The sequence below is a fragment of the Ruditapes philippinarum genome, unplaced genomic scaffold, assembly GCF_026571515.1.
Source record: "Ruditapes philippinarum isolate M1 unplaced genomic scaffold, ASM2657151v2 ctg6543_1_1_1_1, whole genome shotgun sequence".
Classification (NCBI taxonomy): Eukaryota; Metazoa; Mollusca; class Bivalvia; order Venerida; family Veneridae; genus Ruditapes; species Ruditapes philippinarum.
This window is the reverse complement of record NW_026861258.1, coordinates 75,456-147,544: the sequence shown is the minus strand read 5'-3', so window position 1 is coordinate 147,544 and position 72,089 is coordinate 75,456. Positions and strand designations below refer to the sequence as shown.

Sequence of the window (72,089 nt, the reverse complement as noted above, 5' to 3'; positions counted from 1 at the left end):
TTAGATATATTTCTGAATTTGGACTGCTCCAGTCGCATCTATAAACAAATTCCGTGTTTTAATATTGTGGGAGTGTTTTGAGATTTTGTGGCCTGACTAAAGGAGGGACTGGAGGTAATGGCCTGGTCTTTATTAGTAAATGAGCATTGGCCGGCGTAGTGGGCCCCCCTACAGAATCCACAGACATGAGGCCTGGAGCATCGGGGTTCCCGACATAAACCTCGTCTGTTGAAGGTCCAGCAGGTATTTTCAAGGAATTTAGAGGGTTTCCTGTAACTATAACCCGATTTGAATTGCCTACTGGACCCTGTACGAAAGGGCCGATTACTCTGAAATGACCCATTATGATGGGGTGCCAGTTGAGAGGTTGCCATGACCCAGAATTCTGTGTGAATCCTGTCCCATGGCATTAGCTCCCGTTCCCGAAACATGCGAAATTGGTTGTCATAGAATGACCATCCCATACCTTGACGACGACGGGCCAAATCTCTCACTATTTCCCCATATTTCATTAATTGAGGCATTTCATGGGGAAAAGTTGCAGCATAAATGGCTGAAAACCTTAAAAAGGCTGTTGTCCATGTTTCAATGGACTGGATTTTTCTGGAAGATGAATTAGGTACCAAACTTAAATGGTTATTAGCATTTAATGTTAAAGAATAATTTTCAGCTTGGGGCAAGGCCATGTTTGGCAAAAGGCGAGAGAAGTCAACAAACTTGTTAGTTTGGATTTTTTTAATGACCGACTTTGGTATGGAATGCGAAATGGGGGTGGAGACTGGTTCGACAAATTGTGTCATTCCTAGAGCATTACCTGTAATGTTATTTGAATGGGACGATATTATGTCCCTGAAATTCATAATGCCTTCGTCATAATCACTCTCTTCCTCGTCTGAGGATGTTGACTTTTCTGAGGTCGAGGTTTCTTCATCCTCCGATACCTGCAGGACTTGAATGTCATTTTCCTCTTGATTGAAACTAGAAGATGGCGACTGATGAGGGACTGTACCCCTTTTCCTCTTCTGGTGTAATCTGTTTACAGCCTGTTTGTTTGTATGAGTTATATCACCTCCCCCTGCTAGGTGGGCAGCTTGCTGTGATGAGCTTTGACTAGATTTTTTACCCCTGTGTGACTTTTGATCATTTTTGGTCTTTTTCCGACGAGTTTGCCCATTGTCTTCCAAATGAGCCGTCGTCCGACTCTGTACATCATCTTTATTACTATTAGAACAGCATGGCATATTACAATGGCTCACTGTGGCCGAACGTTTATTGCGTTTCATCTGAAAGAAAAAAGCCAGAGTAAACCAACACTATTTTTCTGGTTATATCCTGTACAAATATTATTTTTCATCAGACAAACAAAATAATAAATAAAATCAAATAATCTGGAACATCAGACATAGTCTGGAAACAGTATAATACTGCGTCATCAGAAAAAATTCTGGAAACAATAGATAAATATAAATACATCAGAACATAGTCTGGAACATCAGAACATAGTCTGGAGAATCATTACTAAATGTTGTAGCCCCAGAATAAAATCTGGAACATAAAAACATAGTCTGGAACATCAGAACGTAGTCTGGAACATCAGAACGTAGTCTGGAACATCAGAACATAGTCTGGAACATCAGAACATAGTCTGGAACATCAGAACATAGTCTGGAAATTGATATATAAGCATGGTAACATCAGAACATAGTCTGGAACTTCACAGTCTAGACTGGAAAATCGAACATGTTATTTCCGGAAATTAATTGACTGCCCTTCCTTGTCGAGACGTGGTAATTGTTTAATAATTTACTAATTGAGACCTTACAGACTGGTTAAGAAGTGCTTCAGATGAAAACCTTCAGAAAGTTGTACTCTGATTTAGAAGGCCGTGAGTAAATATAATATAATGGCTAAAAGTATATTTGGCTAAAAGCCAAAAAAAAAAATTAAATTGAGCTTGAAAAGCAAATGCTGAAACAGCAACCCAAAACTGACCTTTAGGTAAAAGGCCTATTTTTGTATTATACACATTATAATATATATCTAATATGTTAACAAGCTTGACCTTGAATTGAGTACTAAATATTGATGCGGTTAAATTTGTTAAGTGTTCAAAACTTGTACATATTAGAACATTTTTCCCGGATATGAACATATCCAGATATACACAAGTTTATACAATAATACTGTATGTAAATGGAAAATGACTACCCAAAGCTGTATCCCGCTTATGTTTAACTGTTCTGTAACAATATGAATTATATTAAACAGTTATATACCAATCTGTATATCTTTTAATTAGTTATAAAAGCATAGATCACACAGGTATCGCCTTATTAAAGGTGACTGTATGCATATAAACAAATTTGTAAAATCTTGTAAGCTTTAAACTTGTCATTCAGCTTGTGAAAATAGATGGAAAAATGAGTTCATCCAAGTGACTTGGACGACCCCTACAAGCATAAACTTCTAGAACAGAAAAATGAAATGGAATACATATCTTTCATATCTCTAGACCATTATTTAAAGTTGCAACCACTGCAGCACGGATGTTAGAGTACAGCTTCTTTTGACCCATGACAGACAAATGTACCCCATCTAATGCAAAGACCTGTGACTGCGCTTCTGGAGACCAAAATCCCTTTAAACGCCAGAAAGTGGCACGGCCATGGGGCAATGCTTGAATGTTCGTTGACAAGATGTAATTTGTCTCATCTACACGATTATTAAACCATGTTGTATCAACGTGATGATGTGTTGAATGCGAAGGCCGTCTGTGTAATATTTGGCAGCAGATCACCCTTTTCACGTTTCCCAAGAAAAGTAAACTGTCAATTAAGTCTAGTATTGCTGCGGAAACACTGACATGGTCAACATCCGGTTGACATAAATCATTTGTCCCAATCAAAAGTACAACAATATCTGGAGCGAAATCCGTAATGTCCGTAAAATTCCTCCGGAGTGTTTCCACCTTAGCTCCTGAATAACCCGAATATTGTACCAACGGGAGCGAAGTTAAGTTTAAGTTAAAATGAAGATGTGGTTCATTCCGTAGAAAAGATTTCAGACGGGAAACAAAGGAATGACCAAATATCTGGATCGATGCCGCCATATTGAATCAGGCACTGTTATATCACAAAGGCACTGTTATAACACAAAGCCTCAAAGGATGACGTCACTCGTTGTGCACAATGAAAATACAAACTCATCCAATTTCCTAAATTAGGAACATCCGTGTTGCAGCGATTTTATATGCAAAAGTTAAAGAAGGATGAATGTAACGTTTTACCGTTAACTTCCAGACAGAACAATGTGTGAAAACTTGTAAATTTAAAATTATAGCAGAGCAGATGTAGCGTGCTTTTCCCTTCTAAAATTTTTTCCAGAAAGGCCGATGCCGTTGATTGATTGGTTGTTAGAGAGCACGTGACGTTAAGGGTGCTCTCAGATTGGCCAATGCCAAATATACATTGAGAGTCAGTTTGATTTACTAGTTTAACCTACATTAAGAGTCTGTTTGATTTACTGAATGTTCAACAATGACATAAAATATTTTATCTATCTATAAAATACATATATATTATAACACATTTTTCAAAATACAATATAATTGGCAAATGATCATATAAACCATAATTTACAATTCTAAAATATTGTACATATAATATCAAATAATGATCTTGAAACAATAAATGCTATGTTTAAGGACAGCATTGGGTTTGTAACCTAGTAGCCGCTTGTTTGATCCTCGAACGAGACGAAATTTCTCCTTAACTATTGATCTCGAACTTTGCGACTAATGGTTATTTGTCTTTTAGCTCTGATTTAGAATTCATTAAGGATAAGTAATCGGTTTCTTACGCAGAAAAGGCGATTAAGTGGACCGACCACCTAGTGATGACAAAAATGTTTTAAAATCTACGTTTCAACCAACCAACCACTCACTCAACCAACCAACCAAACAAACAAACAAACGCGCTTTCATTTACCTTTTTATACCACTTTTAACATGTAAAGAAATCGTTATAAAATAGTTTCGTAAATTAAAAGTAAATGGCACTTTCTATTTATGTTATATGTAAAATAGCAGTTTTAGTGCGAATAAAATGTAATTTATTTAGGACTGCAAGCAAGAACTGGTTTGTCTATTCTGGTATCAACTTTCAAAGAAAATGTAAAGGATGACTAAAGAACGAAACCTAAGGCATTTTGTGGTTATATATTGCTAAATTATGTATATCTCAATCTCATTTTATGAAGATTAAATCATTTTTACGGGCATTTTATGGCTTTATATTTGATAAACTTACTCTAATTGTCTTTTTTAGCAAGACGGAGAAGGGAAAGTGTGTCATTTACAACAAAAAGTTGTTAATGATTAAACAATCATGACATATTCTTTTTATTTTATTCCCCTCATTGCACTTGTCTAAGTCCTTGTGATCGTTATATTCGAATGTCTTGAAAATGACATCTACCAGGATTTGAAAGTGTAAATCAGTTTTAATCAGATACGTAAAAGAATAAATATGGGAATATGGTTTTAATTCCAAACGTTTAGTGTTAATGATTGACTATCATTTGAGCCGGTGCTACAAGACTTAACAGATGTTGAATTTGACCTTACCTCTTATGAACATACTCCGTCAAATCGTGTCTGAGATATTCAACTATTTGCCTTGCTTTCATTTCTCTTCCTTTGACAGAATTTTATACGAATAACAGCAGATGCGATAGCTACAAAAATTGTTCTGGTCCTTCGGGATCTTTGATACAAATTCCATATGTGTTTAATTTTTGAATACATATTCGATCGATGCTTAGTGGCGTGAGAGATGCAGCATTTCGATTGATTGATTGATTTTCTTTAGACCTGGCGGTCAAGGATAACCTACGAAAGTGCAAGCACTTATTTCCAGTAGGGTCCTTACCTCAACAGACTCTAGAGACAGCTATGAGATACAAGGGAGTCCGGGAACCAGTCCCTAGCTCTTATTGAATAGATCCCTTGGTTCTTTTACATGCCCAGTGTAAAGCACTGATACATGCGAGGATTACCTGGGTTTCTTACCAGTAAACCTCTAGGTAGGTGGGAAACACTGAAAGTGTCTCTGAAAAATCCCAAGGGTGTTACCAAGGATCGAACCCGGAACCTCAGGAGTGACAGTCAGTGGTCTAACCATCTGAGCTATCGCGCCACCTTTTTCACATAACATATCATAGACAGACTGTATTATTGTGTTTAGTATTATTATCAGTAGAATTAGGGAGCAAGCCCCTATAAACCCAAGGAAAAATAGTGCAAAATGTTTAACATTAATTCCGTTAAATCAATGGGTGTAAGGTGAGGGGAAAATCTATAAATAGAAGGCGTTAGGGACCAGTTTTAAAATAGTGAGATTATAATTTGATAAAGTGTTGACAGAAGTACAATTTGAACAAATGTAGCGTGGTAGCTACTCTACATTTTGATCAACATATAATAATGTAAAAAATAAAATAAATAAACAGAACCTACCATTTAAACGAAATACTTGGTTTAATGATAACCGCCATATGAACACATCTGCGGATATTTCAAAATTGTACCAGTTCATGTTAAATGTTGAATTCTGCTTTCTGCTTAAGCCGGTGCTAGGGGGCGTGGACGGTAGTTTGCACTTGACAGTACCGTCCATGAACAGGCTCAATCAAACTGAGCCTGCAACATTTTCAATTTTGTCGTGTTGGGCTTTCTTTAGGGATTCTTATTTTCTCTATTTTAATGTATTAAGGTATTCTAAATCAGACATATTGCATAACATTTACACCAGAAGACGTAAAACTCGTATGATTCTCTGGTCTGAGAAATTACGCTAGATAAAAAAGTTAAAGTGAAGGGCATCAGATGGTGCAAATTATATATTATTTACAAAGAAAATATTTTATATTACTTCCTCTTAATTGATGTCATAGTCCTTGCATTTTAGACATTTTTGAATGATGAGCAATCTCGTTAGGATTTTTTTTCTAATATTTCCGTAGGTAGATCTATGTTTGTCCACATTTTATCGCCAGTCTAAAGCAAGCGCTGTAATACCGCAAAACGTCCGTACCGCAAAACGTACGTATATGGATGTTTTGCGGCGCATATCGTCCACATTTTTCTGACGTACACTTTGCGGCAAAAAGCATGGTCCTGCCGCATAACGTCCATATTTTAAAGTTTATATAATTTTCGTTAATTTTGACCAGTTATTATCAGGTGTTATTGTGTGTTAATTTTAGCTCACCTGAGTATCCGCCTGTCTGTCTGTCCAAATTTAGCTTGTTACCACTCTAGCAACCACATACTAGAGCTATATGTCCAGAGTTATCTGCCCTTGAATTACACTATCTGTTATATTTCACATTGTTACCACTCCAACGCTTTCATTTCTTCTTCAATCAACAGAATATCTATGACCATAAAATCTCAACAAAGTTAGATAATAGGCTAAATATAACAACAAAAAAACAACAACAAGACCTACCACTGAAGGTGATTAATACCCCCACCAGCAACTTTGACTTTGAAAAATAAGTGGTCTGAGGAAAAATTTGAACTCAACCTACAGTAAATAAAGTATCATCAGCACTGTGTACAAAGAATTATTTCAATTTACTGCAATCCCAACCAGGATCTTAATTTAAGCTTGCTACACACCAAGTTTGATTACATTATCTCATTCCTAACCCTAGTAATTGTTCGTAATCATTTTTCTATTTTTAGGTCCAAATGCAATACCAAGCGCGGTCTTCATGTAAGCTTGCTAAAAATCAAGTTTGATTACATTATCTCATTCCTAACTCTAGTAATTGTCCGGAAACCATTTTTCTATTTTTAGTAACGGTGACCTTGACCCGAGAGGGTCCAAATGCAATACAAACCGGGGTCTCCACATAAGCTTGCTATACACCAAGTTTGATTACAATATCTCATTCCTTACTCTAGTAATTGAAACCTTTTTTTCTATTTTTAGTAACAGTGACCTTGACCTCATGCCCCGTGTTCACAAAGAAAAGATCAGGATCAGGATCAAGTGATCCTGATTTTATTTTCATTGTTTTATGTCACTAAAATTTATTGTGTTTTGCTAGAATTAAATAGTAAATATTCAAAATGTAAAAAATTGCTGATTTGAACAGAAATCAAACTTTTTTGAGATAAAATTAACAAATAACAAAACAAATACAAAAATATTCGGATCAAAATAAGGATCAATCTTAGGATCAGGATCAATATTGGGATCAACTGGAAAATACCCGTATCTTGTAAAAATAACAATAAATTTATTCTAAAATTTCATTAATTTGCTATTGCAAGTCCAGTTCTATCAAATTAATATTAGATATTTAATCTATGAGGGTAAAAAAGGAAGAATATTAAGAGTTTTTAAATTTGATCCTGATCTTGATCCTGATCCTTAAATCTTTGTGAACACGGGGCCTGGGGATCCAAATGCAATACCAACCGCTATCTTCATGTAAGCTTGCTAGACACCAAGTTTGATTACAATATCTCATTCCTAACTTTAGTTATTGTCCGGAAACCATTTTTCTATTTTTAGTAACGGTGACCTAGTCCTTGGCCCCAGGGGGTCCAGATGCAATACCAACCGCTATCTTCATGTAAGCTTGCTATACACCAAGTTTGATCACAATATCTCATTCTTAACTTTAGTTATTGTCCGGAAACAATTTTTCTATTTTAAGTAATGGTGACCTTGACCCCAGGGAATCCAGATGCAATACCAACCGGGTTTCCACATAAGGTTGCTATATACCAAGTTTGATTACAATACCTCACTCCAAACTCTAGTCATCGTCCGGAAACCATGATGTGGACCGACCGACGGACCGGCCGACCAACCGACCGACAAGCTGACTCCTATATACCCTCCTAAACTTCGTTTGTGGGGGTATAACAACAAAAACGCACTATATTTCACCTTGTTAGTGCTTTCGCTTCTTCTCCATTCTTAAAATATTTTATACAGAATATGTATAACAATAAGGTCTACATAAAGTTCATTCAGGGCCTAAAACGACTGAATATGTCAAGAGTTATTTGCCTTAGAATAATAAAAATAAAGACATATTTTAAAGTCAAATTATTGAATTGTGATAAAACTGCCATTTCTTTGTTATCATTATCTATGATCAGATGTCATTCATACATTTATGACAGGACGGACATCTTAAATAGTTCAACTATAATATTGACCTTGAAATGACCTTGACCTCAAGGTCACTATTGAATTTTGCTTAAATTACCATATATTTGTCATTTACAGATATTTTGATATTGATGACCATTTCAGACGTAGAAATGAGGACTGGTATCAGTTACCCAGATTCTGACCAAGTACATGAAATGTACTTGCTTTTATTTGCAATATTCAATGCTATCTACCCTTGTCATGTGGAGCCTTCATAGGCAGATGGGCGATACAAGGCCACCATGACCTTTTTGCTTTGTTCAATGATAAAATTAAATTGTTCAATTATAAATTACATTATGGCATTCAAACAAAACGCTTACATTACGATATTTTAAAATATGCTTTAGTTTTTATCAATAGAACACATTGAACTTCTTTTTCATCATTTCCTATGCGGAAGAAGTTTGTTATAATATACTCTATTACACATTATCCATGTAACTTATAGGCGAAATGTTTTGTTCTTCAGGCGATAAAATAATACGGTTTTAGTAAAGGGACGGACAGACTTTTTCCCCCTTAAAAATGAACGGTAGAACCAAACCTCCATAGTCAACAAGAACACAAAAAATCATTCCCACTTCTTGATGCATTATATGAAAAGCTTTTGTCAAAAGCAAAGCTTAATTTTAATATTTTTTGTCATTCACTCAGTCCAATCCCCGGTTCGTCCGTCCGTATAGCCGTCCTTTTCTGTATGTCTATAAGATTACATTTATTTCAATATCATCGTTTTTAAATCTCTGCTGCTGCTACTGCTGCTGCTGCTTGGTTCCATTCCATAAAAAAATCTATTTGAAAAACATCCTCGGCTTAAGCATATTTCTTTTTTTAAATAAAATAAGTCAGAATTATATAGGATCACAAAAATATTGCAATTAAATGTTTATTTCATAATATCTTTACCTGAAACAATATGAAAGTGACAGAACCAATAAAAGTAACGTTTATAATGAATATATTTTAATACAGAAAATGTGGACGACATGCGACGCAAAGGCACACTCTCGCCGCAAACGTACCAAGTACGATATGCACCGCAAAACGTCCACATGTGTACGATATGCGACGCAAAACGTCCACACGCGTACGTTTTGCGTTACGGACGTTTTGCGGTGTTACAAAGCGCCATTATGAAACTGTTTGGCAAGGAACTTACATTCATTTCACCCCGGGTTTGTTATGGATTAATAAAATACTTCTTTATTTTATATAAGATGTAAAAATTCCTAAAACACCTTCTACTTTCATACTATAAATTAATTTATTTATACACCTATATTCTGACGGGATAATTCTTTTAAACTTACACTCAGCCGATGGTCAATAGAAATACAAATTTGCTGATGACATTTAAATACCAAAGTTGATATTTTCTTTAATGCCAATGAATCGAACGTATGCCAGTTTCTTTTATCTAGTAAAAAGTTGTGAATTTAATAATATGATACAAAGAATTCAATAATTGGTCAAAATAAAGGTAATGAGCTAATTGATGTTTTATATTTTATATTGTTACAATATTTATAGATAGATAAATAATTTATTGACGTATATATTTAGGACATAGTCATTTCACACACATTTGTATAGAATGAAAGTTGTAGCACAAAATATTCAGTTTACATGCTTTAGGAGAATGAACGTTAACGGCATTTATACTATAAAGTAAGCTTAGCTATTATAAAGCGTTTACATTCTTATAAATGTAGGACTTAATCATATGCTGTAATAAAATTTAATAAAAGTAGTTATAATTAGTTAGTTAGTTAGTTAGTTCGTTCGTTCGTTCGTTCGTTCGTTCGTTCGTTCGTTAGATAGTTAGTTAGTTAGTTAGTTAGTTAGTTAGTTAGTTAGTTAGTTAGTTAGTTAGTTAGTTAGTTAGTTAGTTAGTTAGTTAGTTAGTTAGTTAGTTAGTTAGTTAGTTAGTTAGTTAGTTAGTTAGTTAGTTAGTTAGTTAGTTAGTTAGTATTATTATATGATCTAAATATAGCTGCAATCTCATTGGTCCAAACAGTAGTCAACAGAACTTTTTATAAATTCATTCATATTCACTGGGTGTAGTATCATATTCACTGGCTGAATTGGATTTTCCCGGTCTAAAAATAGATTGAGACTCATATTCAATGATCATACAACGTACACTGTTAATTACGAGTGTTAATTAAAAAATAATTGTTGCTTTTTGTTCTTTATGGTTTATTTCTCGATAAAAATATCATTATTTTACTATTATACTTAAAGGCGACTCCGCAATGATGAGTAAAACTTTAATTATTTTTGTATGCGCAGCGTTCTTGCTGTCGTTGCACGCCTGACACGTGCGTCTTTATTCCCGTGCTTCAACGAGGCAAAATTTGTACATGTATATAAGGTTGTACTTTTTGTGATTTTTTTTTTTTTCTTAGCCTATTCATATAATAAAACAATTATTGACTAGTGAGCCATTGAATATTATACAATTATTGACTAGTGAGCCATTGAATATGATGTGATATTCACCGGCAGATGACATATTGACCGAGGCGATAGCCGAAGTCAATATGACTTTCTGCCGGTGAATATCACATCATATTCAATGGTTCACTAGTCAATAATTGTTTTATTATATGAATAGGCTAACAAATTTAAAAAATCACAAAAGTGCAACCTTATAATTATACATGTACAAATTTTGTCTCGTTGAAGCGCGGGAAGAAAGACGCACGTGTTAGGCGTGCAACGACTACGCGAACGCTGCGCATACAAAAATAATTCAAGTTTATACTCATTATTGCGGTGTAACCCTTAAGTATAATAATAAAGTATTGATATTTTAATCGAGAAATATGCCATAAAGAAAAAAAGCAACAATTATTTTTTAATTAACACGCGTAATTAACAGTCTACGGTGTATGATCATTGAATATGAGTCTCAATCTATTTATAGACTGGGAAAATCCAATTCAGCCAGTGAATATGATACTACACCCAGTAAATATGATTTTATAAAAAGTTCTGTTGACTACTGTTTGGACCAATGAGATTGCAGCTATATTTAGATAATATAATGTGATATTCACCGGCAGAAAGTCATATTGACCTCGGCTATCGCCTCGGTCAATATGTCATCTACCGGTGAATATCACATCATATTTAATGGCACACTAGTCAATAATTGTATAATAATTTATATAGAGGATATTTGTTGATTTCAGTGTACGATCGGAATATATTTCACCGAGTGAGCACCAAAAGGTATATTTCACGAGTGGCGCAGCCACGGGTGAAATATGAACTTTTGATGTTAACAAGGTGAAATTAATTTCGATCTTACACTCATCTAAACAATTTTTCTTTTTATTATATGCAAAGAAACGTTTTAAAAAGACATTAAACCAAATACTGAATGAAGCGCGCCAAATAATAATACAACGTGGCGTCATTTACGACGTCACGTCATTAAGTTGGTTCCCAGTTCTGTGCACGCTGGTATTTCACTAAAACAACGTAAGGGGCTTAAATTCAAACAGTTTAAAACAGTGAAATTATCAGTTTTATATCACTGATATATTTCTATAAACCACCGAAAAGCATGTAATAAATGCGGTTTAATCTATAAAAATGCATTAATTTATCTTGAAGTATAATTTCAATTTCAATTTATTTACGGTGTTGCATTTTTCATACTTTATTACAATAGATATGGTTCATAAATATATAGACGGCGTACATCTTTTATGTATCAACAGTAAAAATGGGAAAGTGGGTTTCGAAATGAGTAACAACAAATTGGCGTCAAAATCATCGTAGATTATGAGATACGGTTTTGTTAAGGTTATGAAATAATTATTGTGTTTTTGTTATATTTTGTTATGTTTTGTTTTGTTCTGTTCTGTTTTGGAATGAATAAAAAATAATATATAATATTGGTTATTGCGGTAAATGTTAAATGTCTCGTTCCTTCATGTATATACCCTATGATATAAAGAAAAACTCAAACTCAGATCTTAGGTATTTGATTGGTCATAAAATGCCACAGACTGTACATTGACCAATGAAAGTCTATTAAAAGTTTATTAAAATACTGCTGCAAATCAAGGTTTGGTGCGTTTATTATAGTGGCAAATTGTTAATGGCATATTTTTTTTTCCATTTTACCTCATTAAGTCATTTTGTAATTTTCTTTTTTTTAGGTTAAGCGATTTTTTTACCAGTTAAAATACATGAAATTAATATCGCTTATCATATAAATAAATATCTCAGAATTTCTAAAAAAACACATTTACTTTCTTTGTTACCATTAAGCCATCAAGATAGACCTTCAGGGGAGGACCCTAGATAATGTTGGTATAACTTTTGGTCCAACCATTTTGTATGTACATTATATTCATGCTTAAGATATTGATGTTAGACTGTGTAAATTAATCATGTACAAAATATGCAATAAAATATTATTAAACTGAAAAAAACAACATCACTTTAATAGCTGTATATTTCAATTACTAGTAATTAAGATTGTTATTGCCTTTATCTTAGGCATCTATAGTTCAGTATGTAATTGGACAAGATCCTCAAATAGATATGTGGTTTGCGCTCGCACAAAAAAAAAGAGTTTCGTATGGTAATTGCATCTACTTCTTGTGGTACCTATTTAGATTTATATCACAATAATAATTACAAGAAAGTGTTTGAAAAGATAACGCAGGTTTGTTTTGTGGGTATGATGTGCCTTATTTGGAATACAAGTCAATCAAATGTGTCTACTCTCCGATCAACTTTCAGAGAAACAGAACCACAGGGCGTGTGTGGTTATATACTGATAAATTATGCATATCTTCATTTCTAGCTTATGGGATTACATCAATTTAGTGCGGGACTTATAGTCCTTTAGTTGAAAAGCAGTATTTAACTCTTTTATATATCAATGTAAATGACTATGTCTTATTCATTCAGAGAATTGACAAATCATAAAATCTATATTCAAAGCTTAAAGATGTTATCGTTTCTATATATACTCTTATGTTTTGCACACGCTCAATTATTATAAATATATAAATATTAATACTTTTTCTCCTCCAGTTTAACCGCAAACGATTTCATGTAAGAATATTTGCATTGATAATATGTTTAATTATGAGAAAAAATGTTTAATAATTTAATAGTATGAGAGAATATGTTGAAACACAATATGATATACAAGTTTTACTATGTTAAATTAAGCAGAAGTTTATAACATGAAATGTTTTAGATATGGTGTCTTACTTTTATCTTTTTCCTTACAGATTATCTAAGATGGGAATTAAGGTAAAAAACTGAAATAATTATCGTCTATTAAGTTTAGAGGTTCTCAGTTTTGGTATCGCTGTAAAAAATCATAAATTCATAAATTGCACAATATTCCTTATGAAATGATATATTTTTCAAGTCAAGAATAGGAATCAGCAGCTTAATTTTTAAAAATTTTAAACATATCTAAATATAAGGATAATACTAGAAAAAGAAATTGCATTATTAAGTGATAAACTATACTAACATAATAATAATTGGTCTGTATTATAAACTCAAATATCTCTTATTATACTAGAGTTACATTTGCATAAAAGGGTCATATTTTCATTGTCAGAAGCGCAAAAGTTAAATGAATGGCAAAAGCAACATTAATCTGTAACCCGTCATATTTTCGCCTATCTTTAATGTTATTGGAAACGATCATATACCTCATTTTTTCTTATTCTATAAACGTATTTTTTCATCTCTCTTCTTATAGCTTTCTCATAATCAAAAATTTTATTTTCTCTTCACAAAAAAACTATATATAGGAAGAAATATTGACTTTGTTTCTATAATATATGTATTATGATACTTTGTTACTATGTTATATGTATTATGATATTGTTAATTCATTGTACCTTCTTATTTTGAACCATGTGAAGAAAGGAAATAATATAAAAATGACAATGCTATTAGCTATTGGGAATAACAAAAATTAAATAGAGGATATTAAATGAATGTAAATTCAATACGGGATTTATTGAACAACCTGAATAAAGTCACGTTATGCGAGCCTCTGGCGAGCAAAATATTTTTTTCCCAAAATAAAATATATTTTAAGTGCAAAAGAATCATTTTTCATTGACTCGCCTTTAATAGTGTAATGCTATCATCAACGCGTCTTTACACTATCTTAGTATAACGTAAATACCGTCACGTCAAAATATATGCACGACCGTGCAATACCATTTTTACGGAGTCACAAAATCGGCACGAGTATGTGATTAAAAGGCTAACTTTCAAATTAAAGCATGTGAAAGCCTAATTGGTGGTAGTCTGTTTTTGATTGATGGTTATCAATTTTTGATCATCTTCAGACTGATGTTTCCATTAGTGAATCAACCCACATGTTCTTACTTGTGCCAAACAATAACCAACCGGAATCTTAAAATGATATATTGATGGTGATGAATATGTTGTTGTTGTTGTTGTTGTTGTTGTTGTTGTAAACAAATTTCTATGAAATCATTTTATATGCATATTTATATTAATGCAAATAATTTTCTCGAATTCTAGTTAGCTTAAACACTTTGTTTGCTATGTCGTTTATCCCATGACGAACCGAAGCACGCACGGATAACAATGTTTTCTGTTAACTGTACACTTGTAACCGTAAACGTCCAACGTCATGTTATATAGGTTCGTCGTTCTCCTGTTCTTCGATGAAAAACAGTCAAGTTGCTGTTTTGGTTTATACATATTTATTTAAGCTCGATTGCGAAACAAGCTCTTGCAACTTATATTAATCACTTTCGAATCCGCTTCCTGGAACGAATTAGTACTGGTGTCAATAAGAAACATGGTCGTGACACGAGTAGGGATCGAACCCATCATCTCTGGGTTGAGAGGCAGATACCTTCACCACTATGCCACCGCTCCCCCATGCTTTTTAACTGGTAGCTGATAACTATTTGCAATTTTTTTTTTTTTTTTGGGGGGGGGGGGGAGAGGTGGAGGGTGGGGTGAATTCTACTAAGAACGTTGCAGGTGTCTTACAACGTCAAACCTTAACAATAGAGAGTCGCGTTTCTTAATACGATTTGGATATAAAGGTTATTAAGCAAGTAAAATACGGGACTAATTATATTTGGACTCGTCCCCGGTTTTACAAATCATATTAGACTCGTTGATTAGGGTACATTTTGCTCACCAATTTTATTCAACTTGTTCAATATGTTCAGTATTGAACTTAATAACGGAAACGATGTCATGTCAAAATTATGGACGTCCGTGCAATATCGTTTTTCCGGATTCGTAAAATAAGCAAGAACAGGTAATAAATATTTGTATTTGATTCATTTTCTTTGTAAAAAAAAACCCTAAAAATCGCCCGTACAATTTCGTCAAAGGAGATCATAGAAAATGATATCGATTCTTGTACTATCAGTAACTAGTTCAAAGACATGCTAAATATCTGATTCTAACACTATCGGAATTTTTTCTATATAAACAAAGAAGGCCCGAAGCGTGCATTATTCTACATTCTAACACTCACGTGATTTTGTCACTATAGAAAAAGAAGGAAAAAAACTGGTGTTAAACTGCCAATAAAGACCGGTTAGGGACTACTTGTATAATTATGCGCTGTTATGTTTTCACCCTCGATTGTATAGTTTACAAAGCATTTTAAAGCAACAACAAGAAAAGCATTGATGCAAAGCATCAAAGGGCGACGCCAAAAGAATTTGATCCAGATTTGCACCTAAATACTTAACAAAAGATGTGTACTTTATAGCAGTACCATTACATGTGACCTGGAGGCTAGGGCCAGGTTAAGTTGAAACTTAAACCAAAAAGAATAGACTCTGTCTTGCCAAGATGCAAAGGCAATTTATAGTCAATTAAGCAATCTTATAAGACTCATGTTATAAGAAAAGAATTTCTTCAGATTTAATTTATGAGACACAAGGATTCCTGAGTCATCAGCATATAATCACTGGCACGAGTATCGGACCTGGGAAGAAAAAATATGACCAGATGACCAGATTGATATAAAAACCAAAACAAAAAATGTAAATAATGATCCCCTTTAAAAATATACTTTCAACTTGAAGTATATTTTTAAAGGGGTCATTATTTACATTTTATTTTGGTTGTTGAACACTTTTTAAGATGAACACAGGTTTTTTTTATCAATCTGGCCATATTTTTTCATCCAAGGTCTGATACTCGTGCCTGTGCATTATAATAAAAGCTTATTGCTTTTAGGGTTGAAGACATGTAATTGACATATATTAGACATAAAAGAGGACATAAAATGAACATCAGGGGGACAGCATAGGTACTTCAGAGCAGTAGTAGAATAAGTAACCAGCCACATCAACCAGCTACTATCAGAGATAAGACTTAAACCATGTAAGAATGTCATTATATATGGCAGATGCTTGAAGTTTCATGAAGAAGAAGAAAAACAACTTCTTCATGTGCAGGATAGTGTGTTCAACTGTATCAAATGCCCTTTGTAGATCTAAAAGTATCATGCAATACTGCCTTTTGTCCATTTCAAACTAATGCAATCTGTTAAATGAATCAAACATGTGTCAATTGAAAAACCACTTCTAAACCCTGACTGAAACTGCCTGACCATGACTCAAACCCATGACTTTCAGAAGACCAACTGAGCTCTCCGTCCTGCTACACATTTTCTCTTTAATAATGAAACAGTTCTAAACCACAACATATTTCCCCACTATATCGATTTGTGTTCGTGAATTTCTTATGTTACAGAGCATAGGAAATTGAACTCATGCTTATATGCAGTCATAGGATGAGAAAAAACTTTGAGCTTGACCAGAACTCATTAACCTGTGACCAACATAAGAAGAAATTTTATGAAGGCTGATTTGTATTTTTGCATCAAGGGCACCGGGCAAAAACATGAAAATGCAACAAACAAACCACTTTGTGGTAGATTGTATTTTCATGTTTTCATCTGGCGCCAGTTACTTTTTTGTACTATGTTGGTTTTCATGTGGCACAAATCACCCACTATAAATTTAGTGCACAAATTTATTCAAGGGGCAAAGTAACAATCTACTCTATGTACATGTCTGTTGTCGCGTTGACTCAGGAGACCTGGAGGTTGAGACCGGTGTCTCTTCATTACAAAATAGATAAGACAGAAGCTGTCCTTTTCAAACTATGCACATGTTAGAAAAAAATAGAATAACTATTCAGAATATGATTTTTTTGAGACTTTATTAATTATATTGCTTGATCCAAGTTTAAGGACATTTTCAATCAATACATGTTTTATCATTTATAAACTTTAAATGAAAGTCTCATCCCTTTAATAATAATGACATAACTGTATCTCTTTAAATGCAGAAAAAATTATAAGTCTCAACATATCAATATACTACTGTCTAAGATATACATGTACATGCACATAACATTAATAATTCCCAGTTTATATTAAATAAATATGAAATCCTAACATTAACATTAACATGCTTTTGATGACCTTACAACTGGTGAATTATATACAACAAAAATAGTATTATAAGTAATACCTAAGATAGACAGAAAAGAACAAATAATTTAGTAAACATAAGTTACTTCCCCTTAAAATAAAGAAAACCTGAAACCCAAAAGAACACGATAAAACAGCAAAATTATGAAATGTTGCAGGTTCAATTTTTATCAAGCCATGCAAATTAATGGTAAAGTATTCATAAAAAAATAGATGGCCATGTGTCAGCAGTAATTGCAGAAAATCGGATAGCTTTCAACATCCGGATACTGGTACACTTTGTAAAAACAACCATTCTGCGCAACAGATAAATGTAATAAGGGATAAAATCAATAGGATAATCGTTTTACAACAGTTTCATTACCTATCCTTATACTCAATTGCAGGTGAACTTTCTTCTTGTAGGAAAATTTTGAAAATGTATAAATGATACGGCCTCAATCTAGACCACAACGATATTCGAAATCCGGGTTTTAGTATTGTCATTAAAACTAAGGGACAAGCTGTTAAACCTAACCTGCAATTTCGTGAAAATAAATATCACAATGCACATGCTTTTTACATAAAGTTATTAAATACAAATATAACAACACATTTGTTTACTTGATTTTTACGAATCAAATAAAACTAATTTACACAACATGAAATTAACTGCTAATAATAACAGCTCCTTCCATAGGCAAAAATAAAAAGCGTTCCATAATAGACGACGCCGCTCACCGGCGTCCGCAATAAAAAGCATTTTTACTTATATTTTCAGTTCGTATATAATGTTTTTCTTTTTCATTACAATACCGAAATAATATCTCAAATACACTAACGCCACATATTGAGATCCATATCAGTTAATAAATATTTTGACAAAAACGGCGCCAATCCGTAAGCAGGCGTAATGACGTCATCGTAAGTAAACAACTCATTCATAAACAAGCTGACGTTATTTCATACGTACAAGAATGATAAATGGAGTCAAGTTTTACATATATTTCACTTTTAATAATTTGTATTTCGCTTGGAAAATTATAGACTGAAATAAACACGGGGGGGAATCACGTGACTTTGTGTAGTAATACCCACGAGAAAATGGCGACTGCTGAGACCCGGTAAGTACCTTATTATGTTAAATTAAGGTGACAAACGTTTCTTAAATCAAAAAACAAAACCTAGCGTATCATATGCGCGCTAATTTTCTTCAAATGGCAATACAAAGTGCATTATCCTACGTTTTGTGGTTTTTGAGAACATTGATTGAATTGTGTGAAAATTGCACATTCAGCGATAGTAATTCGCACGAAGCGATATAACTTGGTACCAAAATAAAGGAAAATAAGCCTTCTTTTTGCACTTAAGGCACCAAATCAATCATTTTATTGACATCTGTTATTCGTAGAATTTCATATAAAAAATTTTGTTCGAAGGTCTGCAGCCTACAAATGTTCTTTGCAAGTGTTTAGTAAGTAAAACGAACAATTTCTTGATAGTAAGTTACACGAAAAACAAAAATAGTAAGTCACACGCACAGTTTCCAATAGCTTACTTAAATGTGACGAAACTATTTTATAATTATTTGGTTTCAAATTTACAAGTGTGTTCCGTCTACGGTGACAGAGAAACAAATATCGAGAGAGTATTTTAATAATAATTCATATTATTTCATAATACATGTATTCATATTCATATAATTTTCATTAAAGATTACTTAACTTAAAAAAAAAACTAAATGAGACATTGACATTGATACTCAACAATGTACGTTACACTTGGCCCCTTTTCATGTTAGACTGGACCCACATCCGTTATCCTTAGAACTAGCTATATAAAGAAGTAACTGTACAGAAGGAAATATTACAACACCATCATTTACTTTTCAGTATCTGCCAATTTGGACCAAAAACGCAAAGGAGAAGACATTCGCCATTTCACATTTGATATTTAATGCCATCATAGAACTGGTATACCAAGTTTTTATTAAATTTATTCTTTTATACAATGGCAGATTTTATAAATAAACCCAAGAAGTTTTGTTAAAACGTTATGTTTTACTATACGCTTACTTTCTTACCATGTGCAAATGTGTTGCGTCGTAAACTCTTACTTTTTGTTCGTGATAGAGTAAGTAAATAAGATATTCAGGGCGTCCATGGCCGAGAGTTTAATGTCCCTGAATTTTATACACATACTTCTCACCGCTATGGATTCTAGTCCGACCAGAGTCCTTGAATTCTTTCATCAAATTAGCTAACAAAACGTCGATGCTTTAACTCAGGTGTCCCGACATTGACGGTGTGATTTGAAACCCAGCATCTAAGATTGTTTTTTATTATATGCTTTTCGGTGGTTTATAGAAATATATCAGTGAAATAAAACTGGTAATTTCACTGTTTGAAACAGTGAAATTACCACTTTGGTAATTTCACTGTTTTGAATTTAAGCCCCTAACGTTGTTTCAGTGAAATACCAGCGTTCACAGTACTGGGTACCAACTTAATGACGTGACGTCGTAAATGACGACACGTTGTATTATTATTTGGCGCGCTTTTCATTCAGTATTAGGTTTAATGTCTTTTTAAAACGTTTCTTTAAATATAATAAAAGGAAAATTTGTTTAGTTTAGTGTAAGGTCGAAATATATTTCACCTTGTGAACACCAAAAGTTCATATTTCACTCGTGGCTGCGCCACTCGTGAAATATACCTTTTGGTGCTCACTCGGTGAAATATATTCCGATCTTACACTGAACTAAACAAATATCCTCTATATGTAAATATTTTTTTACTCCACTTGCCTATAAGTCACTTTAAAAAGTGTAAATATCTTTGACTGTTTGATTTCAAATATTCGTTTTTCTTTAAAGGTCAATTATGCCTCTAAAATGCTGTTATTTTTATTTAAAAAAAAGATCTGTTTATTTTTGGTATCTTGTTACAGTTTCCGAAAACGTACTCATTTGCTAGATACTCAAACTACCTTTTGCATCTTTGGTTCTGTTGGAAAATGGTATACCTTTAGTTAATAAGTATTTCGTATGGAAGTCAAAATACTACTTTGTTTACATTTTGCTACCTTAACGACACATCACTTAATGTTCAGCGCTACCATTTTCAGTTGTAATAAAATTCTATCATGCGTTTGATGCATTATTTAAACATTATGAAACACATGTTTGACATTTCTAAAGAATTAAAACAATATGGATTTCTGAGGCACAGTGTGCCTTAATCATATCTTGTATCACTGTATTATTGTTGTTTTTTGTGTGTGTTTTTTTTTTTGTTGTTGTTGTTTTTTTTTTTGTAAGAAGTTTTTTGTTCTTGCGATTTCCTCTATTTATTACATGCTTTTCAGTGGTTTATAGAAATGTATCAGTGAAATAAAACTGGTAATTTCACTGTTTGAAACAGTGAAATTACCACTTTGATAATTTCACTGTTTTGAATTTTAGCCCCTTACGTTGTTTCAGTGAAATAATAGCGTGCACAGTACTGGGTACCAACTTAATGACGTGACGTCGTAAATGACGTCACATTGGATTATTATTTGGCGCGCTTTTCATTCAGTATTAGGTTTAATGTCGTTTTAAAACGTTTATTTGCATATAATAAAAAGAAAATTTGTTTAGTTTAGTGTAAGATCGAAATATATTTCACCTTGTGAACACCAAAAGTTCATATTTCACTCGTGGCTGCGCCACTCGTGAAATATACCTTTTGGTGCTCACTCGGTGAAATATATTCCGATCTTACACTGAACTAAACAAATATCCTCTATATATTTTCATAAATTAAGTAGCACAGTGACTAAATGTAACAAATACCGCCATATAAAAACATCAGCATTCAGTAAATAAACATCACCATACCAATTAACAAACAATTATATTTGTTCATCTTCTTTCTAATTACAGTAAAATGAGGGCCAAGACACACCTGAAACTGCAGAGGTCAAAGAACTACTATCGCAACAGAATAGGAATGAGCCATGTAATATCAAATCCCATCAAAAGTTCATTTGATATATTATGATTACAACCAATTAAGCATTCGTTCTATAGACAAAAAGTGAAATATTTGATCTTGAATAATTGAAATAAGTATTTTCTATCTCTTTACATATGAACTTTAACTTTCTTTTTATGTATATGTATGCTAATGGAAACTTACTGTGAAACTTACTATTTTGTTTTCGTGCGACTTACTATCCAGAAATTGTTCGTTTTACTTACTATACACTTGCAAAGAACATTTGTAGGCTACATACCTTCGAAATATATTTTATATGGGCTTCTACGATAACAGATGTTAATGAAAAGATTGATTTTGTGTCTTCAGTGCAGAAAGTAAGCTTATTTTCCTTAATTTAAGCACCAAATTATATCGCTTCGTGCGAATTACTATCGCTGAATGTGCAATTTTCAACCAATTCAAACAATGTTCTCAAAAACCACAAAACGTAGGATAATGCACTTTGTATTGTCATTTGAAGAAAATTAACGCGCATATGATACGCTAGGTATTGTTTTGATTTAAGAAACGTTTGTCACCTTAATTTAACATAATAAGGTACTTACCGGGACTCAGCAGTCGCCATTTTCTCGTGGGTATTACTATACAAAGTCACGTGATTCCCCCCCCGTGATAAAATAAACAAACAAAGTTTTATCAACGTTTTCAAAATTCGTTATTCTCAAAATGTTTCTACACACGGTAGATTTAACGACAGTTTTTTTCAACCCACTGGAACGGCCTTTAAAGAACGTTTCTATTGGAAACTCTGGGGCGAAAACAAATTTAACCACCAAACATAAAGTCCAACTTTATAATAATAATTATAGTTTTTCTTGACGTGTTAGAATGGAAATAGATATTAATTCTTCGTGAATTATTGTATAAATAATGCACGTTTTTCGTTCTTGTAAATGCTTTGTAATTAATCACTCAGGCCTATCGGCCTTCGTGATTATATTACTACGCATTTGAACTCAAAGCGTGCAATGCACTCAGAATTGATATCTATTTCCTAAATATATATCGTTTCATGACATGACTGGAGGATTATAACATTTGTTGTTGTTGTTGTTGTTGTTGTTGTTGTATAATTGAAATCTATTCTATTTTCAGACGTTTGCCATGACCTGATTATCTGAAAATTCCTGATTGTCAATTTATACTTCATTTCACATATCTTTTTTGACATTTTCATCTGCATGTCGGCCCACAATTTTTCACCTTTCCAACGAAATCACCCAAGAGAGGGAACTTGGCATGAAATATTCATATTAATTTCACCTGAATTACATTGTTAATAAATATAATAGCTTTTCTTTCTATATAGAAAAAGATTAAATGGAGATTTACTAAATACGGTCCAATTAATTAATTTCATTTCTCTTTCCAGTTCAAATAACTTTCTTGAATCAACATCCCGCCGACAGTTAATAAGAAATGAAGCTTCGTCGATGACATTTACATTGTATATGTCAAAGTTCAGTACGCTTGTTGTGTAACGTCCAATAAATCAGTAGTACTGTAGTGCGTAGTAGACTGAGCTGTTTTTTTTATTTTGATATCAAATAACCAGTCTGTCTTTTATAATAGTATGACTAGACAGAAAAACTGTTTCCTTATTTTATCAGATTCGAGTGTAATAAACTCATTAAGTTTTAATTGGACGATAAAAAGCAGCTACAAGTTGACTGAAAATGAGCCGCGTCACGACAAAACCAACATAATGGGTTTGCGACCAGCATGGATCCAGACCAGCCTGCGCATCCGCGTAGTCTGATCAGGATCCATGCTGTTCGCTATCAGTTTCTCTACTTATAATAGGGTTTGTAAGCGAACAGCATGGACCCTGATCAGACTGTGCGGATGCGCAGGCTGGTCTGGATCCATGCTGGTCGCAAACCCATTATGTTGGTTTTGTCGTGACGCGGCTCATATGAATTCTATCATCTCATGTTTCTTAATGAGATACATTTTGTTCTTTGATATTTCATTGAAATGAAAGTCAAATGAAAGTGTTTGAAACTGATTTAAAGAAGTCTGGTCTATAAATCTAAAGGCAACAGAGTAGAATGCTCGACAAATAAGGAACTTTTTAAATTACTTCATAAAAATAAGCGTCATTTTGTCGCCGCTTGTTTTGTTTCTCCCGCATCGCTTTCTTGAAAATACTTTAAGATTATAATTATGTGATTTATTATATATTATTACATGCTTTTCGGTGGTTTATTGAAATATATCAGTGAAATAAAAACTGATAATTTCACTGTTTTAAACAGTGAAATTACCAATTTGATAATTTCACTGTTTTGAATATTTGAGCCCGTTACGTTGTTTCATTAAAATACAAGCGTTCACAGTACTGGAAACCAACTTAATGACCTGACGTTGTAAATGACGTCACGTTGTATTATTATTTGGCGCCCTTTTCATTTGGTACTAGGTTAAAATGTCTTTTAAAACGTTTCTTTGCATATAATAAAAAAGAAAATTTGTTTAGTTTAATGTAAGATCGAATTATATTTCACCTCAAGGACACCAAAAGTTCATTTTTCACTTTTGGTGCTCACTCGGTGAAATATATTCCGATCTTACACTGAACAAAACAAATATCCTCTATCTTATAAATGAAATACTGAGAAATATAGATGGAATAAAATGCATATTTTCATTTCCGTATTTTCACTGTAAAACTTTTTTTCTGCAGTCACTGTGAAACATATTTTTCGTATTTTCACTGATGTCTTGTCGGACTACTAATACACAAATTTAATGGGTAAGTCTTTCGAATCTTAAGGTAAAAAAAAGAGGAAAAAAATCCTGTATTTAAAGAAATATATGAGGGTGATGAATATATCGAGGGGTCAACGCGAAACTAGTCTATCTGACATTTTTTCATAAAAGGTCTTTTTTACAGATTCTGAAAAGTCTTTATAGTCCTCACATTATGTGTTAAAATCTTCCTTTTCCTGTGCATAGTTAAGGACACAAAACATATTTGCCATACTATTGTATCTCAAAAGGCTATATTTGCTCAATGCGAAACTAGTCTATCTGCAAAAAATTTGCACATAGGCTAGTTTCGCATTAATATTAACATCTCTTTTTAAGTCAAGTAGCCTATGTGAAGAAATTTATATCAATTTTTCTATACAATTGCATTATTTCAATAGGTACATTAATTCAGATCATTAAAATAGTAAAACAACCTTAAAAAATTATTCCAAATCACACACATAGTTGGTAATGGCTTGCATTGAAATTTTGTTTAAACTGATATTGAATAATTTTTAAAATTTGTTCAATTCAGGCATTATATTTCTTTAATTATGATTTATTTTAACTAAGCAAACTGCAAACTAGTGTTAAGAATTTATGGAAACAACAAATTTGAGTTATTTTCAGTGTTTGTCCGTCAGTCCCGATACCAAATTTCCGGAATAACTTAAGAAAAACTTTTGATCTGTTCATAAATATGTTTAGTGGAGAAATATTTATTTCCTACTAATAATTTCTATGAATTATTGAGCTTACTCCTTAATTATAGCAATATTAATTTGCTGTCCTACATTTTCGACAGCAGTAAATGGTTTCAGCAGTTATTTGCATATTGCGCAATAATACTACGGGGGCTACAACGTTTTTATCAATCAAATACGTTCATATTTTAACTTGGATAACTTAATTCGAAATTGAAAAGGCTAAATATGGAAGTTTTTAAGATATCCCAACAAAGTATGGGAGTTTCATAGGATCAAATTTATGTACTATTTCTTGGGCTGTTATTCGGTTGAGGACAATTGCGCGTTTTTAACCGACGAAATCCCATGTGTAGATGACATAGCTCTAAACGCACCCAAGGGCACGTCCGTCGCAAAAATGAACATTAAAATTAATATCTGAGATCATGTCACACAGAAATTTCACTTAGCCTGAGAATAGAATCAACACCCCTCCATAATAAATCCAATGCTTGACTTAAATTGCCTTTTGATTTGTATTCAAGATTTTTCATCTGATTAACCTTGAAATAACTAGAAATGTGTGCAATTTTAGCCATATTCCACTTTTTTCTCAGTGTAAGGAAGTCTGACATGACAGCGTCAGCATAACAAGCAAGGGCAAATCAAAATGACTCCATCCTCTTGAACTCCGTACACAGTCCAACAACTTACTGGACAGAATGTTAAAGATATTGATTGAGTGACAAAAAAAATGTTACCTTAGTCATAAATGAAATTTTTGGTCGCAAAAATAAATGACAAACCATAAAAAACTTGCATGGTATAAGTTAAAAATTTTAACACATAGTCATGAAATACACAGTTAACTAACCTAATTACGTATTGCTTCCATAAATTCTTGCCACAAGTTTGCCTTTGAAATCTTTTTGGTGAAAGTATTTCATCTTTGGGAACATGAGTTCCGTTAATATTAACATGCTTATCATATCAGTTTGAATAATACGTGTATACCATTATCCAAGAAACTTTCTTGTTAAACGTTTGATACATACATCTTAGTCTAAGCTTCTTCACCCATATGCAAGAAGGGCCGGACATAGTAATGGAAATGAGCTTCTGTCAGGTCAATGATGTGATTTTGTTTCTGATATTGCTAGGAGAGGGAGGTATTCACTTAATTAAGTGACAAGATCCATAAAATCATGATATTTCAGCAGTTTTCTATTTCTAAATCAATTTTAACATCATTATAGCAAATCAATGTTAACATACACATGTACATGTTTTTGTTTCTGTTTTGAAGGTCTATCATGTTCTTTTCTCTAGTCCAAAGCAGATAGAAAACATTATTTGGGTTACATCTAGCCAAGATTAGAGATGTAAGATTCATCGATGATTTGTTGCATTGTGATATGCCTAGTCCTAGATGTATGCATTAAAACAAAATTTTAAATGGCACAGTGGGTTGACTGCTTTTCATTCTTAGCTCTTCTGTTTCAAATAAAAAATGTCAAGCTGTAATAATGGCTGAGTCGGTCTTGTTTTTGTCGGGAATGTGAAAAATCTTGACTGCATTCCCAAATGCAGAGTCGGTCTTGTTTTTGTTGGGAATGTGAAAAATCTTGACTGCAGTCCCAAATGCAGAGTCGGTCTTGTTTTTGTTGGGAATGTGAAAAATCTTGACTGCAGTCCCAAATGCAAACAATTTAAAAATTTGAAACTTTGCTTATCAATGTAAGATTCCAGTGTGACACAAGGGACATTAATCTAAAAGCTAAATATTTGGTGTCAGACGTCCCTTTTTAACATACAATTTTTATTAAAATTGTTCATTAAGTTTAATGATTTAAAGACCATCTATGATTTCAATATTAAACTCGGAACTCTTACATATATCAAAAGAAAGATGTTAGATTTCCTGCAAGCAAAATTTTAAGGAGTTATGCCCCTTTCCAACTTCGAAACTCTATTAGTTATGTTCCCTCATTGGATAGAAATTCTATATAGCAAAATAGAATTTCTTTCTTCATCAAAAGTTAGCTGAATGACATGGTATTGTGCACAGATTCATCAAAGACTGGTTAACATGCTTCTGTGAACTGCATCATTTTAAGATGGCAACCATTGCTGTCTGGGAGAGGAGTTGGGGAAGAAGGGGATGGCCCTTTACTAAATTACCTTTGTATTTACAAAAATATTTGAAGATGACTTACATTTGTCTTGTCTGCTTGAAAGTAAGAAGGAAAATTGTCATATTGTAGGATTAAGGATAACATTTGTCATATCCTATTAAGAATTTATAAACAGTAGTTTGTGAAACCAAGTCATGTAATTTTAAATACTGATTTCTATGATACAGATATATACATAGAATATATATATATATATATAGAATATAAGTAATGTTTCTATTGTTTGCACTGTATGTGTTTAATTAACATTAATCAAATTATAAAATAATTCTTTTCAAGCCTGAACTGAATTTTTTTTCTACCGACTGTATCTCTAAATAAAAGCACAAAAATGCATGTTAATTAAATCAATTTGCTAAAAAATTGATATAACATGAACATTTTCAAAGCTCTGAATGTTTTAATTGATACAACTGTATAGAAATAAAAAACAAAAGAAAAATAAACATTTAATTGCCATACATTCATATCCTAAATATCACTTAGACTAGTTTCGCACAAAATTTCTTGTCAATTTTTTCAGAAAATTCAGAGCGAAACTAGTCTAAGTGAATTTTTCATAAGATCATTAAAAAACTGTTTTTCTATCATATATTGTTATTATAACATACCCTGACGCACTAGTGTGCTTTTTTAATAAAATCACATAGAATAGTTTCGCATTCAGTCTTTAAGCCATTTATGACAATATTCTGGCGTGAAACTATTCTATGTGACATTTCTTACTAAAACATCATTTTTAATGAACAGATTATCAAAACTGAAAAAAGTATGGTTGAAGTTCTCTTAAATACATACTATATCCATATTATATTGAAAAATTCTGAAAATGTAACAAATGAGACAGTTTTTTCCTTCTCCTGAACATTTTTAGAAAATGCACATAGACTAGTTTCGCGTTGAGCCCTCGATATAGAGGATAATTAATACTTTAATAAAATTATATTTAGCGAGCCTCTATCGAGCAGAATTTTATTTTATTCAACGAGTTCAATAAATTCAGAAATGAACACATACTAGTATAGAGGATATTGAATGAGTGTAAGTTCAATACTGAATTTATTGCACGAGTTGAATAAAATTATATTATGCGAGCCTCTATAGTAACAAAATTGCATATGATTTCAACTGGTTACGAGTGTCACGTGACCTATTATGAGTTTACGGCTCAGGACCGAGAACTAGTTATCAACCCGCAGAACATGTGCACGTGCACAAACTGAAACAATGACGTCATATTAAGTCATCAAACAGTTAATTGTAAAAGTGAAAGTAGGTTATCAGCACGAATCGCTTGATTTTATTATGGGAGCTTTTAAAGGTGTACTTCGTACAAACACATTTTTGTAACTATTGAAATTTGAAGAAATAAAACGACAAATTCATTCCGAAAATAAATGAAAATAAAACTTCTAGATTTCACTGCTTTGAACACACAAATATCTCTGTACAGAACAGTAGAAGTGTAGACAAGAATTTCAACGAAAGAACTTCAAAGTTTAGTGTTTTTTTAAAAACAAAATGCTACTATTAGATCAACCAAGAGTATGGCCGAACGTGATAATCGGCCCTGAATTGAATAATGCCCTCGGGCTGAAGCCCTCGGGGCCATTATTCATTTTGCGGGCCGATTATTACCTTCCTCTACTTTATCGTGTATTAATCTCTTATTACTTATGAACTCAAATTTGATATAAATCTATGCGCTAAAGGTTTCATGTGATCAGTTGCGATAGCTCCCCAGATATCTGATTTCATTGACCTTTAGTCTCGCTTTGTCAGCATTTTTAATGACGAAATGTGTCAATTATTCACAGACGGTTTTGTTTATCTCTTGACAACATAAATTCTTGCACATTTTTAATTGATGTCAAACGGCAGAGGTTTGCGGCTTTCGAGACTATACCTTGCTGGTTTGTACAGTTAATCATTCGTAATGTTTGCAGGCTGATCTTGCATTGACAGATATTTTACACCAGTGTATCTTCAAACAAAATGTAGTAGATCAGCTCGTTTCTTCGTATATGTTAGTGTTCATCCTTAGCTGTTCTACAGAAATTAGAAACATTCTCCTGTCGCTATCGCTCCCGTCGAAGTTTCTAATTTCTGTAGAACAGCACGGATGAACACTAACATATACTTAGTGTCAAGCTTTATTTGGCGCTTGATTACGTCACTACGCGGTACTATGAAGCACTATGAAAAATAGAAGGCGACTATGAACGGATTTCAATATAGTATCGACTTTTTTTCTTCTATGTATATGTTAGTGTTCATCCGTGCTGTTCTACAGAAATTAGAAACTTCGACGGGAGCGATAGCGACAGGAGAATGTTTCTAATTTCTGTAGAACAGCTAAGGATGAACACTAACATATTTAGTGTCAAGCTTTATTTGGCCCTTGATTACGTCACTACGCGGTACTATGAAGCACTATGAAAAATAGAAGGCGACTATGAACGGATTTCAATATAGTATCGACTTTTTTTCTTCTATGAAAATTAACACACATAATTTTTAAGAAATACAGCGTTTTCATTGGATGACAAATAAAGCTGGACACTAAGAAAATTAACACACATAATTTTTAAGAAATACAGCGTTTTCATTGGATGACAAATAAAGCTGGACACTAAGAAAATTAACACACATAATTTTTAAGAAATACAGCGTTTTCATTGGATGACAAATAAAGCTGGACACTAAGAAAATTAACACACATAATTTTTAAGAAATACAGCGTTTTCATTGGATGACAAATAAAGCTGGACACTAAGAAAATTAACACACATAATTTTTAAGAAATACAGCGTTTTCATTGGATGACAAATAAAGCTGGACACTAATTTCAAAAGCAGTACGGTAGTCCTTGTCAGATTATATAAAACAATTTATAACACGGAATTAATAAAGAATATAATACATAAAAGTCTGGTGCATTTTCTAACTTCCGAGTAAAGGTGACATAAAATATAAAACAGATAAATGTATCTAAAACACTATTTTTAATAAGGATCATCACTTCAAATGTACAATGTATGTTTTAATATGCCTTGCAGACTAGTCATTCGAACTGGGTACATTTTTGTTAATAAATAGAAATAAATAGATCATCTTGAAATGTTTGATCATAGTTTATAACAATGAATATAATTATAAAATTAATTTAGATCTATTCGATGTTCATTTTTACATAGGAAACAAAAACTGTTTAAATGCTTAATTGATTGTTCACGGATTTATATATATTTAAGATCCGTGGTTAAATGTATGCACATTATAGAATTGTGCAATTATCATTTGCTTCAGGTGAGCTAGCAGGTCTGTGTTTCCTGTCACGTGATCTGTCTCGGTCACGTGATTTACTTCGATGGCGGCGGTATTGGTGCTGATGGTAATCATATGGGCTTCGGGATCGCCGCTTGTTCTTCCAGAGAGAGCGTCTTGTGATGCTCCGTCTGTTTAAATCTTTACTTGACTCTGTAATTTTAACTTTTTGTTTTACAGACGATGATGAACAAGGATGCTGGATATGATGGTTCCCCTCCTCTCTTTCACTTCTCAAAGGATTTGGTTCGACTGCCCTAGACGAACTTTTCTTACATCGGTCATATCGCCTGCTCGCTTCAAAATTTTGTTTCTCGTTGCCTTTTTCAAATGATGATTCTAAATCAAGCCAAGTTAATGGTCCATCAGGATTCTCTGTATGCGCATTACCTTTGTTTTTTAATTCTGACGTATGACCATGATGTGGTTTGAAATGTTTAATTTTCTTTTTTGCCCCACAAGATTTCCGTAAAAGTCGTGATCGGCTACCGCTTCTCGACCGACTGCAGCTTTGGTTACGGTTATATTGGTCTCGACTTTTACTGCGTTTATTATTTCCGGTATATGGTGAAATCTCTTTTGAACTTTCTGTACTTGAATCTTTTAACCATTTCTGAATAGATTTCTTTTTAGAATGGGTTAAACCATTGTCTTTATTTTTTCGGGGAGATGGGGTTTTCACTTCCCTGTTTTGTCCTGTAGTACGTTTTGGCCCCGTCTGTTGCTTAGCCTGGTTTTTACTTTGATTTTTGGATTCTTTTCTATTATGCCGGGGTAAAACACTTTTTATAATTTCGGGCGATTTCATTTTGTCAGGAGATGCTACTTGGTAAACCGTTATTATCTTTCCTCTTGATGCCGACGACTGGACCGCGATTGGTGTATAGACGGTGAACAAATTATCGCTATCAGTATCATCAGCACCATGACTATCGGAAAGAAGTGGTAAACTTTCTAAAACTCGGGAGTTCACGTTTGAAAATGTTTTATTATTTACCGTCGACGTCTCTTTGCATTTAATTTTGTTTTTCTTCTCCTTCTTCTTTGGTGTTCTAAAACTATTGTTATTAATATTTTCCAGTCCTGAACTAGCTGCATCCTTTATTAAGAAGTTTGACCTCAATGTCTTCATGAATGCTCTAGTCATCCCATCCACATTCCAAAGTTCAGAAAACGATTGAACACGCCCATTTAGTTTACGGAAATTAACAATCCGACTGGCAAGCTCGCTTGAAATACCAGAGTTTGAAGCTAACGTTCTTGATGTGCATTGATTTATATCCGCCATGTTTGTTTATCAACTTCCGGTTCGTCAAATATCTCTGACGTCACTATCGCGCATTTTTTACCGAAATATCTTTACGTAAATATCGCAAGCGCTCTCTATGGAAATGCGTGAAAAAGAAAAAGGCGTTGACAGCTAATTCCTCTCCATGTAGATTTTTTTTAACAAAAACTTTAATTAATTTTAAGCATAAGCACTTACTAACTATCACAACCATTAAATAAAATATTAGTTTAAAAATTAAACTGAGCTTATAAAGGCCTTCTCCTTATAGATTTACAATGCATAAAATACGGTATGACAGTATATGTGACTTGCTTGAAATATATCTGATTTTACATTGTTTTTAAGAAGTTAAAGTCAAAATTGTTTCTAACATTTAGTTATAATATAAAGCAAAAATATATACAAAAAATGAATGAGAATACAAGACTGCATCATTTTGTTATATAAAATTAAAGAGAAATAACGTAAATTAAGATAGAAAGAAATGAAGGAAGAAACTTTCAGCAAAATAGAAAAGAAGGAGAAATAAATGAAATGTGGATCATTCGGATAGTTCAACGATTTAAATGGGAAGTATTTAGTGATTTGAGCTGATGTGAATATGCTTAAGAGAATCTCCTGCTTTCTCGGATGTATGTATGAACGGCTTCAAACAGTCTTCTGTTTGCATCATCACTAATGTTTGGGTCTATATTAAATAACTTTTGGAGAGTTGGAAAAATAGTAGATATAGTGTTAAGAAAAGAGGCCCTGCTGTCAGCATAGCGTTGACATTCAAAGAAAAAGTGGTAATTACTTTCCACTATGCCACACTGACAAAGAGGAGATGGAGAAATAATTTCTTAAATAGATGTTGATTTAGAGAACTACATTCAGTACGAAGTCGAGCATGAAAGATCTGCCATTTTCTATCGCCTTCATAGAAATAAATCGGACAACCAGAGCTGCTTCGTCTCAAATGGGATTTGAAAGCAAACAGTGAACGTAAATTTTGTACTTCAGTTGGAAGGGCGTTCCATTTATTCAGAGCAGTTTGAAGAAAAGCATTTTGATAAAGAGTTGTTCGTGTTCGAATAACCTGAATATTTGAACCATTGCGTAGATCGTACCTTGAATTTTCGCCTACTGTAGGCACAAGTAATCTGGTGTTAAGCCATTTGTCATTTTATAAAGTAAGATAAGCATGTGATTATTTCTTCGAGATTCTAAGGATTCCCAAGGGACTTCACTATGGAGTTTATCTAATGATACAAGTTTTGTAGCACCGCACACAATACGAGACGCTTCATTTTGAATTTTGTCAAGCTCAAGTTTCTCATATTTTGTGCAGTTTAGATAGACAACATCGGCGTATTCCAAAATCGGTCGGATGAAAGTTAAATATATCACTTCAAGAGATCTACGGTCAAGCTGAAACTTCAATTTCCTCATAATGTGTATTCTCTTCCAGGCTCGTTCGGTAATATAGTTAATGTGACAATGCCACGAGCAATCGTCTGAAAGGTGGAGGCCATGCAAGATGTTTGTGACTGTTGACGGTTGTTATTTGTTGGTTATGCATAAGAAGTGAAGGATGAAAGGGTTTATTTCTTTTACAAGAGATAACCATAGATTTAGACTTCGATGGATTGAAAGTAACCAGCCATTTTTCAGCCCGAGCTGATATCTTGTCTATATCAGATTGAAGTGCTTCAGCAGCAGAAGCAGGGTAGTCAACAATAATATGTAAACTGGTATCGTCAGCAAAAAGATTAATTTTAGAGCCTACTAGTATATCTTCCACGATGTCATTGATGAAAACAAGAAATAGTAGCGGCCCAATGATGGAGAATTGGGGTACTCCAGCCTTTACTATCGACCAGTCTGATTGGACCCCAGGTAGTATAACCGCCTGGTGCCTGTTAGTAAGATAGTCAGAAAACCAGTTAAGTAGACAACCGTCTACTCCAGCAGCTTTCAGCTTAAAGAGAAGACCTTTGTGCCAGACTTTATCGAACGCTTTACTCTTGAAATGTGATTTAAACAATTTAAGACTTGAAAAATTTCTCTTTTTTTTTAGGAATAGTGGCTAACTTAAAAGCCGCCACCTACCTTACATGTTCAAAGTTATTGAACGCATTGGATCGTAGAGGCAGATTTAATTAAAGAATGCAGTCTTAGTTTCTGTGTGTTTCTACCAATACTAACTACTGGTAAATGTGGATAAATAGATAATATCAGGCTAGTGTCTGATATTACAAAATTAATCAGAAAAGGCAAAGAAAAAAAGGGACGAAGCTATGCATAGCCTGCCGATCCTGATAAAATCTATAATATCAGACACTTCTTTTGTATTATATTTATCATGTTTTCAATTTTAATATGAGTTACTTTCTTTAAATTTCAAATGAAACAAATATGTCAAGAACCTCACGAGTCCATGCCGCGCGGAGTAAAATGCCCATTGTAATACCTTTAAGAAATAGTCCAAATTTAGGTAATAAAAGATCAACAAAGTGAAAATATTACTGTTCATATTTGCGAAATTATATATTTATGACATCTTGTTTATAATGCGCTTTTGGAAGATCAATCCTAATGTGATGAAATAACCTCAAACCGCGTTCTTTGGATTTCATTTAGTCGTATTGCGCAGTGAATCGGACATCATGCAGTTCTATTTTCCGGTATGATTTGTGCGAAACTTGTCCGTGAAAACTTTTAAGTATTTTTCTCTGAAATCGTTTAAGTGAAATTACAACGCATGTTATATCTTTATTATGAAATATAAATACGATGACAGGTGAATACTCAAATAAAGTTTTCATATTAAATAGAGAATATTAAATTCGTGTAAGTTCATTGCTGAATTTATTGCACTCGTTGAATAAAATAATATTATGCTCGCCAGAGGCTCGCATAATATAATTTTATTCAACTCGTGCAATAAATTCAGTATTGAACTTACACTCATTCAATATCCTCTATATCACTATATGGTCTAAAGGGAAACTAAAGTTGTTTTAGTCATATTAAACAAGTTTTCCATTACATTGAGGTGGTCATTTGAACAGTTTTGACGGTGTTTTCTATGGTGGCTGGTACGCTTTTGTGGGTCGCGTCAACTGGCGCTAACGACAACACGACAAAGCGTCAAACGGCGTGTTGTCGCGCTGTCGTCCTGTCTCTAGCGCGGCACGCCAAATGACGCGTTGTCATGCGGCGTGTTGACACGATGTCACATTTTATCCTGTCACTTGTATCAATTTCGGCCCGATAACAAGGTGCCGTATATTTTTACTGATCTACGGCACTTGATCACGTGGTATGCATGGTTGCCGGACTACTTTTCAAGGAAAAATATAAAATCTGTCGTTAAATCTTCTGTGTGTAGGGAAACGTTGATAAAACTTTGTTTGTTTATTTTATTTCACTCTATAATTTTTCGAAGCGAAATACAAATTATTAAAAGTGAAATAAATGTAAAACTTAACTCGTTTGCGATATTAAAATAGCGTACTAAATTTGATTGTTTTGCACGTGCTGTTTGGCGCTACATTGTGACGTCACGTAAACAATACTTTAAACGTCTGTACAGCGTTAACGACTGAATAAAAGATATTGGTGTTCGAATTCATTTTCTTAGTTAGACCATTTTCTTTCATTCTAGATAGTTTTCACAACAAAATTAGACAAAAAAATGTTTTTATTTATCACATTTTTCAAACAAAATGGCGCCCTCAATGTGAAAATACACAGGGAGATAATAAGAACGGCGAGTGCATTGTTGTAGAATAATGCACGCTTCGGGCCTTCTTTGTTTATACAGAAACATTTCCGATAGTGTGATTAAAGTTTGTTTGCCTAATAAAATTCTTTAAAAAAAATGGTGACAGGATAAATAGAATAATAGGTTGGTGTCGTGGATGGGAAAAGTTTATCTGGCTCTGCTCCGGAATTTATTGGGTTCGCCTTCGGCTCACCCAATAAATTCCTCCGCCTCGCCAGATAAACTTTCTCCATCCACGGCACCAACCTATTATTCTCTATGTCGCTCGGTTCAAATTGAAGGATTGGCTTATAAGCCAAGCGACAGGGCGACATCGCACCGCACGACAACGCGCCGATTGGCGTGCCGCGCTAGAGACAGGGCGACAAGACGACAGCGCGACAACGCCTTGGCGCTTTGTCGTGTTGTCGCTGGCGACAGGACGACAAAAAAGACGATCGTTCGACAACGCGCCGTTTTGGCGCTTTGTCGTGTTGTCGCTAGCGCCAACTAGACGCACAAAAGCGTACCAAATCAGCCACCATAGTTTTCCGACTAACAAGGAAATTCTCATATTTTATAGAAAGATCAATAGTATTTTAATCATATGTCGGCGAGTATTCGGAAGGGTGGTAACTCGTCATGAACGGAATGCTCAAGCATTTTGTCTTGTTACTAGCACAGCCCTTGAACTTGACGTACATTATTTTTAAATGGCGACCAAAAATACTTTTATGGTTGTATTTATTTTATATTTATTTCCCTTATTTATTAAGCACTGTAAAATCCCAGTTCTTAGCGATCAAAACTTACATTCTATCACTATCGGAAATTTTCCTATATAGACAAAGAAGGCCGGAAGCGTGCATTATTCTACAACAATGCACTCGCCGTTCTTATTACCTCGCCATTTTTTTTAAAAAATCTGATAAATAAAAACAATTTTTTGTCGAATTTTGTTGTGAAAACTATCTAGAATGAAAGAAAATGGTCTAACTAAGAAAATTAATCCGAACACCAATATCTTTAATTCAGTCGTTAACGTTGTACAGGCGTTTAAAGTGTTGTTTACGTGACGTCAAAATGTAGCGCCAAACAGCACGTGCAAAACAATCAAATCAAGTACGCCATTTTAATGTCGCAAACAGTTAAGTTTTACATTTATTTCACTTTTAATAATTTGTATTTAGCTTGAAAAATTATAGAGTGAAATAAAATAAACAAACAAAGTTTTATCAACGTTTTCAAAATTCGTTATTCTCAAAATGTTTCTACACACGGTAAATTGTACGACAGTTTTTTCAACCCACTGGAACAGCCTTTAAAGAACGTTTCTATTGGAAACTCTGAGACGAAAACAAATTAAACCACCAAACATAAAGTCCAACTTTAAAATAATAATTATATTTTTTCTTGACGTGTTAGAATGGAAATAGATATTAATTCTTCGTGCATTATTGTATAATAATGCACGGTTTTCGTTCAAATGCTTTGTAATTAATCACTCAGGCCTATCGGCCTTCGTGATTATATTACTACGCATTTGAACTCTAACCGTGCATTATTCTACAACAATGCACTCAGAATTGATATTTATTTCCTAAGTAAAATAAATGCTAACAAAGTTGAAAGCTTTATATACAGGTCTTTTCCAAAATTATTTCACTGCCCAGTTTTTTGTTGTTGTTGTTTTTTATGAATTTTTTTGGAGGTGGGGGGTCAGCAGAACGTCACTAATTATTAAATATCGAAATAACTTTGGGTAATGCATTAAATGAGTGTCCGCGAGATTTGCAGTATATTCCAAAAAAATGTAATATGACAAAAAGCATAGGAAATCCTTTGCAACATTTTGTCATAAACAAAGTTCGCTCCACCATAATGAAAGGGTACGTCCGACAGAGCACGTTTTTTATTATTATCACGAAAACCTAGGTCTTGTTTTAGCTGGAAAAACGGATTACGTTTGCCCGGCATATGAGACAGTTTGTAACAGTATTGCATTCCATTAACCTTGACTCTGAATCAAACAGACGCTCATAAATTTTATCTTACAGTGCTAGTGAACTATTGCGAGTATTCAGCCTGCTAGTAATTTATTGCCAACTTCTCCACATAAATATATTTGAGAGGAAAGAAAGCATTTATACTGTATAATTCCCAGTGGGTAAAGCTTACCATGTAAGTAATGGATATTCCTTGATTCTAGGTCAGCTCTAAATGTTATCTGTTTATTTTCCTTCTTCTTCAAGCGGTCAAAGAAACATTTGAACTTATCGTTTTACATCAGATTGTCTAAAAAGATCCAAGACTTGAACAACAAAAACATAAAGGTAAGGACAGTGTATATAGAATAAGCGCTCGCGTTCTTGTATTCACCTTGCGGAATACGATTTACAATGTTGCTAACATTTCAAAACGGGCATCGTGCGAAATGCACGCACGTAATGATCCGGAGAAAGCTATAATTGGAAATGATTCAGAGTACTTATATTGAATTTTTACTAAACTTGCGCTTTTCGACGCGTTTTAAGATTTTTTGAGAATAATACAGATCTAAGAGTTTATGGATCTTTTCTGGCAAGAATCTGCGTGGCATCAACAGGAGTTATTTTGATGTCCAATAAAATATGCCCTGATGAGTTTTGCTCACTAGCTATATTATGACATATAAGTTATGATGCTTTTTTCCTGCTTTTTAAAGATGGTATGGATATGATCAAACAATTTGACATAAATCAAGAAACCTAAAATAAATAATTATTAGATAATTTATGTACTTATTATAAATAAGTTAAATCAAACAAAGCATTTGCTATAAAAAAAGATGACAAACGACAAATTGTTGACAATAATAAAAGCATTTTTCCTCGAGATAATTGGTTGGTCCTAAAAAGGACCAGGAAAGGACCAGGATGTAAATCAGAAGGAGTTTAGCCTGACACTATCTCCACTGATTCACCAAAAAGTTCTGCCCTCAGATCTGCTATCTTCTCTGCCTTGATTCGAGCGTAATCGTGGAACATGTTGCGAGTCCCCTCGATAACCGCCAATTTCCGCCTCAGACTAGCCTGAAAGTGTCTGTTCTTGTTTGTCTTGGCGTTCTTGTATCGTTTCTTCATATCACTGAAGCGTTGGTTAAGCACTATGATCTGATCACAGGCTTTTTTAAACCGACGTTCAGCTTCTAGCAGAGAAAATCTTTTGTCGAGAGAATTCGTGTTGGAAGGCATCTTGAGCAATTCAAGTATAATGACGCTTCACGTTGTTGCATTAGTAACGACGTTAACCGTTACGTCAGTGACGTCGCTCATTTATTACGTCATGGATTATATCACAACATAATTATATGAATTGAAAAAAATAACTAAAATGAATGATAGAGGATATTGATAATGAGTTTATATTCAATAACGAGTTGAATAAAATTATACATTTGTATTATGTCTGGCTGGCAAAATATTATTTCATTCAACGAGTTCAATAAATTCAGTAATGAACCTACACAAATATATAGGGGATATTCAAGTTTTTTCTATAAATACAGGATTTATTTTCATCGTGTGAAATATGACTATGTTTATACCACAAGATGAAAATAAATCCAGTATTTATAGAAAAAAAACTTGAATTTTCTGTTTATTATATACATTTTTCTTTTTGATATTACAATTTGAAAGATTTCAACTTAAATTTTGTGCATTGGCTGAATTTAGAAGAAAGTAGTCTGGCAGGACTAGAGTGAAAATACAGGAAATATGTTTCACTGCAGTCAAAATACGGAAAAAGAAAATACGCATTTAATTTCATCAATATTTCATTTATAAGTATATAATACAATATCTTATTTATCACATACTCAAAGATTGTTTAAAGTAAAAAAAAATCATTTTTCACTGAAGCACTACAAACTTTGTAAACACCCCTTTAAAAATGTTTCATGCTTAATATCTAAACTCTCTCTCCCTCTTTGGGTTTTTTAAAAAAGATTTTTTTTAGATTTTTACTATAGACATAAAAGAAAAAATCAGAATGCCCGGTGCAGGGTCAATTTTGACCCCCCCCCCCCCCAAGTGCTTTTATTTAAACAAACATGATAGACACTCATAAGATGTTTCAAACTCTATCTCTTTTGTTTTTTTAAAAGAAGATACTTTAAGTTTTTTTCTTTTGGTTGTCATGGCAACCAGAGTTCTGCATAGAATTAAATGCTTTGAACAATTTTTAAGGTGACCAACAAAGGAACATTTCTGTGAAGTTTGGATGAAATTGGCTTAGCATTTCATGAGGAGATGTCGTTTAAAATTAAAGTTTACAGATGGATGCTGGACGAAAAGGGATCACAAAAGCTCACATTGTGGCTTTGTGGCAGGTGAGCATAAAAACAACTACGACGGCCAAACAGAAAATAACATTCACATCTCTTTTATTGACACATTTACATATGAAAAATACAGGATGAAAATATGTACATGTATGTTCTCTGTCCATGACAATGATTCTACATGGAATGATGTTATAATGATTTAATTGTACATGATTAAATGTTGACAATTATTAAAGCAGCAAATCTCCAGGTTCATGCAACTTTTTTTTCTTCTTCAAAATTGAAATTGTAAATATCTTAATGAACTTGTCAATATTTCAATCTTGAGACTTTCCAGTTTGGACCAAACCATTCATCAAAATAAGATATGAACAAATAAGAAACAGTGAAGACTATGAGCAGACTGGTCGCAAAGTTAAATTCAGTCGCAAACACATAACCTTAAATGTGTCAAATTATACAAAAATAGTCCTTATTATGTAAGCAACTAGACAGAAATATTGAAATAAAGAAACGTTGACCACTCAACTGGAAACATGCAACTTTAAACTGTTGATTACATCATATTGAAACATATCTCGCTTTCTTGACTAAGTCATACATCATTTTATTAACATAAAACTATGTTTTGTTTCTTTAATCAAAATAAAACTCTATTTTAACACTATTTGGTCATATACTGAGGGACACATGTGCCTCAATAGTGTTTCAACATTCTATGTCAGTACTAACAGGTAATTCCGGCTAGTAACTGGCATGTTTTCTAATGAAATCATACGAAATATAAGTATATAATCCATGTTAAGAAAAAACATGTGCTTCAAAGTCATGAATCTATTGAGTTTATTAAATCTACCAATCACCATGCTGAGATATAAACTGACCGATTAATGCAATTCAAAACAACGAATTCACAAATAATTAAAATATCTGTATATTTCAGAAGTACTCTATTTTTCGCTGTTTAATGTAAGTGACACATTTCTATATGTCTCTACATTTAATTTCTTCAATACGATTAAATAATAAAACTAAAAATGTTCACCAACTGAATACCTACTGAACATTAATTCTTATCTTAGTCAACTTCTGTTTCTTTTTACAAAACTTAATAAACTTGAATTTCAACTTACATCACCTTGTGCTTTTTTTGTTGGTTTTTTTTTTCTTTCAGACAAAAATGACAAATATTTCTATCTAAAATACAGTATTGCCCATGATTCTTAACAAAAGAATTGCTGAGGTATGTGTGAGTAATCCAGGAAATACATTTTGTGCTTAGTTTCTATCACATTACATACTTTATTACATAAAATTATTTTCAAATTCTATTTTAAATACATGGAAATTTCTTCAAATCACTCATATCAATGTCTAAATCATAGCTATAATTTTGCTGATCTTACATCAGAATTAAAACCACAAAAAGGAACATAACACTCGGAAAGGAAGTATCTATACAAAATGTCTTATAATCATATCATATATTCAATTCCAATGTTAACCTTTTAACATTATTTAAGACGAAAAATTATAAGGCTTAAACATCACTATTCACATTCAAATTCTGTAATCAATTTTTTTACCTAACACACTATTTATCAAACTTTGTTGATGCAAAAATAACAAAAAAAACTTGAAAATATTGTCATAAATTATTATTTCCTTGTTATATCACTTCTTATATAAAATGTTTTGTTACAAAACATTAGTTCTTTCACCTCAATTCAGGATGCCGGTATAGGCAGCTGCTACATTGGCTCTTTATTCCAACATTGTCCAAATATAAAACGTAATTAGATCAAATCCGCAACTGTAAATAAAATGAAAATATGTTATTACTGATAGTTTAATCAGAATTATGATTAAAATATTAATGAAAAAAGTTATTATAGTTATTGTATAGCAGAGTAAGAAGTTCATAAGCTAAAAGACATAAATTTTTAGTATAACCTAGAGATTGATAAATACATTGAGGATATTTGAGTTTTTTTCTATAAATACAGGATTTAATTTTCATTGAGTGGTATGAAAATAAATATTTTATGAGTGGCACTAGCCACAAGTGAAATATGATTTTTTTTATACCACAAGATGAAAATAAATCCTGTTTTTATAGAAAAAACTTGAATTATCTGTTTAAAAAAATACGAAAGAAGCCAGACAAAACACCAGTCAAAATATGGAAATGTTTCACTGCAGTGAAAAATAAATTTTTACTGTGAAAATACAGACAAGAGCCACCGCCGGGCGGGGGCAACACTCGACTTTTTACTTTCTCTAAAAGCAAACAAAGAAATGTTTGAACAAAATATAAACTTTTCCTTTTTTATAAAATTAATCATTCTGTTTTGTCACATTAGTTTTGTCTATATATTTTATATATATAAATTTACTAATTTATATATATATAAATAGAGACACACAATTCGAAGTCACATGGTGGTGTCACATGGTGAAGTCACGTGGTGGAGTCACATGGTGGAGTCACGTGGTGGAGTCACGTGGTGAAGTCACGTGGTGGAGTCACGTGGTGGTGTCACGTGGAAGTCACGTGGTGTAGTCATGTGGTGTAGTCATGTGGTGTAGTCACATGGTGGAGTCACGTGGTGTAGTCACGTGGTGGAGTCACGTGGTGGAGTCACGTGGTGTAGTCATGTGGTGGAGTCACGTTAAAGTCACATGGTAGTCATGTGGTGGTGTCACGTGGTGGTGTCACGTGGTGGAGTCATGTTGTGGAGTCACGTGGTGGAGTCACGTGGTGGAGTCACATGGAAGTCATGTGGTGGTGTCACATGGTGGAGTCACGTGGTGGAGTCATGTTGTGAAGTCACGTGGTGGAGTCACGTGGTGAAGTCACGATAAACAACAAGGTCTTGTCTTTAAGTATGTTCTGTTATAATATGAAGTTGATCCCCTCAATAATAGCAAAGTAACAGCCAGTTACAGCCAAAACAAAGTTAAGGTCATTCATGAGTGAAGGTCAAGGTCTGTTGGGTTATTTTTAAGGGTTATCCTTGAAGATTAATATGTTCAAGTTTGAAGACAATCCATTCAAAAATAACAAAGTTACAGCCAATAATAGCCAAAAACATGAAAATTTCAATAATTTGACCTTCAAAGTCAAGGTCATTTATGAGTGAAGGTCAAGGTCTCTCGGGTTATTTTTAAGGGTTATCCTTGAAGATTATTACGTTCAAGTTTGAAGACAATCCATTAAAAAATGACAAAGTTACAGCCAATTATAACCAAAAACATGAAAATTTCAATAATTTAACCTTCAAAGTCAAGGTTATTTACGAGTGAAGGTCAAGGTCTGTCGGGTTATTTTTAAGGGTTATCCTTGAAGATTATTATGTTCAAGTTTGAAGACAATCCATTCAAAAATAACAAAGTTACAGCCAATAATAGCCAAAAACATGAAAATTTCAATAATTTGACCTTCAAAGTCAAGGTCATTTATGAGTGAAGGTCAAGGTCTGTCAGGTTATTTTTAATGGATATCCTTGAAGATTATTATGTTCAAGTTTGAAGACAATCCATTCAACAAGAGCTGTCGGTAGGACAGCAACGCTCGACTATTCTTAGTGCTTGATAGTAAGAAAAAATGCTTGATACAATTACCTCCTCCTGTTTACAGGTTGGGGTAATGATGGTGAACAAGTGTGCAAAGTTTCAAAGCCATATGTCAATGGACTTTGAAAATATTTGAACTATTACAAAAACTTTAACGTAAATTCTAAGTCGAAAAAGGAGCATAATTCTGTCAAAATGCTTGATACAGTTACCTCCTCCTGTTTACAGGTTGGGGTCATGATGGTGAACAAGTGTTCAAAGTTTCAAAGCCATATGTCAATGGACTTTGAAAATATTTGAACTATTACAAAAACTTTAACGTAAATTCTAAGTCGAAAAAGGGGCATAATTCTGTCAAAATGCTTGATACAGTTACCTCCTCCTGTCTACAGGTTGGGGTCATGATGGTGAACAAGTGTGCCAAGTTTCAAAGCCATATGTCAATGGACTTTGAAAATATTTGAACTATTACAAAAACTTTAACGTAAATTCTAAGTCGAAAAAGGGGCATAATTCTGTCAAAATGCTTGATACAGTTACCTCCTCCTGTCTACAGGTTGGGGTCATGATGGTGAACAAGTGTGCAAAGTTTCAAAGCCATATGTCAATGGACTTTGAAAATATTTGAACTATTACAAAAAACTTTAACGTAAATTCTAAGTTGAAAAAGGGGCATAATTCTGTCAAAATGCTTGATACAGTTACCTCCTCCTGTCTACAGGTTGGGGTCATGATGGTGAACAAGTGTTCAAAGTTTCAAAGCCATATGTCAATGGACTTTGAAAATATTTGAACTATTACAAAAACTTTAACATAAGTGGTTACGCCGACGCGGACACCAACGCCGACGCCGACGCTCGGGTGACTACAATAGCTCTACTTATTCTTATCGAATAGTCGAGCTAAAAATAACAAAGTTACAGCCAATAACAGCATGAACAAGCAAAAATTGGACTTATAACCTTGAAGGTCAAGGTCATTTATGGATGAAGGTCAAGGTTAGTGTGGTCTACTGAAAGGTCTTGTCCCAAGGGTTGTTGTGGCCAAGTATGAAGACAATACACCAAGAAATAAAAAAGTTATGATCCAGGTACAAGTTTGCAGACGGGAACGTCAACGCCGACCCGACTATAACAATACCTCTACTTTTTTTTTCCAAAAAAAAAAAAAGTCGAGCTAAAAATGAAAATATGTATTTTATTTCACCATTATTTCTCAATACTTCATTTATTTATAAGTATATAATAAACATGACTATATCTATGTATTTATAACTCTAGAACCTACCTACTTGTTTACAAATTCATACATGATGAGATAAACATGAATAAGCTAAATGAGATAATGAACATGACAGAACATAAGGAGATAATAAATATGGTTAAACTAAATGAGATAAAAACAAATATTGTCAGATATGATGAGATAATAAACATAGCCAATCATGAGATAAGACACATAGATTAAACTAAATGATATCATAAATATAGTTGAACATGATAAAATAATAAACATGATTATTCTAAACAGATAGCTCATTTAACACAGTGAGATGATAATCAGGCCATGACAAAATGAGGTAAGAAATGACAGGAAATTATGAGATAATAACAGACTTAGACATTACAAGATGATAAAGATTTTGAGAAAAGGTGATCCCTCAGAACCATTAATCACACCAAAATTAGATGAAAACTGTAGACTTGGTTTCATCGAGTCTGTTCATGGACGATAGTGGTAATTTAAAAGGTACCATCCATGCCCTTAGCTGTACTCAATTCTCAACACTTAATGTGTTGGAATCAATGATCCCAAAGGACAAGAAAAATACAACAACATTAACTACGATAATAAACTGTGAGATAATCAAAAGAACAGGACATACTGGTAAAATAAACAAATTGAAAATACTTAGATTATGATAGTTATTATAATTGATTATAATAACAAATTATTGTTGTAACAAAATGAGAAAATTAACAACATGGGAAATAATGAGAAAACAAACAAGCGGAACACAATGAGATAAAAAAGATAGGTGGTCTTACTAACATATTTAATATTTTGTTAAACAGAATGAGATAAATAACGAAGAAAGACATAATGGGATAATGAATATCGTTGGGCATAATGAGATAAATAAACAAGAGCTGTCGGTAGGACAGCAACGCTCGACTATTCTAGTGCTTGATAGTAAAAAATAATGCTTGATAGAGTTACCTACTCCTGTTTACAGGTTGGTGACATGATGGTGAACAAGTATGCAAAGTTTCAAAGCCATATGTCAATGGACTTTGAAAATATTTGAGGTATTACAAAAAACTTTAACGTAAATTCTAAGTCGAAAAAGGGGCATAATTCTGTCAAAATGCTTGATACAGTTACCTCCTCCTGTCTACAGGTTGGTGTCATGATGGTGAACAAGTGTGCAAAGTTTCAAAGCCATATGTCAATGGACTTTGAAAATATTTGAACTATTACAAAAACTTTAACATAAATTCTAAGTTGAAAAAGGGGCATAATTCTGTCAAAATGCTTGATAGAGTTACCTCCTCCTGTCTACAGGTTGGAGTCATGATGGTAAACAAGTGTGCAAAGTTTTAAAGCCATATGTCAATGGACTTTGAAAATATTTGAACTATTACAAAAACTTTAACGTAAATTCTAAGTCGAAAAAGGGGCATAATTCTGTCAAAATGCTTGATACAGTTACTTCCTCCTGTCTACAGGTGGGGGTCATGATGGTGAACAAGTGTGCAAAGTTTCAAAGCCATATGTCAATGGACTTTGAAAATATTTGAGGTATTACAAAAACTTTAACATAAATTCTAAGTTGAAAAAGGGGCATAATTCTGTCAAAATGCTTGATAGAGTTACCTCCTCCTGTCTACAGGTTGGGGTCATTATGGTGAACAAGTGTGCAAAGTTTCAAAGCCATATGTCAATGGACTTTGAAAATATTTGAACTATTACAAAAACTTTAACATAAATTCTAAGTTGAAAAAGGGGCATAATTCTGTCAAAATGCTTGATAGAGTTACCTCCTCCTGTCTACAGGTTGGGGTCATGATGGTGAACAAGTGTGCAAAGTTTCAAAGCCATATGTCAATGGACTTTGAAAATATTTGAACTATTACAAAAACTTTAACATAAGTGGTTACGCCGACGCCGACGCTTGGGTGACTACAATAGCTCTACTTATTCTTATCGAATAGTCGAGCTAAAAAGAAGTTCGACATTGACAATAAACAAGAAAGTTGGACAAAGAAATTAATAAATAGTGCTGAACAAACAAAACAAGAGAATAGATAATAAACAAAATTTGACAAAATGAGATAATAAACATGACGGTTAGCATTAATGAAACACTAAACAGGGTTGCCTAGTTTAGGAAAACACAAAGGTGAACAAAATATCTAAAAATGATCAGAAATAGAAAATACACTGTGATAGAAAAATAAACTAATGATTAAGATAATGTGACAAAATTAGGAAGTTGGGCATAAAAATAAGATAATAAATAAATTAAATAAGGTATAGATATATGTATTTTTACCATTCATAGGCATTTCATCTATCTGTGTAGAATAGTACTGTTCAATATCTCTCAGAATTCTGATATCGTCATTCTTCACAAAATTGATGGCCACACCTTTACGACCAAATCTTCCAGATCGACCAATTCTGCAGTCAAATGTTTATGTGTTTAATATTAATAACAAATTCTAGTTTTTTTCTAGCCAGAATATTTTCATAAAAATACACTAGGTATAGACTACTCTTCAATATGATCTTAAATTTGAATCAACCATTCTTAAATATTTAATTTTCACTTTTCAGTTGCTACAAAAAGTTCAAGACTTACATCTGTGAATTGTAGATTTTTCTTTGTTTAAAAAGCCTTTTTTTAAAGGTCATAATATTGATAAAACCCAGTTAGTAATAGAATTTGACCTCCTAAAATTCTGTCCAATAAGTGCATGAAGTTTCAACCCATTCCCTTCAGTAGTTTTGGAGATACCAACTTGTGTGCAAAAAAAGTTAACCAAGGTGTGATGCGGACACTCATGCATAGGTGAGTAAAATAGATCTCCCTATTCAGCAAACAATCAAGCTAACAAGAACCTCTGCCTAGCAATTACTATGATATATATGAAATATGATCCCGGATCCCTGCTTATCTAAAGGCAATCAAAGGATCCCCCACCCCGACCACACCAGAAATTGTGACAATTAAAATTGAGACAATACCTGTGAATATACAATTCTCTGTTGTTTGGTAAATCATAGTTGATGACAAGGGACACTTGTTGTACATCTAGACCTCTAGCCCACACATCTGTTGTTATCAACACTCGACTGTCATAATAAAATAATCAGTATATATTATGTGTTAAAAAGAATTTTAAAGATATGCTTAAATTAATTAGTCAGTTAAACTAAAAATGATCAAATCTTAATATATGAAAATACTAATAATTGCTATACATTCTCTTTTTTTTTAAATGTTAAATAAACATCCGATGAATACACATTTAAACTCTTCACACTTCTTGACACTATAGGTTTTAAATCTGCCAGATTTTTTAAGAAAGGACAATATTAACTTGACCAGAAACAGGAAATGGAGTATCCCAAATATAGTTTGTACATTCTCTTATTCAACTTAGACATTTTCAGTAAGAATTTCCTAGATTTCAATAAAAAAAATGCTAAACATAAACATAATGTATCTTTAAATTATCATACTCAAATTCAAAATGAGATCATAAGAATCGCACAGATACATATGAATATCATGTTATATGAAGGCATTTTTCAATAAGCTACAAAGTAAAATAGCAAATTTTTTGCTGAGCTTTTCCAACATGTTACACTTACATTTTCAAAGTCTACTATAAAATCAAAAGTAATAGATCTTGTATGTTTTCCAAGATATCTCAGATCAAAATCTTTGAACCAAATAATAAAACTCTAGTAAGGCAGAAATGCAATAAAAAAAAATTCTCCAAATTCTTGATGATGGTATTTCTTTATGTAAAACTTAATAATGAACTCATCACTTTTAACAAGTGAAACTACACTATTAATCTTTATATGTTAATGTATAGTTTCAGTGATATGCAAATGGCATAACTTTGTAACATTGAGTGAAAGCTGTCAAAACAGTGACCATGCCAATGATATGAAACAGTGAATGATTGCACCAATGTCATGAAACAGTAAATGCTCCAATGGCATACAAAAGTGAATATATGCCAATAGCATGAAACAGTGAATGTGCCAATGGCATAAAAACACAGAATGGCCAATAAACATTTAAAACACAACCTTAATGACTTGATCAAAAGAAAGACTAATATATATATATAAGAGAATAAGCCCGTGCTTTGAATTTTTTGTAAAGTATAACCTATATTTTACCTAGCCCCTGATCTGAATTCTTTCATAATTGTCTCCCTTTCTTTTTGGACCATTTCTCCATGCATAGATGAAACTGTGAAATTAGCATCCCTCATTTTCTCTGTCAGCCAATCCACCTAAAATTTGTACCATATAATTAATAAACATAGAAACAAGTAATAGATTTTCATTACAAAACCTACTTTCAATAAGCTTATAAGAAAACAACATATGCTTACAACCTTTAGCTTTAATCATTATGTATAATTGCCTTTAAGGTAGTCATATGGAAATGCTTTCTCGCCAAAAAATTTCTAAATCCGCCAATATCGTAATAAATCAAATAAATCAGTCTGAAACAAGATTTTTTACAATCTTTGGTATTCAATAATTTTTAACTGTTTATAACTGGAACAAAGTGCACAGCTGTAAAGAATGAGTGATTGTATATAATCTAATGCCCAAGATTTTGAAAAAACAATGTTCCAGAAATAACTGATTTGCTACGATATTGGCCAAAGTTATAATTTCTTTGGCGGGAAAGCTTTACAGTAAGACTACCTTAAACCTGCTGATGGGCAACTGACTAGCAATGCAACCAATGCAAACTTAGATCAGGGGGCAAAACCATTCCACCTGATCATGGTCTGCACAGTTGCTAATTAAGTCAGTACTCATTTTGAAATTTTCCACAAAAATGAATGGATTTGTCCAGATTGAAAGACAGACAAGTCCATTTAAAAATATTTAGTGTAGTAAAGATTCACTACAAATTATATATGGCCCAATCAAGCACAATACTTCAGTATAACACACATAATTCCTTAGATGTATATTATACAACATTGTTTTGATAGATTTTGAGGTAATGTTATGCCCCACCTTTCTCTTTGTGTTACAGAAGATGACAGCCTGTGTTATTGTAAGAGTATCATAGAGATCACATAATGTGTCAAATTTCCACTCCTCTCTCTCCACGGCAACAAAGAACTGCTTGATACCTTCCAGTGTCAATTCATCACTGAAATATATGAATGTTTAATGCAAACGTAAATATTGGTAATGCAAACATTTTATTTACGTCTATAATAAGTCATTTACTTCTATAATAAGTCACTATTTTGAGTTTCAAAAATATTTATTAGCTCCCTATATTAAATAGAATATTTACTATACGCATATTTCGTGCAATTCAATACTTGTGATATAAGTACATGAATATTTATTTGCCACATAGCATTGTATTTTGACGTTTTCCGCACTTTTATAACTTTACATTATTGTTATACTTATGATTATCATATTATACATTACTGATTGATATGCATACAACATTGTAAGCACTAACAGAAATAAACATACATGTATAAAAAGTGAACGTTATTTTTTTTCTGCATTTCCAAAAAACCTATTTTGTATATATTAGAAATATTATAAGGAAATCAATCTTCTTTTTCGCAATATATATTCTGAACCAACTTAATGAATGCTGATAATTTAAATACAATTCTAAATTAGTTAAAATTGAACTCTAGTTTATCATCTGAAAATCATTTTTGTCTTTTTTTAGAAATTGTGACCTTGACCCAAGGGGATCAAGAAGCAATCCCAAGCAAGGTCTCCAAATAAACTTGTTGTATATCAAATTTGTTTACCAACTGGAAAACATAAAATGTCTGACCAACAGACAGACAAGCTCACTCTTATCTACATGCACCCCCTACCCACCTATAACTTTGTTTGTGAGGGTATTAATATAGAATGACATTTCTTTATATTGCACACACACAAAAAAATCTTCAATTAAATTTCATTGCTTATCTATCATAAAAGCCCTGTGACATCTTTTCATATTACAAATGCATTTTTGTGCAAAGTGTTAAATACTGATAAATGTCAGTGAAAAATTCTCTGATTTTATCCTGTTTCAATTATAAATACATGCAATGTTTGTCAATACTTTATGGGACAAACTTTTGTTTTAACAAGCAGTTTTTTGGCCCACAAGTATTCCCTTAGAAGATTTTATTTCTAGAACTTGTAGGTGTTATCAACAATGGCGAGACACATAAAACTTCCACTCTGATTATCTAACTATAGTTTTAGGGAAACCAGAAACTTGTGTGGGAAGGGGGATTTATGTCTAGAGGGTAAGTTATGGACATACCGTTTAACAAGGATTCTTATAGGGTCAGTCATAAACTTGCTTGTCATTTCCAGAATTTCATGTGGTAAAGTAGCAGAGATCAGAATAACTTGTGTTGCCGGGGGCAGGTATCTGTATACATCATAAATCTGTTCCTTAAATCCTGAAATATAAAATGTGTCAGTTATATATCAATTTTTTTTTTAAATCACAAAAAAGTCACATAAAAAACACACACACACACAAAAATATAATATTTTCTAATTCCCTGCATAGACTTTACAGTAGTTTGACTGTATTTCTTAAAAATATATCAACAGAATTCAACAAAATTACTTCATAGTGATATTTTTCATCAATACATGTGTGTTACTAGACAAGACAAAAATCTAAATCAGGCACCATACTATGACTTATAATTTCATAAAAAAGACTGTTTTACCAACCAAATATCCTACAGAACATCCCGACAAACAAAGCAAACTAATACCAGAATTAACACAGATGTTTCTTGTTAACAATTTCCATACATTCCCAATTAATATGATGTATTTTGTGTGAATTATTAGGTAGTACAAACACTGCTGAAGTTATGTGGTGACTTTGTAGATTTACTGGCAAATAAAGACTTTCAGTTGACATTCTGAGTAATATTTTGAGCATCACTGGGTATCTAGTTAGAACATTTGATCTTTTTGTAACTACTATTTAAGAAGATAAATTCCTACAGAAAACCAATTCAACATCACAGGCATGATGTTATTATTAACAAATGATGGCCAGTCCCTAAGAGTAACTTGGCTGAGACAGCATGGCTCCTGAAAACAGTTCTAGGAAAACAATTTTGGCCTAACAATAGGCAGCAACCAAAGTTTTTTTGGGGAGAAAAAATGGTGCCTGGGTTTAAACTATAAATGTTTCAATGGTACAGTTATATTACCTTTGTTTAACATTTCATCAGCTTCATCTAGAATCAGCATCTTGATAGACCTGGTTCTCAAGTTCCTCCTCTTGATCATGTCTAAAAGTAAAGAATATATCTTAATTTATATATTGTTTAACATTTATCATGCTAAATACCTTAAAAAATTGTTGATCGTTCAATATGGACAAAACCCATTCATCACTTCCAGAGAAAATTTCAAAATGTATATTGTCTGAACAGTGCAGACCATGATCAGACGGATGTGCTGACACTAGTTATTAGGTAGCATATGTTACCAAAGACTAAGGGTTAATTTTTTAAAAAGTTACAAAAAAAATCTAAAAAAAATAGATTACAAAAATCTTAAGTGAGGTTAATAATGTACAGATTAAATTCGATACAATAAAAAAAACATTTTCTTTCATTCCACAGTCTCTCCTGATTTCAATGTACATTTATTTAATTATTGCATATTTCTTTAAATTTCTTCAAATATAACTGACTCAAAATTATAACATGTGTTTCAATATAAAAGAAAATGCTGAATGCAACTCGATAAATATTTTCTGTTAAAATGAGTTTGAATGTTCCTAAAATATTCATAATCATTTCCTGTAATGTAATTAGTATGTATCAATCTTCATCCAATTATGTAATACGGTTTAATTAAGTATGCCTGTTCATTCAAAGATGAATTTGAATAGTACATTTCTTTGATAGTCTTGTCAAAAACAAAAAAGGCTTTCCTGGATAACTAACTAGTTATTACGAACTTCTCCACAAGTCACCGTAGTGACTACTAATTCTAAACCAACAGTGTGAGACTAATCTGAGAAGTTAAAATGTGTGCTAGATATATAAATATCAGTATCTGACAATAACATACTCATGACTTGATCACATTGGAACTATTCACATGGGTAAATTAAGTTGCTGCCAGCAGCCTTAGGGATTAAAGAAATAATGAACTTGTACACAAAACTAAAACATAGTTTTACATCATTTAAAATATTTATATAAGTAAGATAGCTCTACTATTTCCTGAACATTAAATCTAAACCTTAGACAGGAGAAGAGTTAGAATTTTATCTGTAAACTTTCAATAGATATTTTACCAAATACTCGGCCTGGTGTTCCAGAAACAACATGTTGTCCATAATCTAGTTTTCTGATATCTTCACCAATGTTTGTACCCCCTATACACGAATGACACTGAACGTTCATGTAGTCACCAAGTGCAAGTATGACCTAAAACATAAAGCAAAACTATATGTTAAGCTTTTTTAAGAGATTTTTGTTGATATGACAACACAAAGGTTATGTTGATGGTGAAAGACTTGAAAAGCCTCTCTTGGGAGCTTGAATATGGGAAGAACCACTAATCTTCCATAACCTTGTAGGATATCTTGAGCAGCTTTCTAACTTAATGAATCTAATGTCAATGTGGGATTTAAACCCACATCAGATAAGAGTTTCAAGGTTATTAACTATAACCACACAGGTGTCAGTAGCACATTTTGTATTTTATGCTATTTTAATAGCAAATTTGAATTGCTGTATGTTACATATATGAACAGTTTACAGAAAAAGATTTTAAGTAAAAAATTGGCGTGTTGCAATAACTGTGAAATAGGCTTACATTCAAGAATTAAAAAAGTAAAATTCGAATTAATTGAATAAAATCACAGTAACATTAAAAGAACCTCAAACATGGTGATAGAAAATAAAACAGAACAGTTATCAAAAACACTCACTTTCTGTATTTGAGTTGCCAATTCACGAGTTGGTGACAGAATCAAAGCTTGTGTTTCTCGAACCTGTGTGTCAAGACATTGTAGTGTAGAGATTGAGAATGTTGCAGTCTTTCCTGTACCAGACTGTGCCCTATATATCACAATAAAAGAGATTCTCATTAATATTCTGCTATGATAAAATGTTTTTTTATCATTAATAATAGCATTAGATAAATGAAAATGCGTAAAGACTTATGAAGGAGAAAATATTAAAATCTGTAACATCATCGCATAAAAAATAGGAATATAAGTAAGCAACAGGTATGTATATTAAACTCAATTCAAATATTACAACATTAGTGTAGTAATAACAAGGACTGCCAGTCAGACGATGGACTAGACTATTCTCTATGCTTGATTAGTACAAGAAAATAAATAATGCAGAAACAAATCATAAAAGGGATATAATTCAGAATTATCCATGCTAGTATCACAAAGTTTCAACAGTTACCTTAAATTATGACTTTGAAGATAGGCGTGGAGATTCAAATGGTTGAATGTGGTTGCAGATAAAATCTGCATGTAAAACATTTACAACTAGAAATGTGTCCATAGGACACGGATGCCCCCACACGCCACTGTTCTGTCAATCTTATGACTCTAGGTCAAATATTTTTTGGACTACATGTGCCACAAGTTGAAAACTAAAAATCAACAAAGGGCCATAATTCTGTTAAATTTGGTCGCAGCAAAAATTCCTTCCTTTACTACCATCTACACATTAAGGTTGTTCATCCCTGGAAGTTTAAGCAAAATCTGCCATCCGGTTTAAGAGGAGTTGCGTTCACAAAATTTCTACATAGTATATAGTGAAAAAATCAACAAAGGGCCATAATTCTGTTAAATTTGGTTGCAGCAAAAATTCCTTCCTTTACTACCATCTACACATTAAGGTTGTTCATCCTGGAAGTTTAAGCAAAATCTGCCAATCCGGTTTAAGAGGAGTTGCGTTCACAAAATTCTACATAGTATATAATGAAAAAATCAAAACAAAGGGCCATAATTCTGTTAAATTTGGTCGCAGGCAAAAATTCCTTCCTTTACTACCATCTACAAATTAAGGTTGTTCATCCCTGGAAGTTTAAGCAAAATCTGCCATCCGGTTTAAGAGAAGTTGCATTCACAAAATTTCTACATAGTATATTGTAAAAAAATCAACAAAGGGCCATAAATCTGTTAAATTTGGTTGCAGCAAAAATTCCTTCCTTTACTATCATCTATACATTAAGGTTGTTCATCCCTGGAAGTTTAAGCAAAATCTGCCATCCGGTTTAAGAGGAGTTGCGTTCACAAGATTTCGGGACGTACGGACGGACACTCGGACGGACAAGTGCAACATTATGTGCTTCCACTCTGTGGGGGCATAAAAACTTTTTTCTTAACTTCACAATAGGGTATAGGTCAGTAAAATCCATGTTAGACCTATTTGCTTAGTATATAATCTTCAATTATGATCTTTACTGGAGAAGTGAACACCTTTAGTGATTATTATTAATATCATAAGATACATGTATATAACTGCATGGAAACTGACCGAAAATTTGTTACACTGACACTAAGGTGGGTAGGACAGCTTCACTATCCTTCACATAGTCAAGATGTCACTAATGCTGACCAATTAATTTTAGAGAAAAAATACATTAAGATTTGTACAATTTTAGCACATAATTATATTTACCACAAACTTAAAAGCTATAAATGCATGTAATACTTACTGTGCAATGACATCTCTGCCCTTAACAATTGGTTTAATTGATCTCTGCTGAATGGCTGATGGCTTCTCAAAACCTAAAACAATACATGAATATACTTCAAATGTACTGGTTGGGGACCATCAACCTGACAATTTTTGAACATTTTTTCATACAAATTTCATAATATCAAACCTAGAGACCTGAAAATTTGACACAGTACAGCTAAGTTCTTCTCCTAACTAACAAGCTAGTTTGTTTATTTCTGATTATGTTAATACTTACATCTGAGACTCGTAAACGAGGGTATCAAAATTACCTAAATTTTCTACACTACAGTACCACGTGTCCGGACAGATATGGACATGATGTGATTTAATTCTGTTAAATGCTTGGGTATTTTAATTTTTCATTTTTAACATGATAAACAATATTTCAGCAGCAAATGCTAAAGTTTTGGATATTCTATTGTTTACTCTGCAAATGATTATAGCTGGTATATCAGGTCAGGTATTGCACTCTTAATGCCCAAATTTTCAACGTCAGCATTCTTGAAATAGACATTGAAGTATCACCGTTGAAATAAATTTAATTACTTATTTATAGAAGAACCATGCATTTATTGTTCTTAAAAAAGTGTCTAATAGATCGACAACCAATGAACATAGAAAAAAAAACCTAAATTATGCATTTTTAGGACCGTCAGAGTTTGGTGGTCCCCAACCAGTATGGTGCAACGTAATTTTAAAATAAAAAGAGGCCGGAGACATCTATACAGAGTACATACTAAATAACTAAGATATCAGTGAAAAAAAGGAAGGCTCTATCAGGAGAAATGGAAAAATTCTATGTTTAGTGGCCATTAAATGCTTCTCAATTGATTTAATTATCAGTAGACTGTCATACTCACTGATTGAAAATTTTGTATCAACACTTGTATATATAATATTTGTATTAGACAGCCCAATATTGACGATGATATACAATGAATTTTGAATATTAAATCAAAATCTGGCAATGTATAGGCACCTTCCTATCACAGTCAGGTGTAAGGCACTTTCTTCTTGCCAAAACAAGGCTGTAGAGTATTTCCTGACACGGTCAACATTTTGCTCTTGCATTTTTTTTTTAAAGGAAGACATATTAATTTATAATATTATAAAAATCATACATGTGCTCTATGTGCACACATAGCAAGTCATATATATTTCAGTAATCTTCATATTATTGATAATCTATTGTTATTTATGATAAAAATGAAATATCAAACTTGAAAAATTACCTTAAAATTGCAAGGTTGACATGTTGCAACCACAGGTGCTAGTCACATAATCAAATATTTTACTTTTTTTTTTTTTGATGCGTTTATTTAAGGTCGCCGCCGGAAAGCCCATATGGGCGACCGTACACTCAAGTCAGGTCATCCTAGAGCGCCCCGCCGAGATTTTTCGTCGATTTTTTCCAGCTTTATTGATGGAGGAAGACCCCAGGTGCCCCTCCGGGCATTATTTCAGGCACGAGCGGGCACCTGGGTAGAACCACCGACCTTCCGTAAGCCAGCTGGATGGCTTCCTCACATGAAAGATTTCGACCCAAGTGAGGATCGAACCTACAGTGGTGAGGGACCTGTGATCTCAAGTCAACAACTTTAACCACTTGGCTACGGAGGCCCCGTCAAATATTTTACATAACCGGTCTATATATGTATATTAAGATATAAGGCCCCCAACAGAACAAAAACATCATGCAGAACAAACAATAACACTGCTGCAAGAAGCAACCAGATGACGGTTATCTCTTTGTGGTCGCCATTTGAAAGCATTATGTATTGTTTCGAATGATGACCAAAAAGAAATAACCGTGATCTGGTCGTTTCTTGCAGCAGTGTTCTTGTTTGTTCAGTATGATGTTTTTGTTCTGTTGGAGACCTTATATCTTACAATAGTATAAAGCCCATATAAAACTTTAAAAAGACTTTTAAAAGTTTGTTTCAAGCACCTGTGGTTGCAACTTTTGTGCCAACATAACTTACAAAGAATCTGGGTCAGCTCAGCCCTAAAACGTACTCGGCCCCCGAGGCAGCTCGGCCCTATTCCAACTCGGCCCACTTTTCAATTATTGATATATAGGTTTGTGTTATCACTATTTATTGTAATTATTTACAATACACGGATTGACAGTTTCCGAACTAGCAGCAGACAGGCTTTTCTTATCAGTAGAATTGCGAGTAAAGATAACCCATTGCGTATCTCACTGTATTCTGACTCATGGTAGGTTTAACCGTAAATTTAAATACCTTCAGTGTCAAACAATGTGTTGAAATATACAAAATCAGACATTTAATCACCCAAACTAGCGATTTAAACACGGCTAAATTTGCATTCTTTTGCAAGCGAAGGGAAACTAAAGGAAACAACTCTTGTTTTTTTCACTCGATTTATTATTCATTTACCTTAACAACATGCAAAGCAAAGTTAGATTGTAATACGTTATATATATTTTTGTAAAGTGGGCCGAGTTTACCCGTGCCGAGTTGACCCGTGCCGAGTTGGTATAGGACCGAGTTGACTCTTTTCCACTTACAAATCCAACGAGTAAACAACATTATAGTTCACTTAGCTACCTTGTGATACCTTGTGATGTTTGGGAAACTTTATTAGTCCCCTAACGGACTATCATTCCCCTCGAGTTCCGTTTTCAGTGTCGTCCGCTCCGGTATTGGTCTATCTAATACGGGGAAGTCAAAGACCGGGCCCGCGAAGCGGGTCCGGGCTTTGGCTTGCCCGGCTATAGACTACACGTGAATATTTAAAAGAAAATCAAATAAAAAACAATTAATTCTATACCTATCAATGAAATTTTCAGTGTCAGTTCTAGTCGGGCGCCACCATTTACAATGTAACTCAATGATAACAGGCGGGGTATTCCGATAACGGAACAAATCTCAACTTTTCGGATAAATAATAATCGTAGAGTGTTCCGAGTAAAAACGGAAGCGGTGCATGTAATACAGAATGACACCTTTAAAACGGAAAGAATGAAAGGAATTTTTTAACGACTTCCCCGTTCATAGGCTTTGCCTAATTTCATATTATATATTGTCCATTTTAAATCTCTTCCATTGCCAGTGTTTATCTAACTTAGATTTGAACTCATTTACATACTTTGATAAAACTATTTCACTGGGAGCTGATTGCCATTCATAAAAAAATATTCCAAGATGTAATGGAAATGGACTTAGAATAAATAACTGACTTTGGATAAATTTTTTCGACTAGCAAACAAAAATTGTGTGAATATTCGGTGAGCGTTCGATGAGCCGTATCCCTGTCATGCCTAAGAACTTTTAAAAATTGAAGCTACAAACCGTAAGCATAAATTCCTCTTAACAGCTCTTCTCTTAGCCCCATACTGTCAAAGGTCGGTGTGACATCCACATCTTCACTAGTTTCAAACTCTAGTGTTTTCAGATCATCGCTTAAGACACGCCGAGAAGACATTTTTTCTTAATTTTTCACTTCTTTTCTTCAAATTATCCAAATAAATGGACGCTTGCAACTTCTGCGAATTTTAATAAGCGCTGATTTAACAAGGATCAGACGCGCCTGGACGTTTTCAAGTTTACTCTTCGGATGTTACTCGTAGTATACGGCCTTTTCTGATCTATCTGCTACTTGTACAGTTTAACTGTCATAAAAAAATAAACGACCCAATTGAACGAACAGCTGCATTTTTATAGATACATTACATATATTTGTGACGCTGTCTGTCTATAGTCTGTCTGGGTGTTTTTTGTTTTGTTTTTCTTTTCTAAAAAAAACTATGCATATCAATTGGACAAAACATATCATGTGATTATTTTATGAAAGACTCGATCAAGCAATAATACCGGCAAAATTCAACAAGTAAATGAAGAAGAAGAAGAAGACCTGGGCGTGATCTTTGATTACAAAATGACATTTAGTAAACATATAAGTAGTAAAGTAAATAGGACAAACAGAAATTTGGGATTAATAGTCAAAAACTTTACTTATATGAACAAGGAAATGTTTCTACAACTTTACAAATCTCTTGTAAGGACTCATCTTGAGTACAGCTCCGCCATTTGGTAACATAAATTTAAAACAAGATGCAATATCTATTGAAAATGTCCAAAGAAAGCCAGTCTGTTACAGTTATAGGCATTCCAACTTTAGAATACAGAAGAAATAGAGCAGACATGATTGAAACTTATAAAATAATTAACAACATTGATAAAATAGATAAGGAAATATTAAAAATACGAGAAGGAGATACTACTAGGGGTCACAAACATAACAAACGAACAGATTCGCTTCCAGTTGTTTTTAACAAGAAAATTGTATGTGTAAATATATAATTTATAAGATGTAAAAAAAACTGATATTGTATATATAATAAAAAGAGGATATACAAATAAACATTCCCAATAATATGGGAGCCCTTATAAAGAGGTGGATGAAATAATGGGAAGGAAAAACACTCCCAAATCGGCCTATGAAGTTCAGCTTAGCATCCTTGATGATGTTCCGGCCTTTATACTATATGAACTACATGAACACATATATATATATATATATATATATATATATATATATATATATATATATATATATATATATATATATATATATATATATATATATATATATATATATATATATATATATATATATATATACACGGATTGTCAATTAAAGTCCGTGATATATATGACCTTCAATTAATGCATCAAAATCAAAATAATTAAGTCCAATTAAAACTTTAACAAGGAAATAATGTATAATTTAATTCAAATGATGAAAGAAAGGAGATAACCTCAACAAAAAGTGTTATCAGACATAGTGCAGCTATCTTTTCATTTTGATATATATGCAAGTATTTATAATGAAACGTTTTTGTCCGCTTAAAGTATTTACAAAGTACTTCATATATAGTTTTGTTATATAAAAATTGTCAAACTCTTGTTATACATATACGCTTTAAACTATAATCCCTATAATATGGCTTGAAATTTATGCTGAATAAAATATATGTTATGGTAATAGTTTGGATATGCTATGCTATGCTATGCTGCTATATACCATACGCTATGCTATGCTATGCTATTCTATGCTGTGATATGCTTAATATATACGGTATATATTCAGATGAAAATGATAGTTCCTGATGGGCTTACCGTCCAGAAAATAGTGTAAGTATTTCTACCTTTAATTCAGGTCGATTTCCGTTTTCTGGATAAAATTGTTTTAGGCAAATACTTGCTTAACACTACTACTATTGCTTTTTGCAGACAGCCCCTGCGTTATGTTGAAAATCGCCAAAAAACGTAGGGATTTTGACGCATCGAACATAGTGATATATATTTCCACTTCTTTTGAGGAAGCTGTGTTTGGAAATACATTTATAGCTACCGGATCTATAACTGTGTCTGAGTTTCTCAAGTGTTAGTCCAATTGGTAGTCACTGGTAGCAGAGTTCTGTAAAATGACTTGAAAACAAACTTTATTTTGAATATGCCGAAGCGAGATGGATAACCGCTGGCTTCCTTGTACATTGTTATAGTTAATATAGGTGGCTCAAACAAAATAATTACCAGGATTCTAATTTTATATAACATAACATAACATAACATAACATAACATAATCTTTATTTGGCATAAAATAGCATGAGCATACATATAGCCAATATACTTTCAATATCATATGAAAAGGGATAAACGTGTTACAAACATTGTACAATATTTAACAATTAACAGAAGAATGGTACAAAACAACAATTAATACTGAACAGAATAGAACAATAATTTAACTTCTTAAAAGTTATATACTTTCAGTTTATTTTATTCTAAATATTTTGTAATTCTCTTTTTTGAAATGCAAAGTATAAATATTTTGATAGATTGATAATTTCTTTAGGATTTCTACTTGTCATCAGTAATTCGAATTTTTTAATAGTAGGCCACCTACAAAAATATGGTTTTAGATACTGTTTCCTTAAGTTATAATAATTTGGGCAAATAAGGAGGAAATGAAACTCATTTTCAATTACATTCATAGTACATTTTTGGCATTTTCTTTCTTCCCTAGGCGTTCCTTGATGTCTACCTGTTTCAATGGCAAGATTATGTGCTGACAGTCTAAATTTTGTTAAAGCTATTCTGAATTTATTCGTATTTATAACACTTAGATATAAGTCTTGATTAAATTCATGTTTGAAAATACAATAGGAAGATAATCTACTTGAATTATTTATTTTTCTATACCAGTCTTGTTTATATATGTCCAAAATTCTGTTTTTTATAGAAATGAAATTATTTTGATTAGCAGTATGACTTAACCATAAATTAAACATCCCTATCTCCTGAAGAATAGATTTGATATGGTAGGCCCAATTTTTCCCTCTATATGAATTTTCGTTGTCAGCGTCAATTTTAAGTATGTTGTACATTTGTTTAAGTAAACAATTTTCTTCGAGATTTATAATTTTTAGCCAATATTTAATAAGTATAATTTTTCTTTGAATTCTCATTGGATGTCGGCCAAGCTCTCCGTATAAACACTCTAAATTTGTTGACTTCCTAACATTAAGTATTTTTCGTAAAAATTTACAATGAACTAATTCAATATCCTTTGCTTCGTCATATCCAAATACTTCGGCCCCATAATTAAGAATAGAACTAACAAGACTGTCGAAAAGCTTGCATTTATCCACGACTTTTAATTCTAACTGATTGAATACAATAAATAGATTATGAAGAGCGTAAAGGGAATGTTGCGCAAGAGTTTTTTGGGTGCGATTCCAATGACCGTTCTTGAATAGAGTCACTCCTAAATATTTGAATTGTGTTACAATTTCTAATGACTCGTTATTTAGTCTGAAATCGTAAGAAGAATGTCTTCCTTGTTCAAAAATCATTATTTTTGTCTTTTTTTGTATTGATTTTCATACCCCAATTGAAACAATAAAGTTGTAAATCATTGAGCATTGACTGTAAGGCTTCCAGTGTGTGCGCAAAAATTCTGCGTCGCCTGCAAACAAAATAACAAAAAGTTTTATCTCATCGATGGTAAACAATCCTTCAATATTATTATTTATATTATTAACTAAATCATTTACGAAATAGAGAAAAAGTAAGCTAGAGCTGGGATCCCCTTGTTTTGCGCCTATGTTAGATTCGAAAAAGTTGGATACAGAATTTTTGTATTTAATTGCCGCTTTCACAGACATGTACATACTTTGAATCGCCTTAACAAATCTAGAGCTGACATTTTCTTGGAAAAGTTTAATGAATATATACGATCTTTCTAGCTTATCAAAACATTTTTCAAAATCGACAAATGCTGAGTAGAGTTTCTTCCCCTGAGAGAGTGTTTTCGCAATAACAGAATTCAAAAGAAATATACAATCGGCTGTAGATTTACCTTTTTGGAAGCCGTATTGATTATCAATTATTTTTTGGTGCTTTTTGGACCATTCGGTTAAGCGATTCAGAAGAACTTGTGAGTATATTTTTGAGATAATATTTATCAATGTAATACCCCTGTAATTTTTTGCATCCTCCTTATCTCCGCTCTTAAAGATTGGTACTATTATGCCTTCCCCCCACGAGATTGGATATTCTCCACTGACATATATTTTATTGAAAAGTAAATGAAGTGTTTTTGATATTTCATCAAATGAACATTTATACATTTCTGCCAAAAGAGAATCTATCCCGCTACTTTTATTATCATTTTGCGAAAAAACAGCTTTTCTGATTTCTTGCATTTCAATTTCTTTATCAAGATCTTCGTCATATATGTTATAGTTTATATCTGCAGAACGGCTGTTTGTTTCAGTACTGTATAAATTTTTAAAATGATCATAAAGCTCATTCATGTTTAAAGAATCTGCTTCTGACTGTTTCTTTGCGTATTGCTTTTTAACTTTGCTCCAAAATTTCTTTGGTTGATATTTCCCTAGTTTATTTAAGTTGTCTTTTTGTTGGAAATTGTATTTTCGCTTATTTATCTTCTTAACTTTTGTATAATTTGCTCTTTCAAAAATAAATTCCCTTTTAAATTGTTCATTTGATCTATTTTTTACAAATTTATTTCTCTTCTCTTTAAATTTTTGTCTAGCGTTAAAGCACTCTTGATTAAACCAGGGCTGTTTAAGTTTATTTTTACAAGAATTATTGTGTTTACGCTTAACGCTAAAGACATTAGATGCACATTCGTGTAAAATTTCAGTAAACTTATCTGCAATACATGTAATATTAACATTTTCGTTGCTACAAATCTGTTCATTTACATCATTTAATATGTTCCTTTTTGATCGAAGAAGGTTTAAAAATGATTCCCTTTTATTTTCATCCCATTTAATAATGGTTTCACATTGTTCAGTTTGATTAGAGTTATCGTTTACTTTATTACAAGGAATATTAAAACTTAATCCGTTATGGTCGGAAAATTCGTTTGGTTCGGCGACTGAAAAGTCAGAAATGCAATTCAAATCATTCATGTGTATAAGTAGGTAATCTACGACGCTTGATCCGTTAATTGAACAAAATGTACTTTCCCCAATATTGGCGTCCCTATGGAGCCTCCCATTACATATGATATACGATGTTGTTTGACAAAATTCAATTAAACGTCTACCTAGGCTGTCAATCAATTTATCTTTAGATACACGCGGAGGAATTTCAACATTACATGATAGTCCATTTTCTTGATCAATGTAGTTATCATACGATAATATTTCTAATTGATTTGAGGTTCTACTATTTAAATCTCCTAAAATAAAACATTTACCTAACAGATTATACTTTTCTAGACCAGATTCAATTTCATCAAAAAAGGAGAAATTGTCTGTGTTAATTACCGTGGAACTATTTGGTGTTATATAAGTACAGCACAAATACATTATATATAAAAAATGTATCAATAAATGCATTATACTGACATTTTGATTGTTGTATCAAAATTATTAAGCGTTTTAAGAAGGTCCATCCTTCTATACTTTCCAAATACCAAAAGGGCATGGTATCAAATGCATATAGTACCCCATATATATATAAGCGTAGAGCCTCGTTTTCATAAAAATCTATTTCAAATGCATATCATACTTCATCTAGCCTCGTTTTCATTTTCCGAGAGTATCAAATCCTTATATGTATGAAAGAAATATGTTAGTATAGTTCCTTAAAAAGCTAATGACGCATATATCTATATAATCATTGACAAAACGGTAGGAACCTTTTTAAGAACAGCAACATAATATTTTGTTCCGGAGCATTTTGTTCAAATAACGTACAATATTATATTATACATGTGTGTTAAATAACAGAGACATTGTTTGTCATAACATTTTCAAGAATCAGTCATAAAATTATGGAAACAATATAAATTAACTGTTAATAGTTTTTATTAAAATATTTCATTACATATAATTTTACACCCTTTAAGGTTAATATATGAGCCGTGTCACAACAAAACCAACATAATGGGTTTGCGACCAGCATGGATCCAGACCAGCCTGCGCATCCGCGCAGTCTGATGTTCGCTTACAAACCCTATTACAAGTAGAGAAACTGATAGCGAACAGCATGGATCCTGATCAGACTGCGCGGATGCGCAGGCTGGTCTGGATCCATGCTGGTCGCAAACGCACTATGTTGGTTTTGTCGTGACACGGCTCATATATGTTATCAGTGTGTTGTATTGTGGTTAAATAAGCCTTTGATAAAGGTGTTTATGTACATGTATATGATAATCACAGCATGTATATGATACTCACAGGTTTGCACCTGATAATGTCATTGTTATGTCGTAAATGTATATAAATCAAATGAAAAAAATATTTGAATTTTAGTTATAAATTATCTACACATACATTCAAATAGGAAAATGTGACTAAATTATTTATGGCATATGTTTGTTACGTTTTTTTCCTCTAATGTATTTTTAAAAGTGCATATACAGTGCAAAAATGAAGACGATATCCACCGAAGATTCAAAAAGACCTTTAAAAACGGTCATAAATGGAGACGACAGTATTTCCGGTTATGGAACTATTTCCGGTGGAGCACCAGCAGAGCTGACGTCATGGAGACGTTATCTAATAGGACCTCTTTTATCGGTTTATATGTTTGGTTACATGATGTCATATTATACCATTACAGAATACACCAATAAGACGTGGCATGACATAAAGTTTAAAGAAGCAAATGTTTCTGTAAACAGTTCGTCCTTATCTGTGTGTGTTGCAAATAAAAGTAGTCCAGAATTCAAACTTGAGAGTGAAGCGACGTCTATGGCTGCACAATATATGGTCTATTATAGTTTATCTCAAGGTATTCCAGCCGTAGTGTCGAACCTTATTCTTGGCTCGTATACAGACGCACTAGGCAGGAAATTTTTACTTGGCGTAGGAATTTCTGGAACTACATTACGGTTGATATTTTCGGTTATTATCATATATTTCAAATTTAATATGTTATATTTCATTGGAGCATGCTTCATAGAAGGTTGCACAGGCCAGTATGCCACATTCCTTCAAGTATGTCTTGCATACGCGGGGGATATTACCAAACCTGGCAAGCAAAGAACTAATGGAATGGCATATATTATGTTTATGCTTGGAAGCTCATTAACTTTGGCCAGTTTTGCAGCAGGATATCTTATACAAAATTATAACTTCTACGTTCCTTTGGCAGCTGCCGTAGTCCTTCTAACAATAGCTTTTTTATGATGTTGGTTCTTCTACCAGAATCATTTCCGCCGGAGAAAAGAAAAACAAGCAAATCTCTAAGGGAAGTAGTTGGACACAGTTTCTCATTTTTCATATCTAAAGACTATGGCAACAACCGATGGAAATATCAGTTTTTACTGCTAGCCCATGGTTTTTGCGACTTTAGCTTTCTTGGACGCATAGGTACAGAAACCATTTATCAAATGTCCACGCCATTTTGTTGGAGTGCTGAAAAGGTAAATATACAAGTAGTTTTATTATTTAATCACGATTTTTAAGATAAATACGTGTATTCAAATTAATTGTAAAAAATGATACGTGAATTCAAAAGATTGTATTTTACACCTTGTATATGTGATCTTTGCCCAGCAAAAACTCTTACTTAATATTTCAATATTATGAGCGATGCATTCGTTTCTACCCCCTTTCTTTACAGGTTGGGTTGTATGGGGCGGCAAGGACTGTTGGGATGATGGTGTTTGGAGTGTGGTCTGTAAAATTCTTTCAGCTATTTTTACCAGATGTCAGTATTGCTATGATAGGTGTATTGTCCTACGCCGGATGTTTCATTATAACAGCACTAGCAAACAACAGCGCAATGCTTTATTTAGGTAGTTCTTTTTTTCAAGTATAGAAATTAATACAAGATGGCAAAAATCACGAGATCTTTTGATGAACTAGATCCGAGATATGCAGAATATAAAAACACATTTATGGGTCAAACAAGTAAAGAAAAAGGTAGTTATTTCGTGTTATAGACAATTCAAGAGACTAGTAGCACCGTATCCTCTGAACGTTTTAATGATCCAATCTAATTATATTTTATAATATTAAAATCTATATACAATGTGTATACCATTGATACTACATATTTTGATAAATACACCAACAATAGCAAGGGGTCAACCTTATAAGTACTTAAGTTAAAATATGATGGGTATATGAACAATTATGAGTGTATGTTCGTGAACTTGGATTGTGTGACTTTTTAATGATTTTAAGCTATATTTGTTAAATATGAAATGTTTTTGAAAAAAACAAAAAAAAAACAAAAAAAACAAATATCAGCATGCTATTCAACAGTTCTATGTTACCATTCTTGTCTGGTCATTTAATGCATTGCTGTTTGAGAAATTCTTATAGTGGTTCATTCTGTTGAGTCAAACACCGAACATGATATTGGTGAGGATGACGATGGTCATAGTCTTGCTCCGTAATGGTGTAAAACAAATATACAAACCATTGATAGGTCATTTCTTTGGGAACCAGGAGCGAACGAATGAAACATCGATCATTGTTTCAAAGATTCATATTACGTTGGTCCTCCACTAATTATGCACCAGACATTTTCAAAGATCCATATAAGATTGTCCCCCGCTAATTATGCACGAGTCAATTTTGGAGATCCATAATTTATATAACGTTTGGTCCCCGATAGTTATGCACGAGACAATTTCGGAGACCATGTAGAGTTTGCCCCTGGTAATAATGCACGAGACAATGTCGGAAATCAATATAAGGTTGGTATCCTGCTTTAAATGTAAGAGAATTTGTTGTTTATATTTCTAGCGGCGGCTGTGTCAAGTTTTGGGCCATTAGAGTCGATAGTTATAAGAAGTGTCGCGTCCTCATTATCTGAACCTAGTAAACAAGGTAAACTTTCAGTTCATTACTTTTAGTTTAATCTGAAATGAACCAATAATGTAAAGTTGAAAAGATCTCTTTAAGTAAAATAGACTGGATATTCTGAATGAAAATATCTAATTACGAGACAAAAATGATACATTATTATATGTGGAACAATTCTTGGTCATCATAATGTAAAGTGTCATCGATTTCCGTCCGATTTTCACGAAACTCCAACCGTACTGTGAAATAACAAACGGAGGGGTTTCATGGATGTCCGTCTGTAATTAATATTATATACTGATATGTCGCCAGTTGACCATAACATTTTCATTTTGACATATAAACTGCACTAAAAAGTGAACTAATGAACTTTTCGTCGGCAAACATTATTTCAGGCGCTATATTTGCAGCGTTCGCATCTGTAGAAATCATTGTTAATCTTCTTAGTAATGTTGGAACCAGTGCCATATACTCTGTCAGTGTGAAGTTCATGAGAGGCTTCGTATTTTTAGTACTGTCGTCATTTGATGGTATTGCTTTCGTTCTGCTCATGTAAGTTCGCAATTCATTTCGTTTACTTTTCGCGTATTTATGTTCGTCTGCTGCTAGAACCATCTTTTTTTTCAAAAGGTACACACAACTTTGAATAAAGCAAAACGAATTCTCCAGCTATATGAATGATCAAATCAACGTTTATGAATTTTAAGTTCACATTTCTACAATAAACACAAGCTATTTAAGTTAATCATATGCTGTTAATGACACATGAAATGTTGAGTGTTCAATAAGGTCCTCCTTGTGCTGATGTAAGTCCATTATCAGGTATTCGTCTGTGGAGTAAGCCCGGGAAGTTTCTTCTGCCACTAAGATTTGCAAATTAATACCATTATCCATGTTGATTTGATGCCAAACATAACAAAGGGAACAAAGAAATAATATCATTCTTATAGGTGCTGTAAATAATTGCATGTTTCGTATATAGGTATGTACCTTATGGGTATTTGTTTATAATTCAAAGCCTCTGCTCTGAAAACTTTATTACATTTCGTATTTACTTTACTCTAGGTAACATTTCTGAAATTGCATAATGAAATTGTCCTGCCCTGAAGTTCGAACTGTTCATGTTTGAGTTTCAAAAAGCTTTTGAGAAGACGTCATCAGAGTCTGGTCAGATGTTCTCTACTGTATACTGTACACGTCATTCTATGCGCTAGATAATAACTAGATTTTCACTGTCCAATCTTTCAGAATTGAGAAATGTGTATCTTAACCATAAAACTTTTTATTTTATTTCTTGCTGTGATAGTTTTTTTTCTTTATACATATATTTCAGAATATTATTGATTGGATGGAAACGTGAAGAAAGAAAGATAACTGTGATGAAGATATGATAATCTTTTATTTGCTATACAGTGCGTAAAGAATGATTACGTTTTGTGTTGACGGTGTGTACAAAGCAACATCTCGTCTGCTGCTTTGCATAAACATTGTTATACTGTGACTTAATTGATACATATTGTTTTGTTGGATCAAGCCATGACGTGACTGACTCAAGACATCGTGTTGACTCCGTCATTGCATCGGTACAACGAGCCACGACGACTATTTTGAACATGCACAAAACAAATTCCGAAGGTGAGCGTTTTCAGTGGGTCGCGGAGTAAAACGCCATAGGGACCCATAGCCGGGGTTGAAACCCTGTGACAGTTTGCTAAATTTTGTTTGTCGAGAAAAATCAAGTTCGAAGTACGAGTACGTTTTCCTTAAAATACTGATAAAAATTCGCGGGTGTGACGGGGGTGTTACAAATGAACAGAATTTTAGCAATTCAAATTCTACGGTATCAATTTGTAATGAATCCATATCTTTAAGTCAATACGATGTAAAAAAAAAACATACCGGTATATAACTTAAATGAGTAGAACAGAACAGTTCTATTCTGTTGTTGTTGCTTTTTTGTAAAACAAAAAAAAAGAATCTATTAATTGATGCGAATTGGGTTGTTGTTTAAATTACATTTATTCCTGATCTCGTAAAATTAAATGAGTTTGATAATGTGGGCATACACGTGCTTTCATTCATTTGAATTTGGCAAACATTTAATGAATAGACAAGCAATGGCATTAAATAATGTTAAGAATAAGATCCTAATTTCATTATATTTTATCACTCCACATTTTTGCAGGCTATGTATCAAAATGTGTATGTATCATAATAATTCTATGAGGTATATAATACCAAGAACTTTCAAACAAGGAATACGTATCTTTTGGCAGGGGAAGGGGATATCAATTCTTTTATATTTCATCGGAGGTAGCTAGTACAAGGACTCGGCAGTTGTCCCATCGTAGAGGCGACCCTTGTTCTTTGACATGCCCGGGATAGAGCAGCTATACATTAAGTGACTTCGGTTTTTAAGGTCTCATCTGGAAGATCATTTGTATTGTTAGTGTCAGAATGGGGGATCGAACCTTTGAACATTGATTAATTAACCATCGCGTTACCACTGAACCACATTCCAATGACCTAACAATAATTTGAGAGACTAGTGACACCACCGGAAACTCATATTGGCGACTCCCTACAGAATACTGATTTTCTTTATTGTTGGTTAGTGCAACAGATTAAGAAATTATTCTGGTCCGTTTCTGTGGCATGCAAGGTGTAAAACACTATTACAGAGGACGCTAGTTCTTAATTGAGTCTCGTCTGCAAATGTTGTTGGATTAGCGCGGGATCGAAATCAAGACCTCTATATCTGATATCAAATACAGTCAAACATGTATTAAGCGACCGCGCAAGGGAAACACCCAAAACAGTCGCTAAATGAAACGGTCTCTTAAGACAGCATGATGTTAAAGTCAAAATTTATAAATGACACCTTTCTTATGCGATAGGAATGTTTTTCAACTTCATTTTTATATAAATTATGAATAATTAGTACGCTCCGTTAACCTAAATGGATGCAAATGTAAAAAATAAATTTCTGATATTTATTGACAAAACAGTTTTGATCCATTACGTACATGTTTGACATTTTTTCCAGAATTTTTTAACTTCTCCGTTGTTTTTCCTTGTCTCCAACACGAAAACGCTATTAGTGATGATGTATTTTGTTGTGCATTTTTTCATTTGAAATAAACAAACTACGATTAATTTAATTGCTGATCAAGTTCAAGGTCAATTCGATGCAGTCTAAATGTCAACAAGCGAAGTGTATACACCATCTCAGTAGGGGCGGAGCGTTGCATTGTTTATCCGATATTATTGGATAATACACGTCAAGCGTATACTTAACTTCATTTGCATACGCTAAAACGGTGTGGGAAATAGAGTTTTTCACACGTTTATTTATTGTGTTTTGATTGTTGACACTTGTGACATTACGAGGTGGCGTTCTCTAAAAACACAACTACTTGACAGGTAAAAGTGGTAGTTTAATGAAAAGATTGATCTCAATTAGGTGACTAATTAGCGGTCGCTGGTCGCGTTGAGCAAAAGTCGCTTAATACATTAAAGGTATAGAGGGAAAATGATCGGGGGGCATTTAAAGTGGTCGTTTAAGACAGAAGTCGCTTAATACACGTGGTCGCATGGGCAAGTTAGACTGTAATCACCACTGCGCATGCTCTGACAGAATACAAGATGCGGAGAGTGTTGACCTTACGAAATAAGTGTATAATATTTTACTGTTGATGTAAGGAGTAAGTCAAGTGTAATCTGTAATAAAGATCTAACACGTCAAACTTAAAGTAATTTCACTGTAATGCTTTCCCGCCAAAAAAAAAAAACAAACACAAAAACACATAACATCGGCCAATATTAATATCGTAGGGAATCGGTTATTTCCGGAATGTTATTTTTTTTCAAAATCTTGGACATTAAGATTATTAACAATTACTCATCCATTATCGCTATGCACTAAATTTCGGTTATGAACGAATACCAAAGATCGTGAATAATAATCTTCCGGAAATGACCGATTTATTACGATATTGGCCGGTGTTAAATTTTATTTGGCGGGAAAGCATTACAAAAACATACATTTGTTTCCTATTCGCCACCAAAAGGAATCAGC

General features: G+C 33.0%; 6 protein-coding genes across 6 annotated transcripts; 2 read left to right on the top strand and 4 right to left on the bottom strand.

The window, feature by feature from the left end:
* Positions 1-38: 38 nt before the first annotated feature.
* Positions 39-3,570, bottom strand: LOC132715072 (uncharacterized). The gene is made up of 2 exons (XM_060698045.1): positions 3,287-3,570; positions 39-1,283 (listed from the first exon to the last, which is right to left on the bottom strand). Exon 2 carries the CDS (start codon positions 1,281-1,283, stop codon positions 39-41), a length of 1,245 nt encoding a protein of 414 aa, XP_060554028.1. The 5' UTR covers positions 3,287-3,570.
* LOC132715071 (uncharacterized) lies at positions 2,501-3,109 on the bottom strand. The gene has a single exon (XM_060698044.1). The coding sequence runs from the start codon at positions 3,107-3,109 to the stop codon at positions 2,501-2,503; it is 609 nt and encodes a 202-aa protein (XP_060554027.1).
* A 27,109-nt stretch (positions 3,571-30,679) lies between the features above and the next one.
* Positions 30,680-32,017, bottom strand: LOC132715070 (serine/threonine-protein kinase fray2-like). The gene has a single exon (XM_060698043.1). The coding sequence runs from the start codon at positions 32,015-32,017 to the stop codon at positions 30,680-30,682; it is 1,338 nt and encodes a 445-aa protein (XP_060554026.1).
* An 8,160-nt stretch (positions 32,018-40,177) lies between these two features.
* Positions 40,178-59,197, bottom strand: LOC132715067 (eukaryotic initiation factor 4A-III). The gene is made up of 11 exons (XM_060698041.1): positions 58,997-59,197; positions 55,654-55,726; positions 53,900-54,029; positions 53,261-53,393; positions 52,161-52,241; positions 51,242-51,383; positions 49,957-50,095; positions 49,096-49,211; positions 47,923-48,030; positions 47,228-47,355; positions 40,178-41,908 (listed from the first exon to the last, which is right to left on the bottom strand). The coding sequence occupies exons 1-11, from the start codon at positions 59,127-59,129 to the stop codon at positions 41,892-41,894; spliced, it is 1,200 nt and encodes a 399-aa protein (XP_060554024.1). The 5' UTR covers positions 59,130-59,197; the 3' UTR covers positions 40,178-41,891.
* Positions 59,198-65,414: 6,217 nt separating this feature from the next.
* LOC132715064 (uncharacterized) lies at positions 65,415-66,382 on the top strand. The gene has a single exon (XM_060698038.1). It carries the CDS (start codon positions 65,621-65,623, stop codon positions 66,380-66,382), a length of 762 nt encoding a protein of 253 aa, XP_060554021.1. The 5' UTR covers positions 65,415-65,620.
* Positions 66,379-70,163, top strand: LOC132715065 (lysosomal proton-coupled steroid conjugate and bile acid symporter SLC46A3-like). The gene is made up of 5 exons (XM_060698039.1): positions 66,379-66,618; positions 66,819-66,993; positions 67,952-68,035; positions 68,407-68,563; positions 69,345-70,163. Exons 1-5 carry the CDS (start codon positions 66,379-66,381, stop codon positions 69,400-69,402), a joined length of 714 nt encoding a protein of 237 aa, XP_060554022.1. The 3' UTR covers positions 69,403-70,163.
* Positions 70,164-72,089: the final 1,926 nt, after the last annotated feature.

What these genes read in the sequence shown, in the direction of transcription:
- LOC132715064 (XM_060698038.1), top strand. Translation starts at nt 65,621, where the DNA reads ATGAAGACGATATCCACCGAAGATTCAAAAAGACCTTTAAAAACGGTC.
- LOC132715067 (XM_060698041.1), bottom strand. Translation starts at nt 59,129, where the DNA reads ATGTCTTCTCGGCGTGTCTTAAGCGATGATCTGAAAACACTAGAGTTT. An exon ending in TGATGAAATGTTAAACAAAG is followed by an intron (nt 51,384 to 52,160) that starts GTAATATAACTG and finishes TTTATATTTCAG; the next exon opens with GATTTAAGGAACAGATTTAT. An exon ending in AGAGAATTGTATATTCACAG is followed by an intron (nt 47,356 to 47,922) that starts GTATTGTCTCAA and finishes ATTTGACTGCAG; the next exon opens with AATTGGTCGATCTGGAAGAT.
- LOC132715072 (XM_060698045.1), bottom strand. Translation starts at nt 1,283, where the DNA reads ATGAAACGCAATAAACGTTCGGCCACAGTGAGCCATTGTAATATGCCA.
- LOC132715070 (XM_060698043.1), bottom strand. Translation starts at nt 32,017, where the DNA reads ATGGCGGATATAAATCAATGCACATCAAGAACGTTAGCTTCAAACTCT.
- LOC132715071 (XM_060698044.1), bottom strand. Translation starts at nt 3,109, where the DNA reads ATGGCGGCATCGATCCAGATATTTGGTCATTCCTTTGTTTCCCGTCTG.
- LOC132715065 (XM_060698039.1), top strand. Translation starts at nt 66,379, where the DNA reads ATGATGTTGGTTCTTCTACCAGAATCATTTCCGCCGGAGAAAAGAAAA. An exon ending in CAGCGCAATGCTTTATTTAG is followed by an intron (nt 66,994 to 67,951) that starts GTAGTTCTTTTT and finishes TTATATTTCTAG; the next exon opens with CGGCGGCTGTGTCAAGTTTT. An exon ending in ATTGCTTTCGTTCTGCTCAT is followed by an intron (nt 68,564 to 69,344) that starts GTAAGTTCGCAA and finishes CATATATTTCAG; the next exon opens with AATATTATTGATTGGATGGA.